Raw genomic sequence first — 72,089 nt, forward strand, 5'->3', positions numbered from 1 at the left:
CATGTACATGGGGTTGCTCATCCATGCAGGGAGAGGCAACCTCAAACCCAAAAAGCGCACAACTTTCATTCATTACAGAGGGCAGACTTCAGCAAAAAGGTTAGCCGAGCCATTAAACAATCATTAACTCTGCACTATCTTTTGTATCAATTGTTTCCTTCTGGGGGAACTATGGACAAATATTTCCTACAAAGTATGAGAATTTCTTTAAATCTTTTTTCTTAACCCTATTCTTTGCATCCTGAATGACTGCCTGAGTCCTGTCACAAAAGGTGACTGTAGAATGCTTGTCCCATCACTCACCACTGAGATCTGTGTCGTCCGGGGAGAAACACACACCAAGCCTCTAAACCAAGGTCGGGCAGTCCATGGTTGGAAGAATTAGGGGAGCAAAGGCTCTGAGTGGGGAGTAAAGGCTCCGAGGGGGAGCAAAGGCTCCGACAAACAAGGAAGACAGGCCTGCCTATTCACGGGGGATGACGTTCTCCTCCAGGAGACCTCCAGCCCCATGTTGGGCGCCATTTATCAGCAACGGGTCTGGGTGTACCTGGAAGAGAATGGGGGACAAGACATTCGAAGGACGCCAAGACAAGAGTCTGATCAAGGCAACAATTTTATTTTTCCCCAAGGCTGAATTTATACCATAACATGGATAACAGAGGGAGGGGGGAAGTGTGAAACATTTACACAGACCAAGGACACAGTATTTGTGTGGTCAGGGAATCAGCTTATGTTGACAGGATGTTAGAAAGGTCACAGGTGGGGTTGGGGATTTAGCTCAGTGGTAGAGCACTTGCCTAGCAAGCGCAAGGCCCTGGGTTCGGTCCTCAGCTCTGGAAAAAAAAAAAAAAAAGAAAGGTCACAGGTTTGTCATATTATTAGTCAGCAGGAGAATTTTATCATATTATTATTTATCTTGACCACCAGATTTATATTAGTCTTCTGCAGCTGGCTGGGGGTTTTCCATGAACCTAGTCATACTTAATTCTAACCATAAAAATAACATCAACAATGGAGGGCTTCAAGGGCATCGCTCCCAACAGAGTAGTGCTGGAGAGATTGCCCAGGTGGCTCAGATAAGGGAGAGCTGGTGGGTGGACCAGCTCAGCTACCACCCAGGCCCAGATCCCATGCTGGGAATTGGCCACCTCCAAAATCTCTATTATCTGCGAATGATTGGGACATGAGAATGAGCCAGACCTGAGGTGCCAAAGCTACAGGATCTTTATGACACAGGGCAACAACAGAATAACTGGGAGGAGTCCCAATGAGGATCATATATTGATGGTATCACAGAAGCCAGAGATCTTGAACCAGACCAATGATTCACGGCAATGAACATTTGCAAGTGAAGATGTGTGGATAAAGGGATATATTGTGGGACACACTGTGACATACTACAGCTTCCATGATGAGATGTTTTCTATGCTGTTTGGTGTTGTTGCTGTTGTTTGTTTGTTTGTTTGTTTGTTTGCCTCTGTGTCTTATTGAGAGGGCAAGGGAGACTGCAAGGGTAAAAGGCCAATTTGAGGAGATGGGGAGATAAATGGGACTGGGGTGCATGATGTGAAACTCACAAAGAATATATACATACATATCTCTCTATATATATATATAGATATATCTATATATATATCTATATATATAGAGAGAGATTCAGTGCATATATACATATATATACATATTCATATTCTTGAGTTCTTATAAAATCAAAGACAACTCACATACCATCCAAATTAGAAGAATCAAGGCACTGTTACAATCAATTCTAAGAAAACCAAATTCCAGTGATGTAAATCTAATCTTGTAGCCCAAATCCTAGGTATTGGTCTCACACATGATCTTCTGGACTCCAAAAAGCATAGGTGCCCACGGTTTATCTCCTAGGTCCCTGCTGACTCACCTGCACACCTGATTCACCTGTCTCTAGTGTCTCTTGGAATCTCCCATACCCTGAGTCTCCACTGCAAAATATGCTTTGCCTTCAAGAATGAAGTCTCTCTTCAAACATTGAAACACTGCCACATTTTGCCAGGCATCTTCTGCTTTCCATGACTCCTTCTTGCCTTATATCTAAGCATTTAGATATTATTCATATGCATTCATATTGTGTATCTTACCACACAAAAACCCACATAAGGAAGCTGTGTTTGTGCATTATCATATTGTTTAAACACCAATTCCTGGATAAGACTAATAAATGAACATCTACATCAAAAAGTAATCAATGGAACTAGAGAGACAACTCAGCAGGCAAGGACATCTGTCTCTAAGACTAACAACATGAGGTCAATGCCCAGAATCCATAGGGTGGGAAGAGAGGAGCAACTCATTCATGGTATCCTCTGATCTCAACACATATTTAGGCAGGCACACACACACACACACACACACACACACACACACACACACACACACCACATTAAATAAAATAAAATAATTTTAAAGTAACTATAGATGATTTTATCAGATACTGCTGAATTACTCTGTCTCACTTTTATCAATTTATGTTCTCAACAAATTAGGTACAAGGTCATTTATACTCGTACTCTTATTATTGTTTTATTTATTATTGCACAATCAAATACCTGAGACTCTTTTTTTCTACCGAATCCAAGTATGAATTCTGTACAGAATATATGGCACTGCATATAAATACTCTTCACAGATAATATCAACAAGCAGAAAGGGAAGAATGATACAAGGGACCACTGGAGATCAGAATCTGTTACACTGAATTCTTATGTTACAGCTCTTACTGGTTTTATTTTAATAAAGTATATAAGGTTTCTTGCTTGTTGGTTGGTTGGTTGGTTGGTTGGTTGGTTGGTTGGTTGGTTGGTTGGTTTAAGACATGGTTTCTCTATGTGGCACCAGCTGTCCCAGATTTCTATTTGTAGACCAGGCTTGCCTAAAACATACATAGATCTGCTTTCTGCCTCTCGAGCGCTGGAACTAAAGATACATGCTACCACACCTGGCTAGAAGGTTTCATTTTAATGCCCCAGAATATGGTACACCTTTCTCAAAGCTATTCTCCAGCCAGTTACAGATTACAACACCATCACCACCACCACCCCTGATTTTTTTTGTCATTTCTTGTTTGGTACCTAGTTCGGCCACTGCTTTAGGCTTAGTGTAGAAGTACATTCTCTTTATTCTTCTTTATAAAATACCATTCTTAGATTGGTAGTCCTCTTTCTTAGAAGGTACCATGTCTTCTCAGCTATTTTAGATGGTGTTTATATATTTCAGTTCTTCATTTTAATTATATATTTCTGACTTCATTCTATTTTGGGATATTATATTCTACTGCACACCCTGTATTTGATTCAGCACTAGCCTTTTCTAAAATTTTGGATTGTTTGTATTTTAATATCAGTTGATTATTATTTCTTCTATATCTTTTCACTTGCAAGATTGTCTAACTACTTTTTCTCTTTTAAAAAGTAAATTTTAGCATTACATGTCCTAGAGGTACTGAAACTCTGCTATAGTGATATTAGCTCAATATAGACTGCCACTCTCAATAATTAAAGAAATCTGGACAACATACCAAGTAATCAAATTACATCAGAACCATGGAAGTAAATTAAAAGAGAATCCAAGTTTACTCCAAATAGACTGCAAACACAACTGTAAAATCAAATTGAAGGGATCTAAACTCATATACGTATATGGGGGTAAATATTCCTTAAAAATGAGAAATGAATACAAAAGAAAGTAAAAGAGGTGTTAAGAATGGAAGGGGACACCTCAAGGGAACATCTTCCTCCGTAAAGGATGTGCCAATTTGTTGGCCATTGACAAAAGGTCAGTCTGAAAACAAACATACAACTAACATTATATAAATTCAACAGGTTATACTCAGGAATATATGCATATACAAATACATCTAGAGAGATATAAACATATGTGTGCAATAAAACAAGAGAACAAAGAGGCCATGAACTTGAATAAGAGGTGAAGGGGTATATCTGAGGTTTTGGGGGAAGGAAAAGGAAGGAGGAAATGTTCTAATTATATTACAATCTTAAAATTAAAGAGTATACAACTGTGTGCTTCAATCAAACAAATAGCTGCCATCAACGAAGCATCGAGTATGGCACAAATGCTTTTAAAATCATACAAAAATAAGAGCAGCTTCCAGTGAGCAATAGAGACAAATCTGTGAGGAAGAGATTTTGACATAAAGCTTACTCCCCAGAAGTGTGCATCCCTCGTGTCAATGCCTTTCTCAAAGCCACCTTTACTTCCTTGTTTCTCAAGGAATATATCAAAGGATTAAGGGAAGGAGTAACAATATTATTCAACACTTGAACCACTGAATCCAGCCAAGGAGTAGAGGCAGGTCTGAGGTAAATGAGGACCACTGGGCCATAGAAGAGCAGGATGGATGTCAAGTGGGCACTGCAGGTGGAGAAGGCTCTGTGCCTGCCTTCAGAAGAACGGATTTTCAAGATGGAGACAACGATGCGAGAGTAAGAAATAAGGATAAGGAGGAAGCACACCAGTGCAACAAGACCTACATTGATGAAACTTACAGCTTGTGCCAGAGAGGTGTCTGCACAAGCCAGGGCCAGCACCACTGGGATGTCGCAGAAAAAGTTATCCACTTCATTGGGTCCACAGTAGGGTAACTTGAAGATGAGAAATGTGAGGACAGACGCATGCAGACAGCTCCCCATCCACGTGGCCACAGTCATGGAGCCACACACCCACGGATTCATTATGACCGTGTACCTCAAAGGGTGACAGATGGCTGCAAAGCAGTCATAGGCCATCACAGTGTACAGGAAGCACTCAGCACAGCCCAGGAAATGGTAGAAGAGCTGGGAGGCACAGCCCTGGTAAGAGATCGTGTGGCTGTGTCCCGTGAGGTAGCGCATCATCTTTGGGGAACTCACAGAAGGGAAAAAAATATCAAGCACTGACAGGTTTCCCAAGAAGAAATACATGGGAGTGTGAAGGTTGGTGGAAGTCAGGATGGCCAGCAGAATGAGTAGGTTTCCTGGAAGAGTGAGCAGGTAGAAGGCCAAAAAGAGGACAAAGAGCATCCTTTCCAGCCCAGCTGTGTGTGGGATTCCCATCAGGAGGAATTCAGTTACCAAAGTGCAATTCCTCATTTTCAAGTTCACTTACTCCTAGAAGACAAAAGGAGGGACCCATTTAGCTGAACTTGCCAAAAGAGTCAAAGCCTTTAGAGAACCCACTGCCAACCCATTCGTTGTTGAGGTTTCATCTAATACTGTCACCAATTAATACTTGATATTGAATTATCCACCCATTTTTAACTGTTCCCTAAAACTTAAAAAGGTGGACTTGAATTTAGACTTTTGAGCAGTGACAGTATAGAATAGTGGTTACAGCCTTCCTCATGCAGCAACCCTTGTGTTCCTTATGTTGTGGTGACCCCCAACCAAAAGTTATTTTCATTGCTATTCCTGTAGTTTTGCTACTGTTATTAATCATAATGTAAATATCTGATATGTAGGATATCTAATAGGCAACCCCTGTGAAAGGATCGCTCAACCTCCAAAAAGGTCAGAACACACAAATTGCAAGCCACTGGTATAGAGTGAGACATCTGAGTTCAGATGTCACATCAGCTCCTCACTCTGAATCCAGGTGAATGTTTCAAGTATCTCTGAACTTAATGTTATTCCCTGTGAAGGACACTGGTAACTTAAGTTTTCTTATACAGTATAATGCTCTAATATACATAAAATACCTATGCAATTCTGTTCCTACGCATCTTTTTAAAAAACTACAAAATTCTAACGTTCTGAAAAAATAACCATGACCACTCGGGGACTAGGATCTATTTAAGTGTCCTGTTGATATGAGTGATTCATAAAGCTTTCTTTTCTTCAATGTCAGTACAACTGAAAAATGAAATCCAGCTGGCAGACACATAAGAAAACAAAAGAACAAACATAATATTCAGTGTGTGGAAAATCCACTTAGAGTTGACAGTGTTATTCACTGCTTCAATACTCTCAAAAGTCATGATCCAAACTATGATTGTGTGCTATCCACATGATTGTTTGTAAGGCTCATGGTCATCACGCAGATGGTAAGTTCATAAAGTGCCATAAAAATATAAATTCATGCAGACTCAAGTAAGCACAGGCTCTTACTCCCTCATGGAAACATACACCTCGGGGGAAATAAAAGCATTTCAGGGGAAGGGGGCACTTACACACTGAAGATTACTGTAGAATAGGCTAAAACTCATGCCCACATCCTCCTTCTGTTATTAGAGGTATGAAACAGAACATCCTGACTATGACGCCAGGTGGAGTGAGGGGCTCTCAGAATAGGACGGAGCTGATGAAGCTTGGAATCTGTGACCCAGCAGGACTCATGCCCTGAGTGACAGAGCAGCCTCTAGCTAGCCACTAAAGAGCAATAAATAATGTTAGTCTCCTTTGGGACTCTCATCCCCCATGACCTGACTAGAAAGTGTAGAACAGAGGGATCAATTATCTGGGAAGGCCTCTACTTTTGTCCCTTCCTTCCTTCTCATCTCTACCCTTCTTCTTATACTCCCTAGAGTAGTAGGATATTCACCTAGCAGTTGTAAGGCCAGTTATTTATGTAAAGCTCCTTTATTGTAAATCTCCAGTTTTCCCTGGAGGAGCACCGTCCCTGGGGTTCAAACACTTGCAATTACTCCACTCTTTGGGGATACAGACTGAATAAAAAGCAGAGATTAAAAAAACCACATATAGAAAAAAGGGAAGCACCTAATATTTACTGATTTCAAAAAGAAAAGGAAAAAGGAACACAACTTATTGTGTAACATTTTGTTGTGGTTTTGATGAGAAATATCCCCATGCTCTCATACATTTGTATACTTGGTCTCCAGTTTGTAGTGTTTTATAAGGAAGTCATGGAATCTTTAGAAAGTGTAGACTATTTCTAGATAAAACACTTCACTTTAATTGAAGACTTTTCAAAGAGGACTTTGAAGTTTTATAGCCTCAATCTATTTCTTGTTCTCTCTCTGCTTCTTTCTGTCTAGGAATGAAATGTGATCAGTCTGCTTCCTGCTCTTTTAACATGCTGCCTCAATCATTATGGACTTTAAACCTTTGGAACTGCAAGCTTAAATAAAGCCTTTTTCTCTACTTACTTTTTATCAGAATATTTAATCACCATAATAGAGAAATGACTACCACACTTATACCACCCATAAATTTATATAATATCCCATAATTATTTCTTTAAATACTTGAATTCATATCTTATTTCTTACTTGAAAATGTTTTCTATTTGCCCTTAAGACAACTATTAATTTTTATCTGTGTATATTTTAATGATTTTAATGTACTTTATGGATACTTTGAGCCACTATGTAATAAGACCATAACTGTTATGGGGTAACTAGATGACTTCTGATTGGGTATGAGCCCTGAATTAAAGAAATAACTCATTCCTGGTACCTTAAACCTTGATAATATTTGATGGTTAGGAAGCATTTAAGCCCTAACTAGGAACCCATTGTTGTTGTTTGCTAATGTGATCAAACTACATTCTAATTATTTGTGCTAATGTTCATATATTTCTGCTATTCTCAGCCTTAGTCACAAATACTTATTTTTCCAATAGGCAGTGGTTGATGCAAAGATTTATATCTGGCCACAACACTGAGAACAATTGATTGTGAATGTTCAAACATAGAAGGAGCATCTATCTCCCCCAACTCCTACAGTTGAGGAAACATCATGGGAAAAGAGGCAGAATGAATGCAGTAGCCAGTGGATAGCAAAGCAGACTGTGAAAGGCTGTCTTCTGTAAATTACATGGATGCTGGACATATGAACTCACAGCACTTTGATTACCTACATAAGACGTAGACAAGGTCAACTTAAAACTCTAGCATGGCTTAAAAAGGGGGCTTTCAAGACCCCATAACTAGCTAAGAAACTATGGCCAATTGAAAGCTACTACAGAAGGAGAAACATAATTCAAATCTCATTTTTACTATATGCAAAATAGAAGAGCTAATGGTATCTGGAAGAACATATAGTTGGCTCTCACATGGATGTGTCTTATTCTAGGTGTTTCTGTGATAAACAATGGTAGTCCAACAAGATGATTCTAATCATGGAGTTGTTTGATTGAATATTAAAAGAATAAGTTCTGGGGACTGGAGAGATAGCTAAGGCATTAAGAGCACTGACTGCTCTTTCAGAGACTTAAGTTAAATTCCCAGAAACCATAGGGTGGCTCATAACCGTCTATATCATACTCTGATTTCCTCTTCTGGGTGAGACAGATCACTCATGTACAAATAAAAATTAATAATAATTTTTGAAGTATTACAAAAATAAATAGTACATTTTGTTCCTGTCATAATTTCTACTATTCATAATTCTATTACATTAGAGGAATAGTGCATGGTTACAAATAATGGGAACTCCTGGCTCTATAACATACTTTACCCCACAATGTTTAAGAATTTTTTTCTCGGGGTTGGGGATTTAGCTCAGTGGTAGAGCGCTTGCCTAGGAAGCGCAAGGCCCTGGGTTCGGTCCCCAGCTCCGAAAAAGAGAACAAAAAAAAAAAAAAAAGAATTTTTTTCTCCCAGTTTACAGAGATAGAGTAATCAAAAGGAGACTTTTATGACACATAGGAGAGAATCTCAGTAGAGGCTGCCATTGATAGCCAAAGAACAAAATCCTCAAAGCGAACATTGAATTAGGAGGAAGAAGATACAGCAAAGGAAGTTGTCAGCAAGGTGTTGTCACAGAAAAATTCCAGCATAGGATAGCATTATCTCAGGTCACTAAGACTGGATTTTAGTTCTCTTTTAAAACAGGGTAATAGGTAAATCCACACCTGGTGTTTTCAACTGAACCTTCTCTATAGACTTCTCCAGGAACATGTTGGTCTTGAGTCAGTCTTGTATTCTGGTCTAAAATCCATTAGTTTTTGTAACTCTGTGTGAAACCATACTGTAAGAACAACGTGAGCAACATTTCACACTACCACATTTCACATTAACTACTCTGTAAATTGTTTCTTATATGGTTGTTATTATTTTCCTTTCACAAGTACTGAAATATTTTTTCCTTTTTTATTGGAATTTTATGTATTTACATTTCAAATGCTATCTCCTTTCTCCCCTCTCCCATGCCCCTCCTACTCCCCCTGCTTCTATGAAGATGCTCAGACTCCCACCCATCCACTCCCCCCTCAACACCCTGGAATTCCCCTACACTGGGGAAATGAGCCTTCACAGGACCAAGGGCTTCTCCTTCTATTGATGCCAGACAATGACATCCTAAGCTCCTATATTTGTCAGGAGTCATGAGTCCTTCCATGTGTACTCACTGGTTAGTGGTTTAGTCTCTGGGAGCTCTGGGGGGATCTGGTTGGTTGAAATTGTTATTCTTCATATGTGCTTGCAAACACCATCAGCTCCTTCAGTCCTTTCTCTAACTCCTCCATTCAGGACCCCATGCTCAGTGCAATGGTTAGCTGCAAGCATCCTCCATTTGGAATAACAAAAAAATCCAGAAATGAAAAAAACTATTCTCAACAATATAAAAACTTCTGGGCAAATCACCATCCCTGACCTCAAGCTGTATTACAGAACAATCATGATAAGAGTTGCATGGTATTGGTACAGAGACAGGCAGGTAGACCGATGGAATAGAATTGAAGATCCAGAAATGAACCCACACACCTGTGGTCACTTGATTTTTGACAAAGGAGCTAAAAACATCCAATGGAAACAAAGACAGCATTTTGAACAAATGATGCTGTTTGAACTGGAGGTCAGCATGTAGAAGAATGCAAATTGACCAATTCTTATCTCCTTGTACAAAACTCAAGTCCAAGTGGATCAAAGATCTCCCCATAACACCAGATACACTGAAACTAATAGAAGAGAAAGTGCAGAACAGCCTCAAACACATAGGCATGGGAGAAATTTTTCTGACCAGAACACCAATGGCTTATGCTCAAAGATCAAGAATCAACAAATGGGACCTCATAAAACTGCAAAGCTTTTCTAAGGCAAAGGACACTGTCAATAGAACAAAAATGCAACTAACAGATTGGGGAAAGATCTTTACCAATCCTACATCTGATAGAGGGCTAATATCCAATATATACAAAGAACACAAGAAGTTAGACTCCAGAGAATCAAATAATCCTATTAAAAATGGGGTATAGAACTAAGGGATAATGAATGGCTGAGAAGCATCTAAAGAAATGTTCAACATCTTTAGTCATAAGGGAAATGTAAATCAAAACAACCCTGAGATTCCACCTCACACCAGAATGGCTTAGTCAGAATGGCTAAGATCAAAAACTCAGATGACACCAGATGCTGGTGAGGATGTAGAGAAAGAGGAACACTCCTCCATTGTTAGTGAGATTGCAAGCTGGTACAACCATTCTGGAAATCAATCTGGAGGTTCTTCAGAAAAATTGGACATAGTACTATCTGAGGACCCAGCTATACCACTCCTGGGTATATGTACCCAAAAGATGCTCCAACATATAACAAGGACATGTGCTCCACTATGTTCATTGCAACCTCATTGATAATAGCCAAAAGCTTAAAAACAAAAACCAGATGCCCTTCAACAAAGGAATGGATACAGAAATTGTGGTGATTTACACAATGAAGTACTACTCAGCTATTAAAAACAATGACTACATGAAATTCTGAGGCAAATGCATGGAACTAAAAAATATCATCCTGAGTGAGGTAACCCAATCACAAAAGTACACACATGATATGCACTCACTGATACGTGGATATTAGCCCAAAAGCTTGGAATAGTCGAGAAACAATTCACAGACCATATAAAGCTCAAAAAGAAGGAAGGCCAAAATGTGGATGCTTCAGTCCTTCTTAGATTATCTTTAGATAATCATAGGACTGGCTAACTTCTTTGATTAAAGGTGAAATAATACTTAATTTGAAGGAAAACATGGTGTACATCTAAGGAATTGAAGGGAATTCTAGAGCATGGAAAACGGGTTGTTACTCATGAGTTTTCCAGTAATAAAAATAAGAAGAAAAAAAACCTGTGTAGCCCTTGCACATGGTCCCACTCTTTTACATCACTGCATTGGCCTACCTAAGGCTCTGAGACAGTCTTTAGGAGAATGGAGCCCTAACCAACTTCTCATGGTCTGGCTTCTGGATGAAATCGATTTCTTTTACAGCGACATTTTTGTCCTGAATATCTGATTTTGAGTGGGGACTAGTCACACCAGGATGCTCTATTGACTCCCTTTGCTTTCTGGGAGTTCGTGACTACATTATTATGCAAAATTTAATTTTCTTATACCAATCAGAGTTCACAACAAGCAAATCAGCACCCTTGGACTTTACCCAATAAGACAGCATCTTGTCAGACAATAGAGAACACTCTTGAGGATATTTGAACTTGATGTCTCTCATACTTGGATTGTTTTTCCTATTGACATTTAGAATGATTGGCAAAATAAAGACACATTTATTGACTTCTATCCTAGTTTCAAATTTCAAATTTTATTAAAGACAATGACCCTAAAGTGGCATTTAGTAGAATACAGAAAGATAATATTGGAAAGGAGTGATGAAAGCAATTGAAAGGAGTATAAGTTACTTTACAGCTTCTAAAAGGTTCAGTTTCATTAAAAAAAAATCAAAACTGAAGTTAACACATAGACTTTGAAGAGCAGAAAGACTCATTGTTTTGGCAAATTACAATTAATTAAAAACACTGGATTAATCTGCAAACTCTTCTTTCCAGTATAAAATTCACATATCAGCCCAAATAAACCCTGCCTTGTGAGGACCCCAAACAACTAGGTTTGACCATCTGACTCATTTGGCAACAGTAACTCATGAAGGAAGACTTTAAACAACATCAGAATTATATAGGAAAAGATTGTTTCTATTCCTTATACCCTAAAGGTTGTATTGCTTGATTTAACACCTTTCTCAGGGCTGATTTCACTTCGTGGTTTCTCAGAGAATAAATCAGAGGATTCAAGGAAGGCGTGACAATATTATTAAACACCTGGACAACAGAATCTAGCCAGGGACTAGAAGCAGGTCTAAGATAAACAAGAATCACGGGACCATAGAACAAGAGTATGGATGTGAAGTGGGCACTGCAGGTAGAGAAGGCTCTGCGCCTGCCTTCTGAGGAACGGATTTTCAAGATGGAGATGACAATTCGAGTGTAAGAAGTGAGAACAAGGAGAAAACATGTGAGTGCAACAACACCAACATTAGTAAAACTCACGGTCTGTGCTAGGGAGGTGTCTGCACATGCCAGGGAGAGTACTATAGGAATGTCACAGAAGAAACTGTCCACCTCAGTGGGGCCACAGTAGGGCAACTTAAAGATAAGAAAAGTGAGGATGCTCCCATGGACAAAACCCCCCACCCAAGTGCCCACTGTGAGACCCGTACACACCCTGTGATTCATGATGATTGTGTATCTCATAGGGTGACAAATAGCCACAAAGCGGTCATAGGCCATCACTGTATACAGGAAGCACTCAGTACACCCCAGGGTGTGATAGAAGAAAATCTGCGAGGCGCAACCCTGATATGAGATGGTGCGGCTCTGCCCCACTAGGTAGTCCATCATCTTAAGAGAATTCACAGAAGGGAAGAAAATGTCAAACACTGCCAGGTTCCCCAGGAAGAAGTACATGGGGGTGTGGAGGTTGGGGGAAGCCAGGATGGTGAGGAAGATGAGCAGGTTCCCCAGCAAGGCAAAGACATAGAAGACCAGGAACAAGATGAACAGCATGCTCTCTAGTCCTTCACTGTTAGAAATTCCCAGCAAGATGAACTCTGTCACAGAGGTGTCGTTTCTCATGGCACAGGCAGCCCTGGAGAAGTGAAACAAAGGCATCCATGAGTAGCTGCTTCCCAACCAAGGGATTCCTATCAAAACAATAGATGCAAACAAAATAAAGCCAATGAGGAGGAAATGCCCTTGACATGCACTTAAGTTATGTGCCATATTGATCTCCATTTCTTCACACTTTATGTGGGGAAAAGACTGGAAACAATTGGTTCCTGTCACCCAATTGTTTTGTTTTTTTCACATCACATTATGATGATGATAGTAATAATAATAATAATAATAATAACAACAATAGTAATAATAATAATGGTAACAGTAATAATATTATTAAATTTGCCCATTTTACAGTTCCAATTTTTCTTATGGAAAGTGAACTACCAGATCATGACCTCATTTTAGATAGACAAGCTGTGCTTGAATTGTATGTAAGCCAATTGCCTCAATATGGGAGTATAAAACTGTGCCAAGGAAAGAAATTGAGACTCTTCTCTTTACTCTTTCCCTCCAACAATATGCTTTCTACCCTTTATCACTCATACTTAGAAAAATCGCCTGTTGTTTATACTCAGACTCTACTCATACACAGACACAAGGTAGACTGTGTCTTTGAAGAAAAAACTCTCAGTCAAGCTTCAATTCTATACTAAAAAGATCTCACAAATGCAAATTCCAATATCATTGATGAATCTTGACACCATTTCTTAATGATCCTAAGAATTTCTTCTGTTTTATGTTGCACATCAATATGTGGCCAAGCAGTTGTCAACTTGCTCTACTGTCACTAATATTTACTCATAGAAATAGCCTGACGAACCACTCACAGTGCTTAGCAGATTGCAGATCTGCGTTTATTTTGGTTTTGAACAAGGAAGCATCCTTGCTATACTTGAAAGCATAATTAATGCAAAGAATGAAGAGGAAGAAGGTTTCAGATAATCATTGTCCTTAGTGTATGATCCAGGTCTTGTCTGAACTTATCCAAACTGTATGATTAGATGAAAGACCAGCACAGACATGAACAGGAAGTAAAGGGACTCCATTCTAGCTATCTAGACATCGAGTCTGATTTAGCATTCAATACAATTTCACATACTTATTTTCTATACCATGCTAGAAATATAAAATAAATAGAATTCCTGTGCCTTAAATACCCAGAGAAATATAAAATCGGTTTCTGACCGTTACCTTCCAGTTTGCCCCTCTGAGCCCTGAAAAGCTTCATAGCTCAGAACCTCACCCACTCTAAGGAAGTTGGATACTTTCTATCTCTTAGGGTTTTGTCAGGATGGAGTGAGATAAAACTATAATGCTGAAAATGTTGCTGGTTATTTAGTAGGAAATACATAATGGAGTCAGTTTAATAAGTTACCTTCTAGCAATTAACCCTGAGGTAAGAGTGACTGTGCAGTAACACTCAGTCTTGGAGGTTAGATGGAAATTTAATATAAAACAGCTCGTAAAGAACCTGTGGGTTAGTTTATTAATATTCTAACTGTTTAGTTATTTATTTAACCAAACACATTTATGGAGCCAGTAGTTTAAGGCAAAAGAAGATATATTAATCTGGGAAACATTCTTTTCCTCTCACTTAAAAAGTGTGTTTTGGGGCTGGAGAGATGGCTCAATGGTTAAGAGTACTGACTGCTCTTCCAGGAGGTCCTGAGTTCAAATCCCAGCAACCACATGGTGGCTCACAACCATTTGTTATGAGATTCAATGCCTCTTCTGGTGTGTCTGAAGACAGTGACAGTGTACTCATATACATAAATAAATAAATCTTAAAAAAAGTGTGTTTCACGAAGGAACATTTAGCAGGTTACAAGTGCTCAGATCTTCTCTTTCTCACAGACTTCCTTGTGTAATTCATAACCAGATCAACACTGCAAAGAAGCACAGCTACCTTTCCCTCACCTAACCCAGGCAAAGAACAGAGTTCACAGCTGTCTTACACACACATTCAGAATCCTTATTTCTGGCTTTTGCAGACAGGTCTCAATACCATACCTCACATATAGGTGACCTAAGACAGGATCTGATATCAGAAAAGCTATCTTGAACTGTGTCTCATCTAATCATGGAGTCCCCAATTTCCCATCACGAAGCATCTCAAGTTAGAACCTACGTGTTCACCTCCTAGGAAGACAGAAGAGGGAATAACTTTTCTGAGAAAAGTGCAAAATTGATCTCTGTCTTAACAATCAGCAAATTCTAAATTTCACACTAACATTTGTTAATACCACAGTTTTATATGCACTATAATCACTTATATTTAGTTATCAGGATAAAATATCATGTGACTAAATAAATATACACTCATTAAAAGATGTACTCATAGGATTAGGAAGGGTAACAATATGGAAAAGAATATTTTTTAGCATCAATAATAAGCAAAAAAATAGGAGCCTATCTTCCTGATGTTACTCACTTCCCCTCAAGACATAACCACACACTCACACACACACTCACACACACACACACTCACACACACACACTCACATACACACACACACAGGCACACACACAGACACAGACACAGACACATACACACAGGCACACACACACATACACACACACGCCCCTGACTCAGACAAATAATGGCACACAGACTCACACACACACACACACACACACACACACACACACACACACACAAACACAGGCATACTCCTGAACATGCACACAGTCTGTATTTCTCCCATTCATTGTTTTCTTACTATTGCTTTAAAAATAGATCAATGAATACAGACATTTGTAATGCCACCAACTTTAGCACTATGTGGTTGAAGTAGGAACATTACTTAATTTCAGAAGTTAGAGACCAATCCCAGCAACATAGACTTCTCATGAAAAAAGGTTTCCCTTTATGCTACAAAATAATCTGCTCAACACACAAAAAGAATAGAAGAGGGAGATGCATGCCCAAGAATAAACAAAGCATTGAGAGCTTTATACACATACCAGCAGCTAGGAAACACATCTAATGTGAGCAGAGGATTTTCTTAAAGCTTCTAGTCAAAGAAAATGTGTTTCTGAAAACAAGAATGTATCATCCAGTGTCCCAGCGTAGAGAAAAGATGTCTCACCTTCTCTTCTTGAATCTACAATGTAGATTTGACACTCAGTTCTGCTGTTAATCTGACCTTAAAGTAATGAATTTCCTTCTAAACCAGAGAGTGTTCGTGGAACTGGTTCCTTTTAGGACAGTATCCCCAGTTACCCAAGATGAATGAATAACCATAGGGAATAATTAAAGGCTTTTGTTGTTTTCCTTTTACCCTTCCCTAGCCCCTCCCTCATTACTATGTTTACTGTGGAAGTAGTATGATAATTTGTAACTTATTTGTAAATACATAAAATTCAAGGAAAATGATTTTTTTCCTTCCTTATCAATTTTGAGACTCAGGGGTCATTTTCCCAATCATACCACTGCAGTTCTGACATAGTCTTAAGTACACTGTATACATGTGTAGCTTTTGTCTTTTGCTTAACCTAGCTTTAAGTCACATTTTTTCAAAATATTCCAGCCCTATGAATTAATTTTAGCAGTCACATTTGATGTACACAGGACACATATCTTCATATTCTAGATACTCCATTTTGTTTTGTTTTTAATATATTTACCTATTGTGCCAAAGCAAACAAATAAAAAACAGGTAGGTGGATATATATATGCATGCATATGTGTGTCAAGTATCTTTTAATTTTTATAAGTTGTCTACTTTTAAGACTGTATTAAACATGGGCTTGCCAGTGTAGAATTTCTGTAAAATTAAAGGGTACTACAATCTTAAAGACAGCTATCAAATTGCTGTGTTAGCAACAATACCTATTAAAGCGAATTAGACCAGTACTACATATGTTTAAAATGTTGAAAGGTTTCATAATATATTGAAAACAAAGTGTTTTAATGTTCATTGTTTGTTACCTAAAGTTAAATGCACTTATAAACTACTGTTTATTATTTCCTTTGTAGAAAAAAAGACAGAAGTAGTATCAAACAAATAGATAAATGGAATAAATGAACTAAAATTATGACAGTGAGTCTCTCACTTGCAATGAGAGCTGAGAGCAGTCATACCTAGCTGACAGGATGTATTTCCTAATGTGAATGTTTTCAATGTAAACGCTTGATTTATAATAAGTTCATATTATGTGTTTATATCTAAATGCAGTTATCTATCTACTTGGTGTTGCACAACACAAGGAAAATGACTAAAGTGAAAATAGTCAATTTAGAGTTAGTTTTATTCTAGCTCATAGAACTGGATTTATCTATAATTCCTCCTCTAAATGTATAGAAAACTGGACCAAAATATATAAATTCATATTTTGAAATATTATACAAACATTATAGGCAAACAGCCCATGACATCTTTATAATTAAAAATGCAAAAACTCTCAACAAAAATGTATGAGATAGAATCCAATACACATGAGAAATGTCTTCCATGGTGATCAAGTGAGACTGATTTTCAGGATGTAAATTGGCTGTAACATTTAAAATTCAAGTAACATTATTATTGTAGCCTAGAAATTAATAAGGAAATTATATGACCATCTTGATGTATATCCAAAACCAACCTTACAAATTGTCAGTTTAATCTCTGTTGGAATATTTTGGCTAAGGATGAATGGATCATCCCCAACTTGTCAAAGAAAAAAAATAAGCTAATGTCATATTTACTGGTAACAACCTGGTTGTCTACCTTCTAGAATTATCAATCAAGTTCGCTACTCTCTCATCTTTTCTACTTAATGTTGAACAATTTCTTCATAAGACAATTAGGTATGAAAAAAGTGAAAGATGGCCTTTAAAGAGGAGTAAATTGGGCTTGTAGATAATATGATCCTCTATACAGAATGTCTGGGGAAAATCTGGAAACATTTCAATGATTAGTAATTAGTCAGTAGATCCGCTAAGTTGCAATACTAGCATAGTTGATACAGAAAACTTTATTGTGACTATGTATATTATCAAAGAGTGACATTCTAAATAACACCAACATAGGAAATAATACTATAACTGGGCTGGCCCTGAAAACTGATATTATATATCTTGAAAGAAATAAAATGTGTACATTAGAGTCCTGGTTTATTCATTATAAAAATATCACTGGATTTAGTAAATCATAACCCTGCATAAGCAATAATTCTTAACGCAACCAGTAAATATCCCTGTTGGTTTCTTCTTGTTGAGGAAAGGTTCTGTTTCTGGGTTCACATGAGTGATCTTACTAATCTCTGAACAGCAAACAGATGGGTAGCAATACATGCAGTAGGACAGAAAAAGAACAGCTATGATGGCTGTTAAATTTTGAAAAAAATATATTACATAATTTCACACCTGCATGACCTTAAAGAACTGAAAGGAATGAGCAGCAGCCGTAAATATATGTAAGAGAGAAAGAGAAAGATGGGAGTTTAAAATGTAAAGCTTTTAATTTAAAACTTAAAGTTTAAAGTTTAATAATAATAATATAGAGTTTGAAAAATATTATATAAGAGCTAAATTGCAAGTAATGATTAATTTAGCATTTTAATAAAATATTGCAGTGGGTTTCTAGTCCAAAAAAACAGAAAACAAGGAAATGTAAGTCACAGAAGAAAGAGCAAGGAAAGCAAGGAAGCCGAGGACATGGTGTCCGCCACAGAGGACATGGTGTCCGCCGCAGAGGACATGATGTCCACCGCAGAGTAGAGTCTCCGAACTCAGAGAGTGAGCGGTTTGTACGTGGGATGTGTGTAAGCACTTAGACAGAAGTGCCGTTGTCAGCACTGATGTCCAGGAACAACCCAATTATCTGGGAACAAGTAAACCTGATTTGCTGAACCTAAACTTACATCACAAAATGTACTAACTGAACTAATCTCTGGGGCATCTTGTTAAAGGAAGCAAGTTTCTTTTCATGAGAGAGCGGGAGGGAGGGAGGGAGGGAGGGAAGGAGGGAGGGAGAGAAGAGAGAGACAAAAAAGGAAGGACAGAAGTAAGGACAGGACAGACCAGAACAAAGAGAAGAGAGAAGAGAAGGGGAGGGGAGGGGAGGGGAGGAGAGGGGAGGGGAGGGGAGGGGAGGGGAGGGGAGGGGAGGGGAGGGGAGGGGAGGGGAGGGGAGGGAGAAGAGGGGGAAGGGAAGGGAGAAGAGGGGGAAGGGAAGGGAGAAGAGGGGGAGGGGAAGGGAGAAGAGGGGGAAGGGAAGGGAGAAGAGGGGGAAGGGAAGGGAGAAGAGGGGGAGGGGAAGGGAGAAGAGGGGGAGGGGAGAGGAAGTAAGGGAGGGGAGGGGAAGAGGGGGAGGGGAGGGGAGGAGAGGAGAGGAGAGGAGAGGAGAGGAGAGGAGAGGAGAGGAGAGGAGAGGAGAGGAGAGGAGAGGAGAGGAGAGGAGAGAAGAGAAGAGAAGAGAAGAGAAGAGAAGAGAAGAGAAGAGAAGAGAAGAGAAGAGAAGAGAAGAGAAGAGAAGAGAAGAGAAGAGAAGAGAAGAGTTCAACTCCCTTCGTTCCTGAGTAAGGGGAAGGAATAATGAGAGTATGCGCTAAAGCCGACCAGAGCAGCAGCATAAAGCTGTACATTTGCAGCCTTCAAACATACTACTGGGTTCTGCAGCCAGTAACCATGCCACGCATTTTGGCTTGCGTCTAATCTCCTACCACCAGGAAGTGTCTGGCTTAGAGACCAAATGTATTCACTTCCACAATTGAGTCAGTAATTCAAGATTGTTCTCTGAAAAAATACTGGCACATTGCTTCCTAGAACTTCCATAAGCATTGTTGACCACACCCACACAACTATTATAATCGTCAACAATAACAACAAAAACTTCATTAATTTCCTTTGCAACTATTAAGTTCCTCTCAATTTTGTCCCAGGCTGTTTATCACAGCAAGAGGTCAGGCAGGATAGAGGATGTAATGAGTTTCTTGCGACTCAATAGCACCCTTTCTTGTAGACAACTTGTTTCTTTACCTTGATGAGGAAACCAAGCTGTAAAGCAAGATTTGATTGCCAAGAATGGAAATAATTTTCCCCGACAAAACCAGAAATTAGGAACCCTCAAGACATTTTTACAGTTCATGAGCAGATCCTTATTAAACTTATTCATGGGAGCTGGAAAGATGACTCTGGAGTTAAGAAAATTCCTGCCCTTTCAGAGGATCCCTAATGAGTTCCCACTGCCTGAAACTCCAGCTTTAGAGAATCTGACTTCTCCTGGCCTTCCGGTGTCCCATCTACACATGGCGCATGCGCGCACGCATTTTATCTTTATTTTATTATGAGGCCAGAAAAGGGTATCAAAACCCCCGGAACAAAAGTTCCATTGTTCCCTGTCGTGTGCATGCTGAAAATCTAACCCAGATCCTCTGGAGGAGCAACTAGATGACCCATCTCATCAACCCCATTTTTAGAGTTAAATTAAAACTAAATCTTTTTAAAGTATTTGTAATGATTACACTGAAAGAAGAAAGCAAGTTCAGCATCTCCATATTTGGTGTGAGGAACCAAACACATATGGTTAAAGCAGCTTCTTCAAGGAGGTACAGTAAGGAGGGTCACCGCTGAAACCCTGGAGTTATGCAGATTCCCAAACCAGAGTTTCTTACACTGTACTGAATGGGCAAATGACATTTCCATTCGTTCCTGTCCCCTCATTTAAGGCGTAGTGAAGACAGGAATACAACGTTTCCTCTCTATAGAATTTGAGCGTCGGTAGAGATATCCCATCTGTATAAGAGAAGTCTGTTTTCCAAGGGTTCAGCTTTTCTTCTTCACTGGAAGATTCTATTGTCACCAAAGGAATGGGCCACAACATTAACACACGGGCACACTACTCACACTAGTCACTAGGGAGAGCACTTCTTGGACCAAGATATCCTCTTTAAGAATTTAACATTCTACTGATTTATTTGAGTTAATTTTATACCCAGCCACTTTGCTGAAGTTGTTTATCAGCTTTAGTAGTTCTCTGGTGGAACCTTTGGGATCACTTAAATATACTATCATATCATCTGCAAATAGTGATATTTTGATTTCTTCTTTTCCAATCTGTATCCCCTTGATCTCCTTTTGTTGTCTGATTGCTCTGGCTAGAACTTCAAGAACTATATTGAATAAGTAGGGAGAGAGTGGGCAGCCTTTTCTAGTCCCTGATTTTAGGGGGATTGCTTCAAGTTTCTCTCCACTTAGTTTAATGTTAGCAACTGGTTTGCTGTATATGGCTTTTACTATGTTTAGGTATGGGCCTGGAATTCCTGTTCTTTCCAGGACTTTTATCATGAAGGGGTGTTGAATTTTGTCAAATGCTTTCTCAGCTTCTAATGAAATGATCATGTGGTTTTGTTCTTTCAGTTTGTTTATATAATGGATCACGTTGATGGTTTTCCGTATATTAAACCATCCCTGCATGCCTGGGATGAAGCCTACTTGATCATGGTGGATGATTGTTTTGATGTGCTCTTGGATTCGGTTTGGCAGAATTTTATTGAGTATTTTTACGCCGATATTCATATAGGGAGATGTTGGCCCAGAAACCGGGAAAGGGAATAACAATCGAAATGTAAATAAGAAATACTCAAGTTAATAAAGATAAAAAAAATTTAACATTCTAAACTGAGAGTCTTTGCAAAAATTACTTAAAACGATTATAGTCTTTATTTAAACCTTTTCCATTCTCATAATAAGAAACAAAGATTTTAGTAACTGAACCACAAAACATGAGAAAAACTCAGAGCAACTAGTGAATAAAATTTTAATGTTCTTATGACAAAGGAAAAAACATGCTGGAAGAAGTGATATATAGTATAGCAAATATATATATACATATATTACAGGAAATATATAATAATTCCATATGCTATATTTGCTATATTATGTGTATAATCATATATTGTACTTTTGTTTATATATTACATGTAATTTCAGGTAAATATTATTAGGTAATATTACCCTCTATGGTTTTTTGAACACCTTACTGTTATTATCATTTCTAATGTGCCGTTTCATTCTTTTCAAAGTGTGTTTTAACTCACCACCATCAGCTTGGAAGAGTTAAGGTCTAAGTGCACAAGACTGGCTTCATAGAGGCCGGAAGTGATGCTATGCAGCCCCAACTCATGGGTTTTCACTTTTGCTCATTTCCTAGGGTCCTTTCTAACTAAGCATTGCAGTTGACATCTACCTCTAGGTTGACGGCAGTAACCCTACATGTTTATTCTGTCTTGGCTTTTCATAGCCTACATCGAGAATCGCATCTGTCTGCAACTGTTTCCTCTCTCTGGGTCAGGAGCACTATGTCTCATAACTGTTAAACTACCAAGGAACACCTGACTACTCCAGTGGTTGCCCTGTGAACCAAATTTCATCTTTGCCTACTTGTAAACTGTGGAATAAAAAGCCACAAATTGTATATTATTCTGAGTCACAACTTGAAAAGAGTCACAGGTTTTATATTTTTAAAAATTACTTTGGGATGATGGGTAGCAAATGTTCTATGCAAATGAAAAAGACTGAAAACATCTAAATGATGTGCGGGAATTTATTTATTTATTTATTTATTTATTTATTTATCATGTGACATAGACCTGCTTCAAACTATGTAGACAGGAATAAATGGAATGGCTTATCTTCTCGTCTACACTACCTATGTTTTGAAATTGCAAGCATGTGATGTCATGCCTGATAAAGATAACCTGATAAAGGGTAACTTATAAATCTAGAAATTCCTTTAAAACATGTGTTAATCTAACAAACACTCCTAAACAGAAAGGTTTCCAATAGGAAAGCATTTATATAAATAGATCTGTGACTACACATTAAAAATGTGGCTACATTTTTGGACATCCCTTCACAACTTGAAGCCTAGTTTCTCTCCACCTGAATGTGAATTATATCTCATGATCACTGAAGGGTCTGTATTTGATCCTGAAAGCAAGATTATAGAGACTTCTGCTTAGGCCTCCCTTAGACACTTTCTGTTGGGGAGACAGCTTCCAGCATGTGAGTGTGAGCACAGGAGGTGGGTAAAGGCAAATGCCCATGGAGTGAAGGTGGGGTGGAGGCCTCCTGACAATAGGCCTGCGATGAGCTACTATGCAAATGAAAGCTCCATCAGAAGTCTACCACCCAGTTGTTAAATGTGACAGCAATACCCTATTAGATCCTGGCCCAAGAACCCCATCTAAGCCACCCCCAATGCTCCTGACCACCTTTGACAATGTAAAATAATGAATTCTGTCCTAAACAGCCAACTTCTACAGTAAATTGTTGGGATAAAATAAGCATCAAATATCATACCATAGATAAAGAAATTAAGCTACTCCTGGTTGGCAATGTGGTGACATAAACAAGGTGGCTTTCACTTGCTTTACATGTATATTGAAGAGTGAAATGTTTTCCTAAACAACTTCATGTTTCATCTTTATGAGTCATTTGGTGAGCATGCTATCTAGTTCCTCATTAAACCAGTCAGGTGGAGGTTTTAATTTAACCCATAAATTTACATCAGAGTGAACAAATAAATATTACTTCAGAATGTGAACAACTTGAAATTATTATTGTCTCAAGAGTGCCAGAATCTATAAACATTACTGAGAGTCCTGCCCCACCTGGCTCTCCATGATGTCATTACTATATCAACAACCCTCTGCTTAGTTTTCTTATAGGAGAAATAGTAATGGTTATACTAGATACTAAACGAAAGTAAGGAGAGCAGTGAATGATACATAGAGGAGGATTATAATACCTCCACCCAAGTGGTCATTATGTGAAACTGACAATCCTGCAGCTCTCCCAGTGCAGCTGGATAACAAGGAAAGACGATGATTGAGTTGCAGGTCCCAAAATACCAGCAATGAATATTCCCTTACTCACACTTTGTCTCACTGTAAACGAATGTACATTGAAGCTGTGTCTTAGGACACCATGACTGACTTAGTCAAAAGTGTAAAATACTTCAAACACTGTCATGTACAAATTAATTGTTATTCTAAGTTTTTGAGTAGATGAGTCTCAATATAAGAGCTATAGTTCTTAAATTAAGTAATGTTAAACAACAAATGATAAAGCAACCAAATGTTATCCCTGATCATATATATATATATATTATATATTATATATATAATATATATATGTTTGTATGTATGTATTGCAGTTTTCAAGACAAAGAATGACTGCAATGTGTAGAAAATTCAGGCTCAAAAGCACTTTCTGCATTTATAGTCTCAGTTCTGCCATTTTAAAACATAGCTCATGGTCACCTCTGCCTTGAGAAATAAAGAACAATGTAAAAAACACAGTTTTACTGCATGCAAAGGAAAAGAGGGAATAAAGCTAGAAAGAAAGAAAACATATAATGTGTAGGCTCCATGCAATTCACGATAAGCCATTGAAATGGTTCAACAGCCACAGAGTACAGAGAACAGAAAAGATATACTAAAAACAGAAGAGCAAACTAAAAATGGAGAAACAAGGCATAATCTAGAGAGAATTGGAAAGATATAAATCTGAAACAGTCCATCCGCACAAATTCAATGACATAACTGTTAAGACTCTTCTGAAGGAAGACAGATTTACACAGTGGGCCTAAAGCAGCTATAAAAATCCTCAAACAGGAATTTCTCCTATTCCTTATACCCCAAAGGCTGGGCCTCTTGAGATAGCGCCTTCTTCAGAGCTAATTTCACATCCTTGTTCCTCAGGGTGTAAATCAGAGGATTCAAAGAGGGGGTGACAACATTGTTAAACACCTGGACAACAGAATCCAGCCAGGGACTAGAAGCAGGTCTAAGATAGACAAGAATCACAGGGCCATAGACCAAGATGATAGATGTCAGGTGGGCACTGCAGGTGGAGAAGGCTCTGTGTCTGCCTTCTGAGGAATGGATTTGCAGGATGGAGATCACAATACGAGTGTAAGAAGTGAGAATGAGAAGAAAACAGGTGAGCGCAATGACACCAACATTGGTAAAACTCACAGTCCGTGCTAGGGAGGTGTCTGCACATGCCAGGGACAGCACCACAGGAATGTCACAGAAGAAACTGTCTACCTCATTGGGTCCACAGTAGGGCAACTTAAAGATAAGAAAAGTGAGGATGCTCCCATGGACAAAACCTCCCACCCAAGTGCCCACTGTGAGACAGGTACACACCCTGTGATTCATGATGATTGTGTATCTCATAGGGTGACAAATAGCTACAAAGCGGTCATAGGCCATCAGTGTATACAGGAAACATTCTGTGCCACCCAGAGTGTGATAGAAGAAGACCTGGGAGGCGCATCCCTGGTATGAGATGGTGCGGCTCTGCCCCACTAGGGAGTCCATCATCTTAGGAGAATTCACAGAAGGGAAGAAAATGTCAAACACTGCCAGGTTCCCCAGGAAGAAATACATGGGGGTGTGGAGGTTAGGAGATGCCAGGATGGTGAGGAAGATGAGCAGGTTCCCCAGCAAGGCAAAGACATAGAAGACCAGGAACAAGATGAACAGCATGCTCTCTAGTCCTTCACTGTTAGAAATTCCCAGCAAAATGAACTCTGTCACAGAGGTGTCGTTTCTCATACTCATGGCACAGGCAGCCCTGGAGAAGTGAAACAAAGGCATCCATGAGTAGCTGCTTCCCAACCAAGGGATTCCTATCAAAACAACAGATGCAAACAAAATAAAGCCAATGAGGGGAAAGGGGGCCAGGGATGAATCTGCCCTGGGCATTCAGTTAAGTGATGTGCCACATTCAGCCTCAATTTTCTCATGTGTTAAGTTATGTAAAGACATATCTCATCTATATATTTTCAAATGTCTTAAAGTAATCAACACTTGTCACCAATTCTATTTAGTCTTGTCCAATCTGGCCTTGCATCAAATAGACTGTCGTAACTCATGTAAGCAGAGTAAGTGTAACAAACAGAAACAGGACGAATTTTAACCGCGTACCAGGCAATTGGAATCACAGGGACGCCTTCCCGTCTGTGTTTAGGGCAGAAGGGTATGTTTCTATCCCAAGAGCATTTTTCATAAGATGGAGTGGCTCGGAGGCAGGACGCTGCGTCTTCTGTTCTTGAGTCTAAGGCATCGACTAGACACAACTGACACTTTGCTATTAACACGGCCTCAATGACGGACTTTATAATACTTTCAAGCTGCAGAATAGTCATGTGTATGATTTCTTTTGAGACAACGTCCCCAAGGGCTCCATTCCTAGATAAAAGAACATGAAGGAACAAAGAGCATAATTACAGGCTTTCATCTCTTGCCTTATTCTGTTCCCTATTCCCCTTTTTATAATTTTATAATCTGGTATATTAATCACAATTATTCTTTTATAGACATATGCACTGAATTTTTATCTATAGCCATCTACTATCAATAGCATGCCAGAACTCATCTACGTATACTTCAGTACCCATTCACCATTTTACATTTAAGAATGACTACTGAATAGTCTAAGAATAACAGGTACTAGCAAGGATTTAAAAAAGGAGAAACTTTATGCATTGCAAGTAGTATAAATTAGCACAACTGTTATGAAAAAACCAGTTCAGAAGACTACCAAAAATTAAAGATGTGACTACTATATATGATCTGGCAGTCTCATTCATAAGTGTATATACAAAGCAATAGAAGTCTGTGTCAAAGTTATCTCTGCCTCCCCTTGTTCATAATGGAACTAGTCACAATAGAAGCACTAATTAATTCTACCTATCGTCAATTAATGATAGTTAAACAAATGTGGTGTATTTACACAGTGGACTGGTTCTCATTGATTAGAAAACATAGCCTGCTATATGCAATAGCACACATGGAAGTGAAATCATTATGTTAGGTAAAATAAGCCAGGCATTAAGAGGCAAATGTTACATGGGCTCACTTATGTGTGGGGCCATCAGATGTCAATCTCAAAGACTAAAATATTATTTGCAAGAAGCCATAGACGTAATCAGTGACGTCTAAGCTATAGTAAGACAGTAAGACACTTTGGTATGTGCTACTAAAGCAAAGTAAAATAACCAAATTAATTGCTTACTTCAAAAGTCTAGTCAAAAACAATCTGAAAGTTTCCACCACAAAGAAAATAGATTATGTTCACCATGAATAAGTTATGTAACATGTGCATGCATCAAAACATTGCATAGTATAAAATTAACATGTAATTTTATAGTTTTGTGTTTCTGTTACAAACATGCTTAAAAACTTAAAAATGGAATTTGCTCAGAATTTATAAAAGTAACTCTTGTAGGGCTGCATACTCAGCTTTTACTAATATCCATACAACAAGCTCATGGGCACATTAAAACAGTTGGGTGTCCTGTGCTTTGAACAATACAAGTATAAAACATGACAACGGCATGGGTTTTAAATAATCCTAACAACATTTTATCATCATTGTCTTGGTTAAGGAAAAGATATAGAATAGAATAGAATAGAATAGAATAGAATAGAATAGAATAGAATAGAATAGAATAGAATAGAATAGAATAGAATAGAACTTCCTGTCCCCATTTTGAAATAGTAGCTACGATATTTCAATAATCTTTCCTCTAATCGTATTGTTAGTCTTTCACTTCTTCCTTAATAATTTATAAATTAATAATTTATTCCACAATAATCTTGTTTTAAAAGAAGACAGCTTTAAAAAATAGAAAGAGATAAATTTAAGTGCTTATTTCAAAAGTCAGTCATAGTAATTGAATTTGATTTTTAGGTCACACAAGTTTAAAACTTATACTCAAATCTGAAGAAATAGAAAATCTTTTGAGTCTTCACTTTGAAAAGAGTAATATGCTTAGTTACTAATTCTTAGTTGTTTTTTATTATTCAACTTTATTTTTAAAAAAGATGTTATATTTGATTCTGTCTATTTTGCAAACTAATAATAGGTTTTTCTCTAAAGGCTATGACCTGTCTAGTCATAAGTTCTTGTCCTAAAGATGGTTCAAGGGTGGGTTTCTTCCTGTGGAGTATTACTTAAAGTCACTCAGTGACTAATTACTCCCTTCATGTTCACTCCACTATTGCACTAGTGGGCACACCTTTCCAGAGAAGTAATTTTTGTAGTTCTCAGTGTTCATATCTGGATATAATTATTATTACTTCTTTCTTCCATACATAGCATGTTCCAGCGCTATGAAAATTATGTTGTCCTCAGCAAGAGAGTCTTGCTGACAACTTTTGAAGACAACAAATAGCACTGGCACTAGTTGCATTGTTAAGGGTCTATGGGAACTCACTGGTCAACAATTCCAAGGGACATAACCCACTCATGACACTTAGTTTAATTTGTTAGACTGTGGGGTATAATATGGGTATTATCATCCTGTTACATGCTAACTCCATTTTATAATTTTTTAAAATGTGTGTGTGGATATTTTGTGTGTGTGTGAGTGTGTGTGTGTGTGTGTGTGTGTGTGTGTGTGTATGATCTCTACAATAATATTTCTCCTTTTAGAAACTCTCCTTTTAAGTAGATATAATTACAGGGATTTAAAAACCTTTACTAACATAATTTATAATACTGTAAAACTAACCATTTTAAACATAGAAATGAGAATTAGTAGATAATTTAGCATGATTATAGATTATGAGTTTGATTGGGAGCCCTTGACTTAGTGAGTATGGTTGAAGACCCATTATGAAAGATTCCCAATATCAACATGGAACCTTCACATGAAAACACAAACACCACACACACACACACACACACACACACACACACACAGAGAGAGAGAGAGAGAGAGAGAGAGAGAGAGAGAGAGAATGTAGAACTCAAAGTACTAAACTTACAGATAATGCAGATTTATAAATCCAGACAATCTAGTTGAAAAAAATACTTCCTTCATACTGAGAAACCTCACACCCATTTACAGTCCTTCACACCACTAACTTCATGGAATCACCAACTCATTCTTGACCTCTGCATACTTGAATTTTCAGGGAATTATTTTATGTGGAATTATAAAACGTGTGCTTCTTTGACCTGACTTCTTTAACCTTGTTTCTACATACACCGAACTAGGGTTTTGTTTTGGCCTTGATGGTAGACAATTTCCATTTGTGCTCCCTAGACATATGCTAACACTATAATTTCATTTCCAAGTCCTTAGAAGATACTTGGTACAAATTTAGAACCATTTGCTGACTTAAAAATCATTATCAACATCTACACAGAAATTAGTTGTTTTGGCTTGTAGTACTCTCTATTAAACACTTATGTGAATGATTGTAGAAAAGAATATGTATGTCATTGATTACCCAGTTCCAGATAATAATCTCAATTTCTTTCCTCTGGGTTACTATAAAAAGCAATATTGAGTTAAGAAAAATCAGTGCAATACTAATATAATTTATAATCACATCTTTTTCAGTAGCTTTTATTATAAATTATATTTTAAAATTCTCTAATTCAAAAAATTCATTCAGATCTAGTAATTGCTACCCCAAAGACATGCATGTGATTGCACAAACACACACACACACACACACACACACACACACACACACACACAGCGAGAGGAAGAAAGAAAGAGAGAGAGAGGATGCAAACATCAATTAGCGTGTAATTAGCATGTTTATCTGTTTTGTCTTTATAATTTCCTAGAATTGTAGTTCTTGGCAAAACCCTGAGCCATTAAATAATGTGACACAGCAGCTGGAAATGTATCATTTATTACAGTTTTTGTTCCTCAGTATTAAATCCTTCATGCATTAATCAAGTTTCCTCAGTAAATGTTTTATTTGTCAGCCAGCCAGAATGAAGTTGGGTTATGGCACATTGTTTACAAAGACTTATGTGTAATTCGTGTACATGCACATAATTACTCTATGCACACATAAATGTTGTATCCATTCCTATGAAGCTTCTTTGAAGATATAAAGTTAAGGTAAGATGAAATTAGTTGCTATATTAAAATATTTGCTTTCTGACCCACTTTCCTTCACAATCAGAATTCTTTCCATGAGGCAGCAAGCACAGGGCATGCCTGGGTCTGCATCACATCCCCTGCATATATATTACAGCTTTCAGAATAGTGTTTTTATGAGACTTCTGAGTAGGTGAATGAGTGGCTCTCTGATTCCTTGTCTTCTCTTAGGATCTTTTCCCTCTGTTGGTTTGCCTTTTCTAATTTCCTCATGATGTTTTTTGTTTTATCTTAGCATATTGTTTGTTCGTTTTGTTTTTGTCTCTTAGAAACCCGTTTTTTTCCTAATGAGAAGCAGAAATGGGGTGGGACCCAAATGGAAGGAGAGGTAGGAAAAACTGGAAGGAGTAGATAGGAAGAATATGACTATTATCATACATCTCTCCCCAAAACAATAATGATGTACTCTCAGTATATGACCCACTTACTTTTTATACTTAACATCATTTTCAAAGATAACTAAAAAGCAATAAAATTTACCTACTTAAAGTGGAAATTGAATTTATAATATAGTTATAGGACATTTATAGTTTCCTGCAAATATTGCTTATACCCAAAGCATTAACAAGATCCTTAAGGTTCCTGACACCATTAACAGTCGGTTCTGACTCCTGCTCTCTTCCCAGGTAGCACACACCTGCCAAGTGCCAACAAAGATCTGTCTCTTTTAGATATTCATATAAATGACATAGTGTAGTACCACTTCAACATAGCCTTTGAAATTAGCATAACATTGTTAAGATTCATCTATGATATAAGTAAAACATTAAAATAAGTTATCTTCAACTGCTATGTAATATTACATTTTAAGACAATACCAAGTTTCATGTATCCTGAGATGATGCTAAAACAACTGTCCATGCTATAGAGGTGTCAGCACATGCCAGGGACAACACCACAGAAATGCCAGAGAAGAAATGTGAGGATGTTCGCACATACAAAGCCATCCAGCAAAGTGCCCAGTGTGAAGCAGGTACAGACACTGTGGCTCATGATAACTATGTATCTCACAAATAAACACAATGTAGTCCTAGGCCTTCATTGGGTACAGGAAGCATTCAGTGTCCAATCCACTCTCCCTCCTTGTCTCAAGTTGGGGATGAATCCCTGCTGGACCAGAGACCATACCAGCCACCAGAACTCCTTCACACCTCCTCTACCTTCTTTAACCCCCCAAAACTATTCCCAATCTTCCCTCTCTTCATTATCTCCCTCTAACAGCCTCCAAGTCAGATGGAGATTCCCTACTGCATCAGAGAACACACAGTCTACCAGAATTCAAGTCTCCATCTCAGGAAAAGACCCCATGTTCTACAATACAAAAACCCATGCTAGTCACCAGAAGTCCGGCCTCTAATTTGGGTAGAATCCTCCTGCTCAACATCAAGCAACATGGGTTAGGAAGACCATGAATGAAATAGAAACCAAGAAATAAAACACCCATACAAAGAAAAAGAAACCAGAAATCAGCACTTAGATAATTACCCAAACCCAGATGCCTAAACACCAGCATAAGGACATAGTCAACAAGAGCTTCCAGTCTCCATCTGCACACAGAGCTAAGGCTTTCTCACAGTTCTTTGGACCTAAAATCAGCCCACAAAAAGCAAGTCTTCCAAAATGGCTCTCACTCCTAAGTTCACAGTGGGACCCCACCTTCAGTCCACTGACTATCCAAGGAGAAACTTGCTGTGAGAATAGAGGACACAGGAGCCACAGAGAACCATGCAGCAGGACCCTTTCAGTCTTCATCGGCACCCAAAGCGAAGGCTGTTCCACAGCCCTCCAGACACAAAACCTGCCTGGACACAACTGGTCTCCAAGGAACACTCTCACACCTAAGATCACAGGCCCACACGTCCACAGTAGGGACAAGCTCCAGTCAGTAACACCAAGATGAACTAACATCAGAGATAACCAGAGAGCAAGAGGCAAGGACAAGAAACCAGGCAACAAAATTCAAGGCCACTTGGTGTCATCAGAACATAGTTCCTCCACTACAGCAAGCCCTGGATATCCCAACACACTGGAAAAGCAAGATTCGTATTTAAAATCACATTTCATGATGATGATAGATGACTTTAAGAAGGATATAAGAACTCCCTTAAATAAATACAGGAGAACACAGGTAAATAAGTAGAAGCCCTTAAAAAGGAAACACCAAAAAAAATCACTTAAACAATTATAGAAGAACGCAATTAAACAGGTGAAGGAATTGAACAAAACCATCCAGGATCTAAAGATGGAAATAAAAACAATAAAGAAAGCACAAAAGGAGACAACTCTGGAGATAGAAAACCTAGGAAAGAGATCAGGACTCACAGACACAAGCATCACCAACAGAATACAAGAGATAGAAGAGAGGATCTCAAGGGCAGAAGATACCACAGAAAACATTGACACAACCATCAAAAAAAATGTAAAACACAAAAAGCTCCTAACCCAAAACATCCAGGAAATCCAGGACACAATAAGAAGGCCAAACCTAAGGATAATAGGTATAGAAGAGAAGGAAGACTAACTTAAAGCGCCAGTAAATATCTTCAACAAAATTATAGAAGAAAATTTCCCTAACCTAAAGAAAGAGATGCCCATGAACATACAGGAGCCTACAGAACTCCACAAAGATTGGACCAGAAAAATAATTACTCCCATCATATAATAGTCAAAACATCAAATACACTAAACAAAGAAAGAATATTAAAAACAATAAAGGAAAAAGGTCAAGTAACATATAAAGGAACACCTATGAGAATTACATCAGACTTCTCAACAGAGACTGTGAAACTAGGAGATCCTGGACAGATGTCATACAGACCCTAAGAGAACACAAATGCCAGCCCAGGCTACTATATGCTGCAAAATATTCAATTACTATAAATGGTGAAACCAAGATATTCCATGACAAAAGAAAATTTACACAATATCTTTATAGAAATCCAACCCTACAAAGCATAATAGATGAAAACTGCAACACAATGAGGGAAACTACACCTTAGAAAAAGCAAGAACGTAATCTTCTTCCAATAAATCCAAAAGAAGAGAGCCACACAAATATAAATCCACCTCTAACAACAAAAATAATAGGAAACAACAATCACTATTCCTTAATGTTTCTTAACATATATGAATTCCCCAATAAAAAGGCATAGACTAAGATACTGGACAAGTAACAGGACCCAGCATTTCGTGGCATACAGGAAACACACCTCAATAACAAAGGCAGAAACTACCTAAGGAAAAAAGGCTGGAAAAAATGTCCAAGCAAATGGTCCCAAGAAACAAGCTGGAGAAGCCATTCTAATATCAAATAAAATCAACTTTCAACTTTTCAAATGAGTATTATCAAAAAAGATAAGAAGGAAACTTTATACTCATCAAAGGAAAAAAATCTACCAAGATGAACTCTTAATTCTGAACATCTATGCTCAAAGTGAAAGGGTACCCACATTCATAAAAGAAAATTTACTAAAGCTCAAAGCACACATTGCACCTCGCACAATAATAGTGGGAGACTTCAACACACCACTCTCATCAGTGGACAGATCATGGAAACAGAAACTAAACAGACACACAGTAAAACTAGCAAGTTATGAACCACATGAATTTAACAGATATCTGTAGAACACTTCATCCTAAAACAAAAGAATATACCTTCTTCTCAGCACCTCATGGTACCCTCTCCAAAATTGACAATAAAATTGGTCACAAAATAGGCCTCAATAAATACAAGAAGATCAAAATAATCCCATGCATCCAATCAGATCACCATGGACTAAGGCTGGTCTTCAATAACAACAAAAACAACGGAAAGCATATATACAAAAGGAAGCTGAACAATGCTCTACTCAATAACAACTTGGCCAAGGAATATATAAAGAAATGAATTAAAGTCACTTTAGAATTTAATTATAATGAAGGCACAACATACCCAAACTTACAGGAAAAAAACTCATAGCTCTGAGTGCCTCCAAAAAGAAACTAGAGGGAGCATACACTAACAGCTTGACAGCACACATGAAAGGTCTAGAACAAAAAGAGGCAAAAATACCCAAGAGGAGTATATGGCAGGAAATAATAAACTCATAGCTGAAATCAACCAAGTAGAAACAAAAAAATCTACACAGAGAAAGACCAAAACAAGGAGCTGGTTCTTTGAGAAAATCAACAATACAGAAAAACCCTTAGCCAAACTAACCAGACGGTACAGAGGGTGTATCCAAATTAACAAAATCAGAAATGAAAAGGGAGACAAAGCAACAGAATCTGAGGAAATTCAAAAAATCATCAGATCCTACTGTAAAAGCCTACATTCAGTCTGTATGAAAGGACAATTTTCTAGACAGATATCAGATACCATATTAAAACAGGATCAGATAAACCATCTAAACAGTCCCATAACACCTAAAGAAATAGAAGTAGTCATTAAAAGTCTCTCAACCAAATAAAGCCCAGAACTAGATGGGTTTAGTGCAGAAATAAATCGAATCTTCAAAGAATAACTAAAACCAATAATCTTCAAACTATTCTACAAAATAGAAACAGAAGGAACACTACACAATTCATTCATTGAAGCTACAATTACACTTATACTAAACCACACAAAGACTCTACAAAGAAAGAAACATGCAGACCAAATTCCCTCAAGAATATTGATGTGAAATTATTCAATAAAAGTCTCACAACCAGAGTCCAAGAACACACCAAAATGATCATTCGACATGATCAGGCAGGATTCATCCCAATGATGCAAGGATGGTTCAATATAGAGAAGTTCATCAATGTAATCCACTATATAAACAGACTCAAAGAAAAAAAACCACACGATCATTTCATTAGATGCTGAGAAAGCATTTGACAAAAAAAAAACTTCTTTATGATAAAAGTCTTGGAAAGTTCAGTAGTTCAAGGCTCATACCTAAAAATAGTAAAAGCAATATACAGCCAACAAGTAGCCAACATTAAACTAAATGGAGAGAAACTTGAAGCAATCCCACTAAAATCAGGGACCAGACAAGGCTGCCCACTCTCTCCCTACCTATTCAATATAGTACACAAAGTTCTAGCCAGAGCAATTACACAATGAAAGGAAGTCAAAGGGATACAAATTGGAAAGGAAGAAGTCAAAATGTCACTATTTGCAGATGATATGAGAGTATATTTAAATGACGCCAAAGATTCCACCACAAAACTCTAACACCTGATAAACAACTTCACCAAAGTGGCTGAATATAAAATTAACTCAAACGAATCAGTATCCTTCCTCTACTCAAAGGATAAACAGTCTAAGAAAGAAATTAGAGAAACAACACCCTTCATAATAGCCACAAATAAAATACCTCAGTTGGATTCTAACCAAGCAGGTGAAAGATCTATAAGACCAAAAACTTCAAGCCTCTGTAGAAAAATAAATTGAAGATCTCAGAAGATGGAAATATCTCCCATGTTCATGGATTGGCAGGAGTAATATTGTAAAAATGGCAATACTGCCAAAAGTAATCTACAGTTTCAATGCAATCCCCATCAAAATTCCAACTAAGTTTTTCATAGAGTTAGAAAGAGCAAATTTGCAAATTCATTTAGAATAACAAAAATCCCAGAATAGTGAAAACTATTCTCAACAATAAAAGAACTACTGGGGGAATCACCATCTTTGACCTCAAGCTGTATTACAGAGCAATAGTGATAAAATCTTTATGGTATTGGGACAGAGACAGGCAGGTGGATCAATGGAATAGAATGGAAGACCCAGAAATGAAATCACACACCTCTGGTCATTTGATCTTTGACAAAGAAGCTAAAACCATCCAGTGGAATAAAGACAGCATTTTCAATAAATGGTGCTGGTTCAACTGGTGGTCAGCATGTTGACTCATTCTTATCTCCTTGCACAAAGCTCAAGTCCAAGTAAATCAAGGACCTCCACATAAAACCAGATACACTCAAACTAAAAGGAGAAAAGTAGGGAAGAGCTTTGAACACATGGCACAAGGGAAATTTTCCTGAACAGAACACCAATGGCTTCTGCTATAAGATCAGCAGTAAACAAATGGCACCTCATAAAATCTCAAAGCTTCTGTAAGGCAAAGGACACTGTCAATAGGACAAAACAGCAACCATCTTTACCAAAAGCAAAGATCTTCACCAATATTACATCTGATAGAGGGTTAATATCCAATATATACAAACAGTTCAATAAGGTAGACTCCTGAGAACCAAATAACCCTATTAAAAATGGGGTATACAGCTGAACAAAGAATTCTCAAATAAGGAATAGTGAATGCCTAAGAAGCACCTAAAGAAATGTTCAACGTCCTTAGTCATCAGGGAAATGCATATCGAAAGAACTCTGAGATTCCACCTCACACCAGTCAGAATAGCTAGGATCAAAAACTCAGGTGACAGCTTATGCTGGCAAGGATGTGGAGAAATGAACACTCCTCCATTGTTGGTGAGATTGTAAGCTGGTACTACCACTCTCAAAATCAGTCTGGAGATTCCTCAGAAAATTGGACATAGTGCTGCTACCTAAGGGCCCACCTATACCACTTCTGACCATATACCCAAAAGATGCTCCAAAATATAACAAGGACACACGTTACACTATGTCCGTAGCAGACTTATTGATAATAGCCAGAAGCTGTAAAGAACTCAGATGTCCTTAAACAGAGGAATAGATACAGAAAATGGGGTGCATTTACCCAATGGAGTACTACTCAGCTATTAAAAACAATGACTTCATGAAATTCTTAGGCAAATGGATGGAACTAGAAAATATCGTCCTGAGTGAGGCAACCCAGTCACAAAAGAACACACACAATATGCACCCACTGTTAAGTGAATATTAGCCCAAAAGCTCGGAATACCCAAGATACAATTCACAGAACACATGAAGTTCAAGAAGGAGGAAGACCAAAGCATGGATGCTTCAGTACTTCCTAGAAGTGGGAACAAAATACTCACAGGAGGAAATAAGGAGGCAAAGTGTGGAGCAGAGAATGAAGGAAAGGCCATCCAGATACTTCCAAACCTGGGATCCATCCCACATACAGTCACCAAACCCAGAGGAGGATGTTCACAGCCAACCATTGGACTGAGAATGGGGTCCCCAATGGAGGAGTTATAGAAAGGACTGAAGGAGCTGAAGGGGTTTGCAACCCCAAAGGAAGAACAACAATATCAGCCAACCAACTCCCCCCCCAACCCCCCAGAGCTCCCATGGACTAAACCACCAACCAAAGAGTACACATAGAGTGACTCATGGCTCGAGCCACATATGTAACAGAGGATGCCATTGTCTGGCATCAATGGGAGAACATGCCCTTGTTCCTGTGAAGTCTCAATGCCCCCAATGTAGGGGAATGCCAGGGCATTGAGACAGGAGTGGGTAGGTGGGAGGGGGAGCACCCTCATAGAAGCAGGGGTAAGGGGGATGGGATATGGGGTTTCCAGAAAGGAAACCAGGAAAGGGGATAACATTTTGAATGTAATTAAATAAAATATCCAATAAAAAAGAAAGTAATCTGAAGTCATGATTAAAAAAAATCGCAATAATGAATGAACAAAACCAAGTGTAAACAAATGGAAATGAATGTAGAAATACTGAGTCGAAACTAGCTGGCAATGTATAATACTCTAATGTCAATGTTAATTATAGAAGTGCTTTGTTCATCATAAATTCAAACTTTTGGGCCTGGGGAGTTGGCTCAGCAGTTAAGAGCACTGGCTGTTCTTCCAGAAGTTCTGAGTTCAATTCCCAGCAACCACATGGTAACTCATAACCATATACAATGTGATGCTGTACTCTCTTCTGGCATACACAGGTACATGCAGATAGAATAATAAATAAATAAATAAGTAAATCTTTTTTAAAAGAATGTAATGTTTAAAAAATGTACCAGCTATGTACACATGCTTATAAACTTTTGTCCATACACTTTTCATACAGTTATATAAAGCAAATGATTTACTGTATCATTTATATACTATAGATTTTACAGCCTGGTCAATAGACCAACAGGGTTTATATTTAACCCCAAGTAATTAATAAACTGGACCAAATGTTTACAAAGATGTGCACTCAATCTGTGAAAATTACAGACAGCTGAATTTTCCGAGGAAGAAAATTTTAGAAGCTGACCATTTCTGTTTCAAGGCATTTTCTGAATTTGGTGTTTAGGGCTCTCACAAAGGAACAGGCAGACAGCCTGGCCATCTAAGTAAAAGAAATCTGTTGCAACGTCTGAAGTTAGTGAGTATATATGAACTATAGGATATAATGCTGGTATAAGAAATCTATTATCTAGTCCCAAATAATATAAAGTACCTCGGAGTGACTTTAACCAAGTAAGTAAAAGATCTGTACAATAAGAACTTCACGCCTCTGAAGAAAGAAATTGAAGAAGACCTCAGAAGATGGAAAGATCTCCCATGCTCATGGATTGGCAGGATTAATATAGTAAAAATGGCCATTTTACCAAAAGCAATCTACAGATTCAATGCAATCCCCATCAAAATACCAATCCAATTCTTCAAAGAGTTAGACAGAACAATTTGCAAATTCATCTGGAATAACAAAAAACCCATGATAGCTAAAGCTATCCTCAACAATAAAAGGACTTCAGGGGGAATCACTATCCCTGAACTCAAGCAGTATTACAGAGCAATAGTAATAAAAACTGCATGGTATTGGTACAGAGACAGACGGATAGACCGATAGAATAGAATTGAAGACCCAGAAATGAACCCACACACCTATGGTCACTTGATTTTTGACAAAGGAGCCAAAACCATTCAATGGAAAAAAGATAGCATTTTCAGCAAATGGTGCTGGTTCAACTGGAGGTCAGCATGTAGAAGAATGCAGATCGATCCATGCTTATCATCCTGTACAAAGCTTAAGTCCAAGTGGATCAAGGACCTCCACATCAAACCAGACACACTCAAACTAATAGAAGAAAAAAGTGGGGAAGCAAGTCGAGCACATGGGCACTGGAGAAAATTTCCTGAACAAAACACCAATGGCTTATGCTCTAAGATCAAGAATCGACAAATGGGATCTCATAAAACTGCAAAGCTTCTGTAAGGCAAAGGACACTGTGGTTAGGACAAAACGGCAACCAACAGATTGGGAAAAGATCTTTACCAATCCTACAACAGATAGAGGCCTTATATCCAAAATATACAAAGAACTCAAGAAGTTAGACCACAGGGAGTCAAATAACCCTATTGAAAAATGGAGTTCAGAGCTTAACAAAGAATTCACAGCTCAAGAATGTCGAATGGCTGAGAAACACCTAAAGAAATGTTCAACATCTTTAGTCATAAGGGAAATGCAAATCAAAACAACCCTGAGATTTCACCTCACACCAGTGAGAATGGCTAAGATCAAAAACTCAGGTGACAGCAAATGCTGGTGAGGATGTGGAGAAAGAGGAACACTCCTCCATTGTTGGTGGGATTGCAGACTGGTACAACCATTCTGGAAATCAGTCTGGAGGTTCCTCAGAAAATTGGACATTGAACTGCCTGAGGACCCAGCTATACCTTTCTTAGGCATATACCCAAAAGATGCCCCAACATATAAAAAAAACACGTGCTCCACTATGTTCATAGCAGCCTTATTTATAATAGCCAGAAGCTGGAAAGAACCCAGATGCCCTTCAACAGAGGAATGGATACAGAAAATGTGGTATATATACACAATGGAATATTACTCAGCTATCAAAAACAATAACTTTATGAAATTAATAGGCAAATGGATGGATCTGGAAAATATCATCCTGAGTGAGGTAACCCAATCACAGAAGAACACACATGGTATGCACTCATTGATAAGTGGCTATTAGCCCAAATGCTTGAATTGCCCTAGATGCACAGAACACATGAAACTCAAGATGGATGATCAAAATGTGAATGCTTCACTCCTTCTTTAAAAGGGGAACAAGAATACCCTTGGCAGGGAATAGGGAAGCAAAGATTAAAACAGAGGCAGAAGGAACACCCATTCAGAGCCTGCCCCGCATGTGGCCCATACATATACAGCCACCCAATTAGACAAGATGGATGAAGCAAAGAAGTGCAGGCCTACAGGAACCAGATGTAGATCGCTCCTGAGAGACACAGCCAGAATACAGCAAACACAGAGGCGAATGCCAGCAGCAAACCACTGAACTGAGAATAGGACCCCCATTGAAGGAATAAGAGAAAGGACTGAAAGAGCTTGAAGGGGTTCGAGACCCCATATGAACAACAATGCCAACAAACCAGAGCTTCCAGGGACTAAGCCAGTACCCAAAGACTATACATGGACTGACCCTGAGCTCCAACCTCATAGGTAGCAATGAATGGCCTAGTAAGAGCACCAGTGGAAGGAGAAGCCCTTGGTCCTGCCACGACTGAACCCTGAGTGAACGTAATTGTTGGGGGGAGGGCGGTAATGGGGGGAGGGTGGGGAGGGGAACACCCATATAGAGGGGGAGAGGGAGGGGTTAGGGGGATGTTTGCCCCGGAAACCGGGGAAGGGAATAACATTCGAAATGTAAATAAGAAATACTCAAGTTAATAAAAAAAAACCTTCTATGTAATTGGAAAAGTGTTCAGTAAATCTCATATGAGCAAATAAAGAGGCAAAAATACTAAAATAATAAAATCTTATGGCCCAAAGCTTTAGGGAAGGTTCTGGAAAGCACAGGAAACTCAACTTTGTCTAAATGACTCCACAGGGGAAGAAAACAACAAGGAAATGAGAAGAAGAAAGTGCAAAGGAAACAGGAACCCTGGGTCAGAGAAGATGGTTCCTGAGATTGGAAATGGGAGTAATAAAGGGGGAGAAACCACAGGAAGCTGCTGGGTTTCCTAACAACATTCCATCTAGACCAGAAGGGCATAGCCTAGAAATACATAGGAATAGCAACGTGCACACATCGTAGTCACGGTTGTGGAGTTCCTAAGAGACGAGAGACTGGATGTGTTTTTCTACTCAAAATAAAGTATAATGCCCAGAGAGTCTATCACTGTCTAAGGGGAGGGAGTGCAGGGCCTCTTCAAGTCAGTAATGCAGGAAGGGCATTTTGTTGGCTGTACAGAATGAGCAGGTTTGAAAGAAAGAAAATCTTAGCTGCCACCCCCATGTTTATAATGATGTCTCTGTAGCTGGGGATGACAAACCGCATAACCGCATCCCAGAAAAATGTTCGCTTTGTGCAAGAATATCCCAGTTGCATCTTCTTTAAAAAGAGTGTATACATTAAAAAAAAGAGTCATCAAAAATTAAATAGAATCTCTGGGCTGCATTTAAGAAGTCCGAGCAAATAGAACATGAGCTGCTGGTCCCATCAAAACGAAATGCATTCCTTCTCTGGGTCGTCTCACGGCATCTAGTCAGTGAGCATTTGGACAGAAGAGGATCTGTAAGTCTTAAAAAAAAGAAATCTATTATCTTTCTACATGTTTTAAATTACCACTTAAAATCAAGCCAGGAAATACTTAATAATAAATCTGAGAAAATTAGCTTTGTCTGAGCACTGAAATTTCATGCACTGTTGAGGAATATAAATGACATATGTAGTATCCATGAGGCACACAGTTGCTGCTTTAAAGAAATGATGAGTCAAGGAGTAACCCTGGCACAGCACGTCCAGAGATGAATATGGTTGTTAGGCATTTGCAGAGCATCAGAAAAGGATTCCATCACAAGGGGATGGTTGGGGCTATGCGGCATTATCTTCTATAAAGTCTGTAAGTGAAGAGTTACATTTAATTTTAACTTATTATTATTATTATCATCATTATTGTCTATGAATGATGTGTGTGACAAGGTACACATGTCACTGTGTGCTTGTGGAGGTCAGAAGATGAATTTAGAGGTAGTTCTTTCCACCCTTATGTAGGTCCAAATGGAATCCAACTTGGGTCGTCAAGGATATGCAGTAAGCACATTAACCTATTGGCCATCTTGCCTGCCTGAGTGCAGATTTCTTGATTCTCACCATATTAGGAAGAAGAGCCTAAAAATTGGATAATTCTTTTCTTACTACAAAAACATCAAGGTCATCCAATGCCATCTTTGAGGTCTTCTTGATAGAAAACCTATACTGACCAGAATATACATTTCTCATGAGACGAGGATCCAAAAATTGTACAATCCATAAAATGACAATGAAGTCAGTTAAGTAGAACTAAATTGCTGGTAATTGATAAAACATTCTTAAAAAAAAGTGTGAGAGTTTCACATAAATCTAATGTTTTAATTAAGTTCTACACCAGTGTTAGAAAATTGAGTGTTGTGATAGGTTAACTGTCAGAAATGTTAATTTAAGGGACTTCCAGTACTCAAATCCTTTCCACAGGGAGGAACATCGCCCATCTAATGGTGCTGGCTTTACTTTTAGCAAAGTGCAGGCTTCAGCTTGCTTTTATTTTCATGAGGACTCTTCCTCCAGCAGCTAAGACGTGTATTAAGTCCAGAAGGAAACATCTTCTGCGTGTTTCCAGAAGAAAATATCTTTCGTTTCATTAATTCATGTGAAAATAAAAAGCAAAAGCACCTTCACTGAACATGCAAACGTATTTTAAATTTAAAAAAAGGAACAAGGCAGAAGTCTCAGAGAAACCTCTGAGCTAGAAAATGTGAGGTAGCATCCATTCCTAGACAGAAGCTTACAAGCCTGCAATGCCCTGGAGACGGGGAGCTTAATTAATGAATCTCTGTTAGGGACCACAATCAAATGTCCTTGGAGCGCAGAAAGTGAGAGTCATCAGAGAGACTGGGAGCATCTACAGAGAATTTCCCCCAAGGGCTTGAAAACCCACTTTTGAAATAAGAGAGCCAGGAAAGGTGTTGATCATTCCCTGCAAAGTCTGGAAGCTAGACTTTCATGGTTAATCATTGCATTTTGGCAAAATAAAAGGGTTAAAATACATGATAGTCCATCAAAGCAGAACTGGCTTGCACACTTGGGTTCGGCTGGAAATCTCAATGTTTTTAATAATGTTGAAATATTCTTACCGATGAAGAATCTAAAGCCAAATTCATATCTCCTGAGCTTTCAACCCCAATCCAACACTCCAAAGGTTCTTGCTTTCATACTTTTTCTTCTGTGTTTTTAACCATGAGGGGGAAGAACTGCTTCTGCTCATCAAGGACACAAAGGTTCTTTAAACTTTAATGTCTCCCTTGTGATCCAAATCTGACCTCCATAAATTGGTAAGTAGCCAAAATTGTCTAAACCCAGTATTTCATTCCTGGCTGGTCACATTGGAAATTCTACAGTGTATTCAGGTGGAATTCTTAGATTCTTCAGTTTCCTTTTTAAAGATGGCTTCCATTGCTTCAGTTTTGGCTCAGCTAACATCGTGTGTTTTAATAAAAGTCTATTATATAATGCACCAGCCAATTAAGTTCTTTCTCTGTACACCATAGCATTTCACCTCTGAGCATCCAGCCAAACTCCAGCTGACTTCCCCACAGGAAAAGGCTGCGTCTGATAGAGAGGCAAGAATGAAAAGTGCAAAGGTGTCCTAAACACTGAGCAAGTTATGCTCCTTTTAATTGGCTTAGTCTAGATTTCTAGCCAGACTTCCATTTAGCTTCTGCTACTTTCCACATCTATTTATATTTAAATATACTATTTATCAGGCACCCAGTCTTCTCTTTGGTTAAAAAAAAAAAAAAAAAAAAAAAAAAAAAAAAAAAAAAAAACACTAATTCTTGTCTCATAAACATCTTACCAACAAATAAAAATCATTTCAGACCTATATATACAGTTCAAATGTCTTGTATTGTTATATTTCATTCAGACCTGACACTCAAAGTTGTGTCAAGGTTTAGTTCTCTTTACAACTGAAACACAATTTTTCATGAGCGTCTTAAAACGCAGAGAACATTTGATCATGCCTCCATAGAATGAACACTAACTCAAAGTCGTGGAGTGATAAGAAGAAATAAAGTAGATGTGCCCTCTCCATCACCGTGGTGGTCTCCAATGCTTCATATGACCAGAAAGGCAGGACACAGGGAAAAATGGCAGGCAGTCAGCAACACAATAATATTGCAGGCTCACGCCTTCCTTCTATCCACTGCTGACCCGAGAGCATCTACTATCCAGGAGGAAGGTTACTATAAAATCATCTAGATGTGTTTATTTAATGATCAAAGGAAAAAATGAATGATTGTGTGTGTGTGTGTGTGTGTGTGTGTGTGTGTGTGTGTGTGTGTGTTTGCAGGCACATGATAAAAGAAAGAGAGAGAAGGCTATTTGAATGGAGGTTGGTGTTAGGAGAAGGTTATTAGCACTAGTTATTTTCAAAAATATTTTCTCTGATTCTACAAAACAAAGAATACTTAATTTACACCTCTTGTTAAAAGTCAACCATTTCACATAAATTTAACGAATTAGTTATTTTTAACAGAGGTATGACTAGAATAAAAAAAGCAACCATTCCTTTGGACTGGGGTGTCTATGCAATATATATAAATATATATTATACATATATAATTTTTATTTTGTGTTCTCCATCAGTACAAATTCAATGGCCATAATCCATACGAAGCAATGTCAAACATGAGCATAGTGACCACATTCATCCTCTCAGGTATTCCTCATGCACCAGTCCTGGACACCATGCTCTTTGGACTCTTCCTTGTGATTTATGTTCTTACTGTGTTGGGAAACCTTCTCATCCTGGTGGTGATCAGGGTGGATTCCCACCTTCACACACCCATGTATTACTTCTTCACCAACCTCTCCTTTATTGACATGTGGTTGTCCACAGTCACAGTGCCCAAAATGCTGATGACTTTGGTGTCCCCAGGGGGTGGGGCTATCTCCTTCCACAGCTGGGTGGCACAGCTCTACTGCTTCCACTTCCTGGGTAGCACCGAGTGTTTCCTCTACACAGTCATGTCCTATGATCGCTACCTGGCCATCAGTTACCCACTCAGGTACAGCAGCTTGATGAGTGGGAGAGTGTGTGCCCTCCTGGCAGCAGGAACCTGGCTCACTGGGTCCCTGCACTCTGCTGTCCAGACCACGCTGACCTTCCGTTTGCCCTACTGTGGACCCAACCAGATCCAGCATTATTTCTGTGATGCACCTCCCATCCTAAAGCTGGCCTGTGCAGACATCGCAGTCAACGAGATGGTCATCTTTGTGAACATCGGGGTGGTGGCTTCTGGCTGCTTTCTTCTGATTTCCCTGTCCTATGTGTCCATTGTCTGGTCTATTCTGAGGATCCGCACTTCAGAGGGCTGACACAGAGCTTTCCAGACATGTGCCTCACACTGCATCGTGGTCCTCTGTTTCTTTGGCCCTGGTCTCTTCATCTACCTGAGGCCAGGCTCCAGAGATGCTGTAGACGGAATTGTGGCCGTTTTCTACACGGTGCTGACACCACTACTCAACCCTGTTGTGTACACCCTGAGGAACAAGGAAGTGAAGAAAGCACTATTGAAAATAAATTTTGTCTCTGTGTTTACTCAGAGTAAATAATCAAGTAAGGATGAATACGCTTAACATCTGCAGCATCCCTGTTTAAACTGTGCTTCTGATATGACCATGAGACTTCCAACAAGCAGTTCAAATGCCTAGTCCTAATTTTTAATGAAGTGACTGATAATGTTTTCATTCCTTGATAAATAAATAAGAATCCCAAAGAAAATACCCTGTGAACCTGTCTCAGCAGAAAGACTGTACTCCTGCCTTGCTTTTGTTTTCTGAGAAAACGTCAGAAAAAAACTTAATTTTACTACTTTTAAAACATTTTCCAAAATTTGAAATCCAGTGTGATATTCTTGCAGTATGTTTTTCTCAATTGAAACAAGACTTTCAGAAATCTCCTTTTGTATGTTTAAATTTTCAAACTAAAAATTGTATATAATATAGTCACTAAATGACACTGTATGCTTGTGAGGAAATGGACATTTTAGAAAACACTCAACAAAACAGCTTATTCCCCAGTCTGTCTTTATTTCCTTTCATGAGCTAAAATTATATAGGTCTTTATTTTCTAACACTTTGAAAACCATAGTGTTGAGAGTAAGCATATGTCCATGAATACAATACATTGTATTATTTCTATTGGTTACTGATAACAGCTATCAGTTATCCTTCTATGAAAAATTCCTGACACTGTGTTCAAATGCAAAGTGTCCATATCAGAAATTTAGAGTTTTATTCTGTGAGAAAGTAGATCAAACATTAAGTATAAAAATAAATATTCTTAGGCAAAAAAAATTCAAAAGTATTCATTGATTTTATTCTCCAACTTACAGAAATTGAAAGATTTTCATATAATTATTGTTATTTCCACGAGCCACATTTGTTTTGACTTAAAGTATACCTTAGATAATTTCTAGGAGGTAAAGTGTGCCTGATAAACCCCACAATCAGTTGTCCACATTTATACATATATCAAAAGTGTGAATCAAAATGTGTTTTATTTACCCGTCACACACACCCTCTTAATGCAATACATGTCACTCTTTCTAGCAGATGAGGAAGGTGAAGCTGGAAAACTAATTTGGCCTGGACCCAGCCTTTTAATATTTGTTCCCACTGCATTTCAGAGATGCTTGAGAAAGGGCATCCTACTGTGCTAGCTTGCCTTTGTGTCCTTGAGTAAGCTGCAATACCGTGTTGAGAAGTAGTATATCCGACTAACTGTGGCAGCATGGCACACATCCATCATAAAGATGTACCCACTGCCATGGGTCTGCACTAGCAAGGGCTAGTCATACAACTCATCTCATTTGCAAAGTTGAAAGCAAGTGTGAGGAAATACTGGGCTGACATTGATTCTAACTCAGATAGCTACAATCACGCTTGTATTCTATTTGTTTGTGTGATTGTGGTGTGTTTGTTTGCTGTGAGAAAACACCTCACTATGTGGCCCAAGTTGCTTTGAATTTTTGGTCCTCCTGCCTCTGTAAGCTACAGGTATGTACAACCAGAATGTGCCCGGTGATAACTATGACACTCTCTTTGAAAGTGTCCCCCTAATTTACCAGGAAGAGAATAAAATATGTTTTGTTTTATTAACGTTTCCGACGGTGCAAAATACATTAAATCACACTGTAAATTTCATAGTTAACCTCTTAAAACAGCCCAGCAAGAACCTCCTTTTAGTCGACTTACAGGAACAAGCAACCTTGGCCTTCTGACCAGTTGCCACAGGTCCCTATTGACTTATGTATCTCATCTGGATGTGGAGGTTATTAAGGAATAAAAAGAAATGTATAATACTTTGGTTTAGATCTCTGGAGACCAATTTTTCTTCTCATTTGAACTAAAAGAGTCAAACAGAACATAATTTGATGTACAAATTAAAAGCTGAGAATTTAAGGCACATTCATAAATTTTATGCATGGTATGTGAAGTTTTCATTAATAACTACATGATAGACATCTGCTGTGTTATTTATATACAAAAACCATCACCTTTCCTGGGTGTGGATGACTGGCTGGCCTCATCTTTGTGGGATGCCATGTGTTTACCACGCCATCTCACATGGACTTTGTAGCTTTCTAAAATCACACTCTGGCACACTAGAACGTACCTTAAAGTTCTATGTCTTCTTTGCCTGAATTTAGATGTCACTTAGTTAAAATAATTGAAGAAATTGCTTCACTTATTAATTACTGAGAAAATAGGGCTAAACACAAGTATCAGCACGGGGGTTGTTATAAAAGCTACCTTATCCTTTAAGGATTTGAATCCCAACATACATGTCATCCAGTTACTGCTTATAATTTTAATGTTTTTTTTCAACTTTTCATTTGCTCGAAGCATAAAGTTTTGGAGATTTTATCAGATATGTTATAAGCGTACCCATACTATATTTTAGAAACATGGGTTAGCTTGGAAATGATATTACTGCCCATGGGCCTCTGTGGACACTTTTGTAGTCTGGTACTTCAAAAGATGTTAATTTGAAGAAAAAAATCCAAGGGAATAGATCAAAATATGGTGTTAAATATAGCTAAAGAGTTTCTGAAGTTTCAACATTTCGTACGTGGAGAACAAACTTCAGCTACTGTGTTGTTTTTATTTTTAAATTCCTTTTAAAATTATTCTTTAAACACAATTCTAATAGTTCTTTAGAAAACTAATATGGACACACATATTTGCAAAATTAAGTTACTCCAATACTGACGTATTAATTCTAAAAATCAGCCCTTTTGTTTTTCAGAGCTGATACTGGTGGTTCATGCCCTCCCATGTCCCTCAATGCCTCATCATTTTTTTATCCCTTATCTATTTTGAATTGCATGAAGATATCTCATCTAAAGATCTAAAACAATATAGCGTAAAAATACTACTTTTGATTTTGGTTCCAGATAGTGTGGGATCAAAGCTTGACTATATTTCTTTCCCATTAGGACCATCTAGAGGACAATGCTTATCAGGATTCTTCGTAATGATTAGATTAAGATAATCTAGGTACAGTATATAATATATAACAATTTTAATAATTTCTATGATTTTTCTTAAAATTTTAATTTGGTATACTCTTAACATTACATAAATTTCATTAACTTGTTGCAAAGTTAATAAATATGGGTACATACATGAAATGGAAATATTTAATTGAACAGAAAAAATAGCTGAATTGTAAATTATGTTCTTACTTGTTGAAAAACTTATCAGTAATTTAAAGAACTTACATTTCTGCCCCTTTAAAAATACTGTTTAACATTCATTAAGTGGCATAGGATCCATCTCAGTCTTCATCAGTACCAGTTCACCAGATTATGTCTGACTTAGAGACTTTACATAAAATAAAATCATGTAGTACCTCTAAAAAAAAAACAAAAAAAAACAAAAAAAATACTGTTTAACTACCAAGAAAAGTGCAAAAAGATAACTGTGACTCCAACCAGCAAAATGTTTGTATAGAACGAACACTCCACAAAATGAAACAACTATGGACCAAAGGAAATATTTGCAAACCATCTGTTTTATACAGAGTTAATATTCAAAATAGATCATTCAAAACACATAACAGCATGTGTTTATGAATAAATAAATATTGTATGCATGTATAAGAGATGAATCTGAAAAGGTGGGACAAAGTATTTGAATATTTTCCAAAGCACTTGTATGAATTACCAAGAAATAAACTTTCAACATCATTGCTCATCAGAAAAATGCAAATCAAGCCATAGATATGAAATATATACAACCAAAAATCAAAAATCTACTCTATTATATGGAGATGGATACAAGAACAGACTTTGCCCAGTCTACTTTTAATACATTTTAACATATCTTTTTTAATTAGATATTTTATGTATTTACATTTCAAATGCTATCTCCTTTTCCTCCTCTCCTATTCCCCCTTCCCCTGCTTCTATGAAGATGCTCCCATTCTTTTTTTTTTATTAACTTGAGTATTTCTTATATACATTTAGAGTGTTATTCCCTTTCCCGGTTTCCGGGGAAACATCCCCCTCCCCCCTCCCCTTCTTTATGGGTGTTCCCCTCCCCATCCTCCCCCCATTGCCGCCCTCCCCCCAACAGTCTAGTTCACTGGGGGTTCAGTCTTAGCAGGACCCAGGGATTCCCCTTCCACTGGTGCTCTTACTAGGATATTCATTGCTACCTATGAGGTCAGAGTCCAGGGTCAGTCCATGTATAGTCTTTAGGTAGTGGCTTAGTACCTGGAAGCTCTGGTTGCTTGGCATTGTTGTACATATGGGGTCTCGAGCCCCTTCAAGCTCTTCCAGTCCTTTCTCTGATTCCTTCAACGGGGGTCTATTCTCAGTTCAGTGGTTTGCTGCTGGCATTCGCCTCTGTGTTTGCTGTATTCTGGCTGTGTCTCTCAGGAGAGATCTACATCCGGCTCCTGTCAGCCTGCATTTCTTTGCTTCATCCATCTGGTCTAATTGGGTGGCTGTATATGTATGGGCCACATGTGGGGCAGGCTCTGAATGGGTGTTCCTTCTGTCTCTGTTTTAATCTTTGCCTCTCTATTCCCTGCCAAGGGTATTCTTGTTCCCCTTTTAAAGAAGGAGTGAAGCATTCACATTTTGATCATCCGTCTTGAGTTTCATGTGTTCTATGAATCTAGGGTAATTCAAGCATTTGGGCTAATAGCCACTTATCAATGAGTGCATACCATGTGTGTTTTTCTGTGATTGGGTTACCTCACTCAGGATGATATTTTCCAGTTCCAACCATTTGCCTACGAATTTCATAAAGTCATTGTTTTTGATAGCTGAGTAATATTCCATTGTGTAGATGTACCACATTTTCTGTATCCATTCTTCTGTTGAAGGGCATCTGGGTTCTTTCCAGCTTCTGGCTAATATAAATAAGGCTGCTATGAACATAGTGGAGCACGTGTCTTTTTTATATGTTGGGGCATCTTTTGGGTATATGCCCAAGAGAGGTATAGCTGGATCCTCAGGCAGTTCAATGTCCAATTTTCTGAGGAACCTCCAGACTGATTTCCAGAATGGTTTTACCAGTCTACAACCCCACCAACAATGGAGGAGTGTTCCTCTTTCTCCACATCCTCGCCAGCATCTGCTGTCACCTGAGTTTTTGATCTTAGCCATTCTCACTGGTGTGAGGTGAAATCTCAGGGTTGTTTTGATTTGCATTTCCCTTATGACTAAAGATGTTGAACATTTCTTTAGGTGTTTCTCAGCCATTCGTCATTCCTCAGCTGTGAATTCTTTGTTTAGCTCTGAACCCCATTTTTTAATAGGGTTATTTGTTTCCCTGCGGTCTAACTTCTTGAGTTCTTTGTATATTTTGGATATAAGGCCTCTATCTGTTGTAGGATTGGTAAAGATCTTTTCCCAATCTGTTGGTTGCCGTTTTGTCCTAACCACAGTGTCCTTTGCCTTACAGAAGCTTTGCAGTTTTATGAGATACCCACTCCCACCTCAACACCCTGGCATTCCCCTACACTGGGGAAATGAGCCTTCATAAGACTAAGCCAAGCATCCTCATCTGTATCAGTAAGACTCTGGCAGTGCCTCTCACAAGACATCCATATTAGACTCCCATCAGCAAACATTTCTTGGAATCAGCAATAGTGGCTGGGTTTGGTGGCTTCATATGGATCTTATCTTGTATCTACCATTATTTTCCTATTCTTAAAATTTAACTTTGGGAGAAGAGTTGAAATATCACACAAGAATACTGTATTTACTTCATTTACGCCCTTTCTCTCCCATCCAACTCTTCCTGTGCCCCCTAACACTTTCAAATTAATGACCCCCTTTTCATTTTGATTACATATTATATACATACATTTTTAATATTTTCCTTTTCTTTTTAATTTTTACATATATGTGTCATTTTAGTGATACCCATATGTACATGCTTAAAACTGACCCCTCAAGGCTTGCATCACTTATTAGGAGCTCATCATAGGAACAAAACAAAATCTCCCTCTCACAGCAAACACTATCAGTAGCTCTTCACCTAGGGGTAGGTGTTTATTAAGCACATTGCTTAAGCAACCATATTATTGCGATCTATGGTAGCAGCTTCTCTGCCACATCCAGAGCAGCTGACTCCGCTCAGATCCAAAGTCTTGTTAATTTTTAATGGGAACGTTTGGGGTTGAGTTTTTTTTTGTATATTCTGAATATTAATCTTCTATCAAAGAGATAGCTGGCAATGATTCTCTACCACTCTTTGGCTTCATCTTCACTCAGATGATTGTTTCCTTAACTATACAGGTGTTTTTTAGCTTTATAATGAACCACTTGTTCAGTCTTGATAAATGGAGCGCTATTCAGAAAGTCTTTTGTTGGATACAGTTTTGATGCTGTGATCGGGAATCTGCATGTGAGCGCTGATGGCCCTGTTCCCCAATTGGTTCTTGATCAATCAATAAAGATGCTTGCAGCTGACAGTTGGGTAGAAGAGATGAGATTTCCAGGTTCCCACAGGCAGGCTAGTGGATACAGGAAGAGGAAAGAGACTCACCATTCTTTGGAGGGATAGAGAGCCACTAGCCATGTGAGATCTCTGGTGGAGTGGCCATTGGCCACTTCCCTGGCTGGGCCTGGGGTAGCAGGTGGGAGATTAATAACACAGCTAAGCTGAGTGCAGATTTAGGGTGTTGGGCAAAAAGAAGGTAACTGGACAAACTAAGTTGAGGGAAGACTTAGAGGTTTTGAGCTTAGAGTGAAGATAGGGGCATGTTAGCTGCGGGAGGCTTAGACATGCCTGGCCATTGAGCTAAAAAGCATATTAAAAATAAGCTAATGTGTGTGTGTCTTTCTTCTGAAGTTCCAAGGGAACAAGGGTGGGGGCTGGTAGCATGGTCCGCCTGGAGCATAAAGTGGGGTAGTAGAAACTACATGCTATAGTCCTCTTTTAACACCTAAGCTTTATAAGGTACTGCGTGTGGGCTTACGTGTGTGTGTGTGTGTGTGTGTGTGTGTGTGTGTGTGTGTGTGTGGTGTGATTTTTTTAAGATTATAATATAATTATATCAATTAACCCTTGCCTTTCTTCCCTCCAAATGCTCCTTTCTATAATTAATAATCCATTTAAAATCTGTAACCTCTTTTGTTAACTGTTCTTCCATATAATATACACATTATATGTTTATGTGATATATATACATATATATTCTTAACTATATATACACACATATATATACAACTTTCACAGTCCACATGGTTTGTGAGTGTGTGTGTGTGTGTGTGTGTGTGTGTGTGTGTGTGTGTGTGTGTGTGTGTGTGTTTTCAGATGAGCCATTTGGTATTGGATAACCGGGGTTGAGGATTTAGCTCAGCGGTAGAGCGCTTGCCTAGCAAGCACAAGGCCCTGGGTTCAGTCTCCAGCTCCGAAAAAAAAAAAAAATAACATTGGATAACCTATAGGTGTCCTCTTTCCTGAGGAGGAGGTTTTCTCTTGCTCTCAGCATTCCTTAGTTCCCTACAGTTCTATATGTAGGTTGAAGCCTTATATGTATTTCCCCTTCCAAATTAGTATGTCTGTTGGGGTTAGTTATCGGTGTGGGTTTACTATGCATGTGCTTTATCATGTTAAACTATGCTCTGTCTCTCTTTAGGAATTTTGTTATAAAAATGTGAAACTTTGTCAAAGGCTTTTTCTGCATTTATTAAAATGATTGTATAATTTTTTGCTTTAATATTTAATATGATTTATGTATGTTAAGCTATTCCTGCACATCTGGAATAAAGAAAATTTGATCATGTTGCGATATATATATATATATATATATATATATATATATATATATATACCTGAATTCAGTTTGAGAATGTTTGAAATCTATGTTCAAAAAGAATATTTACCTGTAGTTTTTTGTCTTTTATTTTTAATGTGTTTTATCTGGTTTGGGTATTAGAGCAACACTGGTTTTGCAGAAACAGCCCTTTTGATTTTCTTAAGGAGTGTTGGTTGTAGATCTCTCTGAAGTCTGATAGAATACTGCTGAGAGTTCATCCAGGCCTGGGTATTTCTTAGTCCAGTGTGTTTGATTGCTGTTTTGAGTTCCTTGTTTGTTATGGGGAGTCTGTTTAGGTTACTGATCTCTTCTTGCTTCCATGTTTGAATGTTTCTAAAAGTTCATCCTTTTTAAATTTCTTTTTTAACTTAATGAAATATAGGTTTACAAAGTTCCCACAGTATTTTGAACTTCTTTGGTGTCTGTCAGAATGTTTCCCTGTTCATTTCTTACTCTGTTCATTTGAATCATATCTTTCTCTCTTTTGATTATTTTTAAGTTTTAAAATGAGTTTACTGAAGAAGATTCTTATGAAGGCAACCACTTTTGGTTTATCATCAAAAAAGGTACATTTCTTTATTCTATGTACTAAAGGTCATTTAAGAGAACAGAGTCACATGTTTCTCTCTGTGGGACCCTTGGGTAGTATATACAGCACAGTGTTGTCATTTATGCACCATGAGAATACATTTTTTAAAAAGTCTCTTCTATGTTTCTATTCAAAAAGTGATGAAAATAATTGAAGTTGGCATAAAAAAGAAAACCACATTTTCTACTCATTTCATAGGATTGGAGCCAGTATTGTTACCATCACAGGCTACAATTTTCACTTAACCACTTTAATAAGTTCTGTCACCTCTCTGAATTCAACATCTTTCAATACAAAAGTCCAAACATTATCACATAATCTGTATGTATTTAGAGAGTCCCTGAAATTGACTCTTCCTGACTCCTGGAGCCAATACTGAATTTATAGCTTTATCAAATTGAAGAAGAACTTGAAGAGCAAGGTGGGGGGAGGGTGATCTGTTGAGACTGTATCAGCTCATCCCGGCTCCCTTGAAGACTGTTCCCCAAAGTTGATTTTCTGTATAACTGATGTGCCCTGGTTTAAAAAGAACCAATTACTTTTTCTTCGGGTGTGAGTTGATGTCCTGAGGTGCTTCTGCTGCAGTGGTAGCAGAGCCAGGTAGGGAAGCCGCTGTGTCCCTTCTCTTTTGATTTTTAAAATTATTTCTATCTTCCTTTTTTCTGATTTATCTCTGACTACACTTATTTCCTCTCTTTCAACTCCTCCTAGGTTTTTCTTAATGGAGGCATTTGGAGCCATAAATTCCCCTCAGAGGGCTCCTGTAGGATGCCTCAGGATTGTTTTTGTGGTGTGTTTTCATTCTCATTTCTTTCCAGGTTTTTATTTATTTATTGTTGATATCTTCTTACCCATCCATCATTTACTAATGTGGTATTAGAGTTTTTCATTATTAATTCTAAATTTTATTGTATCGTGGACAGATACCATATATGGAGATATTTTATTTACCTGCATATGTTAATATTTGTTTTGTGACCCAGCATATGGGCATTTTAAGAAACTTGACAGTCTGTGCCAGGGCATGACATGTATGATCTAAGTTGGGCCTGGGAATGTGCAAATCTACTTTTCCTAATTTTTAAAAGATACATGTTGAAATCTCTTTTGCATGTTTAGTTTCTAAATAAAAGTACCATTGGCCCAACTTAGTAATTAGGAACATCTTTCTACCAGGGTAACTATGGCTTTCTGTATTTCCAAAATTTGGCATTTGTAACAGAAGAAGGGATATGAAAAGCATGCTAGCCTTCACTCTGTTGAAAGAGAAAGCATAAATGTAGTATGTGCCAGGCAAAGTTCTAGTTCTCTGCAATAGAGACTTAACTGAATGTTTCCTGTGTCCTACGACTATGTCCTATGAGCACTCCTTGCTCATCATTACCTGCTCAGGTACAGCAATCATGACGAGTGAGAGACTATGTGCCTTGCTGACTCCTGGCCCTTTGCTCAGAGGGTCCATGAACTCTTCTATCCAGACAGCACTGATTGTCTATTGGTCCATGGACCCAGGCTGTTGTTCCTGAAATTTGCTGCCCATCCTCATGTTGTCCTATATAGACGCACAGACACCTTGGCTTCCTTTATTAAGGCAACACAAGTTCACCATCTTTATAGTCTGGGGAACAGAAAAATAAAAATGTGAATATAAAATTAATTTCTTCTGGAGACACTAGGAGACCATTCCATTACTTGCTCTTTCTAGATTTTAACATTGACATGCATTCCTCTATTTTAGACCATTTCATTTTTCTGAGCTTATCTTTCCAGCAGCTGCCTTATTATTACATCTCTTGCTTATGATTTGCATTTTTCTTTTATGCCTTCTGATGACATTGGGTCATTATGGTTACTATAAGAGGAACTTTAGGATTAACCCAGGGAAATATCCTAATTTATGAAACTTATTCTCATTGACAAAACTCCTTTTGCCCTATAAAGTATTCAAACATTTTTGATGATTAAGAATTAGACAAATACTCAAAAAAAAGCTTAAAAGGAGAACTCCAGTAGCATCATTGCCTACCCTTTCTACATTGATGAAATGGGGGAGTTCACAAGAACCTTAACAGCACAGTAGGAAACTCAATGGTAATATTTAAAATTAAGCATCTTTGATATAATATTTGATACATCCTTTCAGACATTCATACAAATATAAAAGGTATTTGAATCATGTTCACCCTTTTTCTCCCCATATAAAACCTGGGTACTTAACATATGCATCCCTCTCTCATCTTCATAATGTCTTATTTTCAGTTTCACTAATGACCCACTGAGTCTAATTAGCACTGCCCTCCATCTATCTACTAGAGCATAGTCAGCTTAGAAGGCACAAAACCCCTGCAGACAAATGACTTCCCTTCCTCTAGGAAGCATCAATTGTCAACAGCATATCAGCTTCTCAGACTGTATTCTACTCCTCCCTGCTTGCATGAAGGTTGAGTAGGTGGATTTTGTGTGCCTCTTGTGTGAGTAGCCTCAGAGCTATTATGTTCATGAGTGCAACCATCTTGCCATCTCCAAAAGAAATGATTTATCCCGATCTTCCCCAACCTCTTACACAATTCTAAGAGTGTCTAAGAATTAACATCCTTAAAATATTAAATCTCCCAGTCCATTATAACTCCTCCTTGATTATCATATTTCCTGAAATGTGTACTGACCTATAAACATCACTGGAGATCATTTACCTCACTGACTGTCTCATATTGAACCACATTTTGTCTAACCAATAAGAAAGTGTCTCTCCTGGTGATGGAAGAGTCTGCCATGTTCTAAGGAGGGTAGGTGACCAGGATTTTATTTTTGATGAGAGAATGTGACTAGGATTTTATTTTTAACAAGGGTAGGCTACTAGAATATTATTTTTTATGATATTGGCTATAATATAATATATTTGTATATTTAACATATTTTGAGGTTTATGTGTTGAATCATATCAAATGTAGGAAAAATTGTAACTCTCAAATGCATGTTATAGAGGGTTGTAGATCATATGACCATTGCTCTATATTACCCCATTATGTGAGTATACAAGAGTGTAATTTCACTCAATTGTTACACATTTGAATAGTTGAATATTTGCCCACAAGAAATGAAGCATTTCTAGAAGGTAATTTTTTATAAAAAAAAAAGGTGACTTATACAAAGATTCATACACGAGTGCATTCAGGTGCAGAAATATTCATAGGAAACTACATATTACATGTTATAGATCTTGTTTTGGATAGGTTTTCATATCTATGCACACAAACAAACACACAACTCCTGAAAGAGTAAAAACGTATTTGAAGAACTAAACCAAAGAATGACATGACCTCTCCTAATTGCAATGGGACCATGACTATGTACATGTAAGTACTAGCAGACTAGAAATGAAGCCAAAAGGGGCATTCTAGCAGGTCAGCTGAAAGACATTTTCAACCTCATAAAACAACAGAGACAACAGCACAGGATTCTGTTGATGATATTTTAAGATAGAATCAAATCATTTGCAAAGAGATAAAGCATCAAACTATGAGCATATTTGTGACATGGCAGAGATCTAACTGAACTTTGAAGATCCTTAGAAGATATTAGAACTGGATATACCTGAGAAGCTGGATGGAATGATGGATTATAATTAAATGATACTGCTGATGTTGAAAAACTGAAGCATCTACTTACCAGTGGTTACTGGTTCTGAGAATGTGCTACTTTGTCTTTGAGCTTAAAGAGTGCTTTCTTCACCTCCTTGTTCCTCAGGGTGTACACAACAGGGTTGAGTAGTGGTGTCAGCACAGTGTAGAAAACGGCCACCACTCCATCCACAGCATCCCTGGAGCCTGGCCTCAGGTAGATAAAAACACAGGGCACAAAGAAACAGAGGACCACGATGCAGTGTGACGCACATGTCTGGAAAGCTCTGTGTCGGCCCTCTGAAGTACGGATCCTCAGAATAGACCAGACAATGGACACATAAGACAGGGAAATCAGAAAAAAGCAGCCAGAAGCCACTACCCCGATGTTCACAAAGATGACCATCTCATTGGCTGAGGTGTCTGCACAGGCCAGCTTGAGGATGGGAGGTGCATCACAGAAATAATGTTGGATCTGGTTGGGTCCACAGTAGGGCAAACGGAAGGTCAGTGTGGTCTGGACAGCAGAATGCAGGGACCCAGTGAGCCAGGTTCCTGCTGCCAGGAGGGCACACACTCTCCCACTCATCAAGCTGCTATACCTGAGTGGGTAACTGATGGCCAGGTAGCGATCATAGGACATGACTGTGTAGAGGAAACACTCGGTGCTACCCAGGAAGTGGAAGCAGTAGAGCTGTGCCACACAGCTGTGGAAGGAGATAGCCCCACCCCCTGGGGACACCAAAGTCATCAGCATTTTGGGCACTGTGACTGTGGAGAACCACATGTCAATAAAGGAGAGGTTGGTGAGGAAGTAGTACATGGGTGTGTGAAGGTGGGAATCCACCCTGATCACCATTAGAATGAGGAAGTTGCCCAGCACGGTGAGAAAATAAATCATCAAGAAGGTTACAAAAAGCATGGTGTCCAGGGCTGGTGCGTGGGGGATACCTGAGAGGAAGAACGTGGTCACTAGGGTCACATTTGACATTTCTTCCACCCTGGATCATTCTCCCTATAGAGAAATAAGGATCACTCAAACATTAACAAATAATTAAACATGTTCATAGTACTAGACTTTATGTTACATCCCATGTCTTTAACAGTGGTGGTGAAATGATTAGGTATACTTCTCTGAGATACAGACCTAGAAATCTAAGCAGTGGTATACACAAATGCATATCAGAAGAAAAAGTTCCAAGAAAACACCTTTGTTTTAGTTTGATTTAGAAGCATCCTTGAACTCCCACAGCTACATAAAAGATACATTTGTGTTAGTCTCAACATTTTGTGGCTCCGACCTGCTAAGGTATAACTTACCCGTCTTAAAACTCAGGGTGAAAAACTGATTGAATAATCTCACCTGAGGGTCAGCACTTTGTTCTGTGGTATTACAGTAGTGATGAGACCTAATTTTTGCACAATTTTAGATCTGAACTTCTCATGTGTTTAATGGTTCTTAGCAGATTCCATTACCCAAGGCTTTTAGAAGACACCCTAGGACCTGTCCAATCCTAGGCGGCTGTCCAGTTCACTGCATGGCAGGTGAGTTTCTGTCACCAAGAGAGTCACTTTCCCATTGCTAAGACAAAGGGTGGTGCCAGACCACCAGTGAAGTAAGTAAAGAGCTAAGTACACATTTGGAGAAACACAATTATTTAGGGAGAATGTAGTCATCTGTAGCAATGCTGGAGTCTGCTTAGATTCTGCCTACCAGAATTATTTTCTCCTTTCGATATCTAAAGAAACTCCAAGAATCAAAAATTTTATGACGTTAATGAATATCTTTGAAGTCCAAGCCATATTTCAATGACCTGCTATTACCTACATTATTGCACAATTCTAATGTGTGTCTCTGTGACTGAAAAAATGCCAGCTAGGATTAACATGCGATCAGTGAGTGACGGTGGAGAATCAGTACTAGTCTTGCTGGAGAACTGCAGAATCGTCCCTCCTGGATCTTAGAAAGGGAATACGTCAAGTCTCTTTGAGTTCCCAGAAACCTCCAAGTCTGGCAACAAGCTGTCAAGGGCTTTTTCTCTCACTTAGTGGTGCCCTGTGACTGCCTGCCTCTCAGTCTCTCTAAAGTGTCAAAATCACATAAGAATAGCAGCTACATAATAAGTTTACCTACAATATCCCTTCTTTCCAGAAAACAGAAAGCCTCATGCATATTAATCCCCTGAGTCCTCTATACTTACATATCATTAAATAGAAAAATTCATAAGAACTCTCTTAATCACAAAATGCTAAGAATTTTTGCTATGCATATTTTTATACTAAGATTATGATTACTTTCTGACGCTGGCTTTGTTAGGGATTATATTTTTGTCAACACCCCCTATTCTCATAACCCTCAAGACACTGCTCTCACAGAAGGTAATGAATGATTCAGTCAATTCCTTGTTGCCCATTCAGAATCTATAACTTAAAATCAATGCAAACAGAGTTTCTCCATGTCACTCAATCATAGGAATATTGTGTATAAGCAAAATGGAAACAGTTATTTTTACTTGATACAAAATATTATGTATAACTAGCAATTGTTTTTATTCTTTATTTGTTTTAATTTTACTGTAGTGTGAATCTTAGAAGATTCCAAATGAAATGTGATTTCTCTGTAAGGACAGTGGCTTCAGGTACAAGAAAGATAGTCTTTTTACAAACATGAGGAAAAAATAGGAAAAACTAGATGATCTAAGTAACCAGTATGGCTGGAACCAGGGAAATAGAGTCATGAAATGTCTACTGCAGCAACATGACCCAATAACAAGAGAAATATATTTAGAGTTGATGACAAAGAAAATATCCATGAAGGAAAGTCCAAGGTAACCTGGGTCTCCAGCAGGAATCTCAACCAAGAAGCCCAGTGCTTAACTTACATGGTTACTATAACAACATCAATATTACTTGAAATCATGCAGTCACTCATCTATCTATATTTTTTTACCCATCTTTCTACATACCTCTCCATCTAGTCAGAGAGAGTATACAGCTAAAGTTAAGATGAGGTCTGATGATTTGCAAATATTATCAATGAATCTTAATATTTATATTAAAAAGAAAAAGGACCTGAATGGAAAATAAGTTAAATCCACTCAAGAATATTTATGGCATATGATTCATTTCAATAGCAAAACATACCTGAGCTTTCCCAAAAGTGTTTCACTTTCTACATGCTATGGACAATCTAGTTTGTACTTGATCATATAAAGAGACACTTTGAGATAAGAAAAGGATGCCCTTTTCTAATTAAAATTTCAAGCCAATTAGTTCAGAGACTAGACACCAGCATGACTAAAGATGTAGAAGCCTAACTTGGATTCATTCATGTCTCAAGGGATAGGATTGCTCTTGGGTTTCCAAGTTCCCTTGAGGAGAAATAAAAAAGCGTGACAGAAGGAAAGGCTTTTCATAAACAGGTTATCCCATGTCTCAGATCTAGCCAGGGCCTGTTTTCCACATAAAGTTTCTTAAAGTCCACGTGGTCATCACTTGACTTCTGTCTGCAACTGCATACCATTGTTTCTTGCACCGTCTTTTGTCATCAACTCAAACATTCACATTCCCAACATCTGTGTAGCTTTGAGAGTTCCAGGGAAGTTTGCCAATTGATCTCAATGTGGGAACTCATCGTGACACTTGAGACTTACTAACTTTCAGTTACATAAAAAGCTTAATATATTAGCAGCTTAAAGACACAGCCAAGTTGATGATACACTTTTGGACTCACCGAGACCATGAGAGTATGCACAAGAAAGACCTCAAGGAAAGGGGAAATGAACACAAAGTTCCACTCCTAAGCAAAAAAAAAATTGCAATTGATAGGTACTGTGAAAAAGAATATGAGTTTTCTCTAGTAGAATATCATTTTATATATCAGCCATACACTAGGACAGGTCTCATATTCAGAAGTTGATTGCCAAAACAAAATGGACTACATAGGTTTCTTGGTGTACTTTTTGTCCCCTTTTGATATTTTCCTTTTTTTTTTTGTCTTGTTGAGGGTTTTTTCTGTTTGTCCTACATACACATTTTCTTTTTTTATGAGTGAAAAATTTACAGTTGGGTGAGTGAAGGAGATCGGAGAGATTTGGAGAAGGGAACAGAGTATAATCAAAATATGTTTAAAATTTTTGGTAAATTTTAAATTAAATAAAATTTAATGAAACTTGATGCTGTAAGGTATTCTCCCTTTAAGACCCTTATTGCACAAAGAATGAGTCATTTCTCTACATAACTTGAAATTGTAGCTATAATTATTTCATTAATTATAATTTTTAATCAGATATATTCACATATATTTTTGTCTGTTTAGATTTGTTACATTCTGACTAATGAAAATGAATCCAAAACTTTCAATATATAGTATAATAAATTCAGTCCAAAGTACAATTTGTCTGATTAGACTCTTTTGATTTTTTTGTTTCAAAATAACACTATCTAAACAAATGTCACAGAGATTACCAACATAAGCAATCAAACTAAACTGTGTGCTTTATGCCTACATAATAAGATGTAGTCAAATGCATTCTGATATATACAAATATTTCAAAAACAGATGTATTGAAGATGTCATCTTTCCCTCTTGCAAAGCAGATTATCTTTGTTATGTGAACATCTTTACCTTTACATTTCAAACTCCTATAGTTTTTGTTAGACGTCATAAAAATATTCCTCTGAATTGTTAACAGCTTTAATGAGTGGGGTTTTTTTCAGTATGTTAGATGCTGTGAATTGCCTCATTTCTGTTTTCTTCAAGGTTACGGTGACATAGGATCATTTAAATACACAGGTGAGGACCATTGATCTAAGTCGATAGAAAATATGGGAGAGTGTAATAATGAATCCCCTAATCCATGAGCACAATAGGGTCCTCCATTTTGATGTATATAACTGTTTTTCTTCAAATGTGTATGTTCACCACATGCATACTTGATGCTTGTGGAGACCAGAATAGGGTGTCAGAGCTCCTGAAATTGAAATTTTTGATGTTGTAATCTACCGTGTGTGCTGGAAACTTAACACAGGTTCTCTGCAAAGTTCTCATCAAGTACTCTTAACCAATAACCACTTCTAAAACCTAAATACTTGGGGTTTCATTATACTGATTCTTAATAAACATAGTCAAAGTAATAATTCCATAATGCATTTTATATTTCTAGATCATCATTGAACCATTGCTTTAAAACACACATTATATGTATACACAAAAATATCATTTCAGCCAATTGTTACACACTTGAATAGATTCCTACTTTTGCCTACTAAAGCATTAGCATTTCAAGAAACATAAATTTAGGAAGAGATATAATAATTGAGCATACACACTGTTTATTATATATTATGAGCTTTTTAATACATTATCATTACATTAGAAATACATTACTGTAAATACAAACAGAACCAGTAGATTAAAAATGTACATTTGAAAAGCCACAGCAACAGGATAACCTGACCTCTGATAACTGCAGCTTCTGAACAGTAGCACAATGGTTGCATATTCATAGACTCATTTGCATGACAAATAAACCATTTAGAAAGCAGTGTTTGAGTTCAAGCTAAAGAAAAACAATTCAGCCTTCACATTGGATCTTGACCACTTCACAATGCTATTTTTTTGAAGATTAAAAAAATGAATAAATTTTAAGAGAGAGATTATAAAGAAGAACATGAGCATATTTATCATAGAGGCAGATATAATTGTAACTTTTAAGACCATTAAAAACCTATAAATTGTTTAATCCTGAGAAGTTGGTCTTAAGCAATGATTTGTAACTAATTTATACTATTGATGTTTTAAAAACTAATCGCCTCCTTTGCAGTGTTATTATCTTTGAGAAAATGTTACTTTGTCTTTGAGCTTAAATAGTGCCTTCTTCACCTCCTTGTTCCTCAGAGTGTACACAACAGGGTTGAGTAGTGGTGTCAGCACAGTGTAGAAAACTGTCACCACTCCATCCACAGCATCCCTGGAGCCTGGCCTCAGGTAGATAAAAACACAGGGCACAAAGAAACAGAGGACCACGATGCAGTGTGACGCACATGTCTGGAAAGCTCTGTGTCGGCCCTCTGAAGTACGGATCCTCAGGATAGAGCAGACAATGGACACATAGGACAGGGAAATCAGAAGGAAGCAGCCAGAAGCCACCACCCCAATGTTCACAAAGATGACCATCTCTATGGCTGAGGTGTCTGCACAGGCCAGCTTGAGGATGGGTGGTCCATCACAGAAATAATGCTGGATCTGGTTGGGTCCACAGTAGGGCAAATGAAAAATCAGCGTGGTCTGGACAGCAGAGTGCAGGGACCCAGTGAGCCAGGTTCCTGCTGCCAGGAGGGCACACACTCTCCCACTCATCAAACTGCTGTACCTGAGTGGGTAACTGATGGCCAGGTAGCGATCATAGGACATGACTGTGTAGAGGAAACACTCGGTACTACCCAGGAAGTGGAAGGAGTAGAACTGTGCCACACAGCTGTGGAAGGAGATAGCCCCGCCCCCTGGAATCAACAAAGTCATCAGCAGTTTGGGCACTGTGACTGTGGAGAACCACATGTCAATAAAGGAGAGGTTGGTGAGGAAGTAATACATGGGTGTGTGAAGGTGGGAATCCTCCCTGATCACCATCAGGATGAGAAGGTTTCCCAACACAGTAAGAACATAAATCACAAGGAAGAGTCCAAAGAGCATGGTGTCCAGGACTGGTGGGTGGGGAAGACCGGTGAGGAAGAATGTGGTCACAACACTCCCATTTAACATGTCTTCTCATCTTTTGTTTAACTTAATTTGCATGTAACTTACAGCATAGAATTACTTCTCTATGTGGCTACTGTATCAGCCATAATCCTAGTTTTTGCCCAATTTTGCACATTTCAAAGCTTCTTTGGTAAAGACAATGAAATGAATTCCGTATCTATTTTCTCTCATTCAAGGATATATAGAAGGAGACACAGAAATATACACATACACCACCAAACAAATGACAGAGAATGTTATTTGATTATCTTTCTGCTGGTGCATATTTTAGCTTTCCTTTGCTGTAACAAGTACCTGAAACAATTTTAAAGAAAGGTTATTATGCTTGATTGGCTGGCCCCATTTCTTTCACGTCTCATCACGGCACCATATCATAGTAGTTACATAGCAAATGTACTCATCTCATAACCATAAAATAAAGAAGATGAAGAAGAGGGAAGAGGTCCAAATATCCTCTTCCAAGGATGTTTCTGTAGAAGTTGAGCTCTTAATTAGAACCCATGCCTTAACAGTTTTCACTACCTTGTCAAGTTTTTGCCATCTGAAGCTCTTGGTTGCCTAACCTACCTAACCTGGCCACAGCTATTGCTGTAAGTTACAAAAAGTGGTGAATCAAACGGAAATGAAGTATCTACACCCTTCCCGAGAAGTCAGGTCAGTTGGGCATCTACTCAAGGTATCGTCAAAGTTTGATCAAGGAATCATCTGGGGAATTAATCTCATCTCCAACTCCTGGAACTTCTTCCACCCTCACTGAGATTGATTCTATAATTTCATTCCCTGCAGGATCTGGAGTGAGATTCTGTGTTCTTGGTGGTTAGTGGTAGATGACTTTACTCTAGGATCCTTCCAGGCAAACCTGGGTCCCATGAAGTTATAGCCATCTGAATTCCTACAATGTGGCAGTTAGACTTTGAAAGCTAGAAGAACAACCACTTACCCAAGTGTGACAAAGTGTCAGATAATGCAGTATAGTCAGGGCAAGGGGTAACCCCTCTCAAATGAGTGACATTCAGCTACTGGGGAAAGATGATTGCATAAGAGCTACAGGCTGCTTGGCAGCTTTCTGGGAATTCTACCTCTCATCCTCTATTTTCTGCCCAAAGTTGATGTAACAATTTACTGATGCAAGAATTTGGTTGCCTTAATGAAAATTTCTTACATTCATAACAACTTTAAGCCACGTTCCGTTACCCTCACCTGTTACCTGCCATTAGTAATATGATCTTCTTGAGAAGTCATGGCAGTAAATAAGACAGCAGAACTTGTTACAGCAGGTTGTCATGTGATAACACCTTAATAACTGATAGCCAATCACAGATTATACCCTGTAGAAGTATTACAGACTTGCCATTTTGAACCTACATAAAGAATAAGTATACTATCGTGGTGTTTATAAACAGTTCTTAGTTCAAAAGAAGCTTTGCCAATGCTACTGGTGTCCACAATCACCCCCTGATTCTCACAGGATTTCTCAACCTCATACATGACTTAAGTCCTGTTCTTCCTCCATTGATAAACTTCTATGAGGAATTCAGAACATCAACTTCTGATGTGCGGTGCCAAAAAGGATCTATTAGGAACTTAACAGTTCATATAATTCACCCTTCCAACCTAGCTTTCTGAATATTTTATAACTTCATTAATATAATGGTGTACCCTAATTCATCTCCATTTTAGTCAAGTCTATATCGCTTCTTTAACAACCTGTGACCTGATACAGGAAAATAAAATCAAGGCAATAAGGGAAATTGATGTCAAGAAAAATTGAGATCTCATACAGTTGAAATGAGGTATGATTCTTTTTACTTAATAACAATATGCTCATGAGTGTTAATAATCTGTTCCTTGATATTGAAATGATAATAGATGATTGTTCTGTGGATAGAGATGTTGAGAGATGCCTACCATTCAAGAAATATAAATAATAGAAATAATACCTGCAACTAAGAGACTTAACATATAATAAAATTTATTTTAACCACAGAATGAGTTTTCAGGAGAAATTAAAGTTTCTTTTTTTCAACTGTGAGATAATAGAGATAGGATTGTTACAGTTATCATATTTAAGTTTGACGAAAAAATACTTTATCAAGTTATATCCATGGTTGGAATTCCTATCAGAGAAATCAACATTTGACTTGCTTTAATACTTTAATGACATGGTCACTATTTGTAACCACCGTGTGTGTGTGTGTGTGTGTACCTTACATACATGCTTATATAATTTCTTTATCTGCCTAGGTGTAATTCATCTAATAGGTAAAGTAGCTCTGACTAAAATTAAGTGATGCCCCAAATAACAATGCTGTATATAAAATTGAAGTTAGGGAAAATGAGAGCAGGAGAAAATTTATTAAATTTATTTAAATTTATTAAATAAAACTCACCTTACAGCATACGATTTATTGCAGGAGAAAATTCATCTGAGTTTTCCCTCCAAAAGTTGCACCTCCTACATACTGTAGGTAGGTACTAGCCTGAAAGCTATCAGTCCCAGGACCAATACACCAACTTAACAGAAACTGGTCCATTTCTTATCAGCAGCCAACTATGTGATGTGTGGAGACTCAAAATCAACATGGCTTAATGAACATGTATTTAAATTGCTTGACAGAGTTCCCTGTCTCAGAGGACAAAATTGGGTTTCCATATCTCCTCAATGAGTACAAAAACAAGAAGTCACCAAGGAAAATTTGTAATAGGTAGGCACTTCTCCCTGTACATTTCTCTCTTGAATTCTCCTAGGACAGCCCGTGTTTTCCTGAAATGGATATTTGCACCTAAGAAGAGAAAAGCTGACAGTTATCCCTTTCTCTCTTCCCAAGATGAAATATTACTGGCTCACCATTGAACACTGTTCAAAATCTGTATGGTCATGCCACACCCTTCTGCACTGTAGTATCATTGTCTCAGTCGCCATCTTTATACACAGATATAACACCCAAAATTTCCACATTTTCTTGCTATTACTTAGCATGTTGGACTCACTGGTTCTCAAAGAATGTCTACATATTATAACTTCCCAGTTGTATGTCATGATCGTATTTATTCTGTATCTTTTTCTTTATAAACCTAAAATACACTTATACTAGCTTCTTTGTAAATTTGCTCATCGGGGACTTTCTTATTTCTTTCTTTGGGGTACTAGTGCTTTTCTTATTGGTTTGTATGAGCATGTTTTACAAATAGAAAGCACCAACATTGTCATAATTTAGCTATCATTTACTTTTCTGTATTTTTTAATATTCTAAGAAAATTTATCCAAAGATTTCAGTAGAGTTTCACAGTTGGTATGTTGTTTTGCAAAAGTTTACTCATGCAAAATGTTTAGTAGTTTTATGTTGCATAATGATTATTCTCATGGACTTATTTTGCTTTACAACTTATATAGACATGGTCTTTTTCCTACATAATCTGGGATTAGCAGTGGGATTAGCTCATTAGCTGATGTGCTCTTTGAGAAATTTGCATTTCCAACTATGCTTTCCTTTCTGCAAATCACTCAATGTGTTTCATCTGCTGCATCATGATTAAGCTGCAAAAGCTTTCTTTCCCAGTGAAATATCTGAGATATACTGTATCATTTTGTATGTTCGGCCTTTTCTGGCTATTCACATTAAATATCCTTACACAAAGGCTGCTGTACCTAAAACTACAGTTTACATGTGACTGATTTTCTGATACATACTTTGAGAACCAGGGTCCAAACTTTTCTCTTGAAGTTTCAGATAACCCTAGATAATCGTTTGAAGAAGATTGCCTTTCTCTACCCCACTGAGCATCAATTTGCTGCATGTACCGTTGTATATCATTTGTCCACATGCTCTGATTTGTTCTTTGTCCATCCTCGTTCAAATACTAGCTCCTTAGTGGGATTCTGTGTGTAAGTTTGCAACTCTTTTTTGCTTTTAATCTCTCTAGGACTGTCTCGATCATTCATGTCATCTGTTCCATTTCAGTGCAGTGTGCATGTGAAGATCTATATTTTCATGTGTGCAGAACACACTGCAAAGTTTTTGTGACTCTTCGAATCTATACAGCTACTTAGTAGAACTGGGATCTTTAAAATGTTAAATCTTCCCCATCTATGAATACACCACGACCCTCTGTTTCATTAGCAACTTTTACATTGATCTCAAAAGTACTTTGCATCGCTTCTCGGCCTTTTGGTTAAGATCAAGTGTAAAAGTACTTTGCTAGTCCTACTGCCATAGTGTTAGCCATCTTTACTTACGCTAACGTCCTGGTTGTCATCAGCATTAATTGGCAATCTTTGCAAGATGAGTTTCCTCTGGGCAATGTTATACTGCCCATGCCCAGAAATTTAACACCTCCGTATGTTACCAAATTACCCTGGCAATGAAAACATCCTAGAATCGTTGGTTTATATATTTAATAGATGCATTATGTTTTATGTTGAACCATCCTGAATATAGATGAGGTAGCACATGAGTAGTATACTTGCAGAGCACACACACGTGCACAACAACAGACTGCTGAGTAAATCACTGCTCGGACATGCCTTGATTTTCAATCAACTCAGCAGTTTTCGTGTCCATTTATTCACTATTCAAAATCGTGTTGCAATAAATTAGAATATGCATTTTCAGGTACTGATGCAAATACAGATACTATTATAAAATTTTATTTGTCAGACAATTATACATGATATACTTCTGGCCTTTGAATTTGTACATGCATATTTGATCACTTCACATGCATACAGGCACAAACACACACACACACACACACACACACACACACACACAGAGTCTTGGAGTAGAATTTCTGGGTCCTAAGAACTGCATATGATTGCTTTAATTTATACCCCTAGTTTGTTAACTAAGGATTTGTTAACAAGGCTTGATATCTTCACTCCCTCCATATACTGTTATAGTCAACCTTAATATTTTAGGGTTTTGGTGGATATACAGCATTTTCTAACTGGGTTCTTAAAATGCTCATTTTCCAAATAAAAAATAAAACTAAGGGGTTGGGGATTTAGCTCAGTGGTAGAGCGCTTGCCTAGCAAGCACAAGGCCCCGGGTTTGGTCCCCAGCTCCGAAAGAAAAAAAAAGAGTTCTTAAAAAATAAAACTAAGAATTTTTTCATTATTTTTGTTCTGTGATGCTGTGCATGGAATCCTTTTTCTTCTATAGATGATTTTTCTTCTTGGTCATCATTACTGTTCATTACATTACAATTTAAACAGGGAAATACAGTCTTTGGAGTGAGAAATATTATTCACAGTACTTCTATCTGACAAACAGTTGAGATGAAAATTAGATTGTGTCCACAAATTGATAAAAAACTGTCCTTCGAGTGGAAGATGTATATTAATAATTCACAACAGAGCAAAGCCAAACACAAACTCTTGGTATTCATTAGTAGTTGGTGTAGTACAGAATTTGTAACAGGGAGTCTGGGGAGAACTTCTAACACTCTAGAAGAGCACTTGGATGATGTGCTTGCTGCATAACCTCAAAGGCTCAGGTGGAAAACAAGAGAGGAAGTCACCCTACCTCAACCACCGGCTTCCACAATAGAGGGATGTGTACACATGTGTGCGTGCATGCCTCGAAACAGACACACACACATATACCTCATGTACATTCATGAGGAAGAAAGACCAATGGAAACAAAGACACAGTTCCAAAGTATTAAATTATGATCTACTTATGTCACATAATATTTGAACTGTCTTTCTCACTTTAGGAAAATGGTAAAAGGTTAACCACGCTTCTGCCCTTGCTTTCCCCACCAACTAAAGTTATCTTAGGTAAACAGTCAGAATTAAGTACTGTGGCTACGGTTTAGTTTTCTATACTGCTGTTTAATATCTCGTGCCGGCATAATATTTTGATTTATTTAGTCATCCTCACTAGGATTTCCAGTTTGCCAACATAAACCCCAGATCAGCACAGACAGTAAACAAAGTTATACACTGATGCTCCCTACTAACAGAATATATTCCTGGAATGCAGTTACTACACCTCAGTATCTGTATATTCAAATTCATAAGAAAAAGTTGTCTTACTTTCAGAGAATTTAAAAATGCATAAACGTGACAACATGAATAAATAAACCCCCTTCAAAAATCTGTCATTTTTTCACCAGAAATCCTTTTGTTTCTCTGAGAAAATGACACTCATTCTTTCTTTCATTTTTTAAAATATTTATAATAATTATTAGTGTGCCCATGTGTATGGTAGCAGGGTGAGTCACATGCCTGACTTGCTGCAACTCTGTGAAATTGGTTCTCCCCAGTTACCTATAAATTGATTCTAGGAAATCAAACTAAGGTCATTAGGCTTGGTTAGACCCCACACTGACCTATCCAACCAGTCTGCAATCCTGTTTGCTTAACTAGATCACTCTACCTCCAGTATGGAGACTCTCCTACCTTCTGAGTCCTAGTCGTCCTTGCCCTCCCTTCATGCTCTCTTCCCCTTCTTTGTGCCTTCTTAGAACAAGTTTTATCCTGCCCCATTTTTTTTTCTATTTCAATATGGAGGAAGGTACGACACTGTCCTTTTAGAAGAAGTCTCTCTTCCTTCCGTCCATACACCCATACTAGAAAGTCAAACTGCAGGACATCTAGAGTTAGCAAGCTAACAACAATCATTTAGTTCCCAAATAGATAAAACAGCAGCCCTAAGTAATTATTTTTCACAGGAATACTAGACTACGAATGCTTCCTATGATGGAAGGATGAAGTAGCTGGAGTCCTAAGTCCCTTCGACCTTACTCTCCCTATGCAAAATGATTTATCATCAAAGATAAATCTACCTTTCCCATCATCAGGAAGTGAGGGAACTAATATCCATGCAACAGGGAAATAGACAGATGAACACAAACTAAAGTACTTGGTATGACTCCTTAATTATAGAATAATTTATTTAAAATAGGCCAAGCATAACGTGTCATTTCACAAATGTGTTCCTTAAAATGTGGAGTAACAATGTATCTAATAATTAAACTGTCTTAAACACCAGACAAGACATGTTTTAGCAAGTGTCTCCTATCTATAGCTTGCCAATCCACAAGCTTCTCTATGCCTAGAGCTGAATGAATTCATGCGTTTGTCTACACAGACTTGAATAGGATTAATTCACTCAACTGTAAGACATCAACTTTTGTAGATACCCCTACTTTTCATAATTCCATTTCTTCAAGTGTAACATTGTATGTGTTTTGAGTCACTTCTTCCAAGGCCCTTACATCCAGCTGTTTTCATTCTGGATGACCAGACACCACTCTGCCCAGATGGTATGGCATACTGTAATACAAGGCCCTAGTAATTTACTCCAAGTTAATTTTGAATGGCACATTTAAATTAATTAATATGTGCCATTCATTTAATACCTTTGGCTTTAAAGTTCTTTCATTTGCCACCCAGACCTTTATGCGATAAAAAAGAGCAAATAGCTGAGGTGTCAAAGTGAGAAAATTAAAACCCATAGAAGAGAAAGAGGACTCTCAATGCATTATCAAGTACTTCCTCTTAAGAGGATCCCGGGCTACAGGCACATGACTAGCAATTAAGCAAAATTCCAAAGGGTCTACTGCTAACAAAGCCCTGTGAAATCTATTCACAGTTAGGAAGTTAATTGCCCCCAGTGGAAAATACAGAGGTGATCCCAGCACCCCCTTAACTCCTACCCCACTGAGACTACAGGAAGGAAGAGCCTGCTTAGCAGAAAGCAAGACCCCAGAGGCCAAAGGCAAGGGACCCCACAGCCAGTAGAATCACAAAGACTATAAGGGGGAAGCAGAAAGAGCATAGTTGCATAAGCAAGCAGCACTACCCGTAAAGCTGCAGACACGGGTCTCCTTAAGGAGAAGGAGCGGAAACATGTAAACGGAAGCTGGAAGAAACAGCCGGCCGGAAGCTGGAAGGAACAGCCGGCCGGAAGCTGGAAGGAACAGCCGGCCGTGGCCTCACCACAGATTCTCATCTAAGCAGAGTTCCTCAGCAGAGCACAAGAGGGAGGGAGAGGTATAGTGATGGGGATCCTTCTGAACTGCAACTTTTTTTTAAATGTTACAGGTTTGGGAAACAAAGGAGACAGCTGAGACCTAAAGCATAGCCCTCGAGGGGAAGAGACTTTGAGCACTATTTACCAAAGGTCAATCTTGTCACAGAGTGTTCTG

The 72,089-nt window shown here is 38.1% G+C and overlaps 5 protein-coding genes and 2 pseudogenes across 5 annotated transcripts; 1 reads left to right on the forward strand and 6 right to left on the reverse strand.

The window, feature by feature from the left end:
- Positions 1 to 4,196: 4,196 nt before the first annotated feature.
- Or10d5 (olfactory receptor family 10 subfamily D member 5) lies at positions 4,197 to 5,126 on the reverse strand. Its single transcript, NM_001000476.1, has one exon. The coding sequence runs from the start codon at positions 5,124 to 5,126 to the stop codon at positions 4,197 to 4,199; it is 930 nt and encodes a 309-aa protein (NP_001000476.1).
- A 6,783-nt stretch (positions 5,127 to 11,909) lies between these two features.
- Or10d5j (olfactory receptor family 10 subfamily D member 5J) lies at positions 11,910 to 12,848 on the reverse strand. The gene is given in 1 exon segment (NM_001000790.1): positions 11,910 to 12,848. A coding segment is annotated over 1 exon segment (939 nt).
- An 11,598-nt stretch (positions 12,849 to 24,446) lies between these two features.
- Or10d5b (olfactory receptor family 10 subfamily D member 5B) lies at positions 24,447 to 25,385 on the reverse strand. Its single transcript, NM_001000477.1, has one exon. The coding sequence runs from the start codon at positions 25,383 to 25,385 to the stop codon at positions 24,447 to 24,449; it is 939 nt and encodes a 312-aa protein (NP_001000477.1).
- Positions 44,296 to 45,231, forward strand: Or10g7-ps1 (olfactory receptor family 10 subfamily G member 7, pseudogene 1; annotated as a pseudogene).
- LOC103693061 (transcription initiation factor IIA subunit 2 pseudogene) lies at positions 53,740 to 54,411 on the reverse strand (annotated as a pseudogene).
- Positions 54,412 to 57,227: 2,816 nt separating this feature from the next.
- Positions 57,228 to 58,163, reverse strand: Or10g9 (olfactory receptor family 10 subfamily G member 9). Its single transcript, NM_001000478.1, has one exon. The coding sequence runs from the start codon at positions 58,161 to 58,163 to the stop codon at positions 57,228 to 57,230; it is 936 nt and encodes a 311-aa protein (NP_001000478.1).
- A 4,839-nt stretch (positions 58,164 to 63,002) lies between these two features.
- Positions 63,003 to 63,935, reverse strand: Or10g9b (olfactory receptor family 10 subfamily G member 9B). The gene has a single exon (NM_001000479.1). The coding sequence runs from the start codon at positions 63,933 to 63,935 to the stop codon at positions 63,003 to 63,005; it is 933 nt and encodes a 310-aa protein (NP_001000479.1).
- Between the last annotated feature and the right edge of the window lie 8,154 nt (positions 63,936 to 72,089).

Source organism: Rattus norvegicus, chromosome 8, assembly GCF_036323735.1.
Source record: "Rattus norvegicus strain BN/NHsdMcwi chromosome 8, GRCr8, whole genome shotgun sequence".
NCBI lineage: Eukaryota > Metazoa > Chordata > Mammalia > Rodentia > Muridae > Rattus > Rattus norvegicus.

What these genes read in the sequence shown, in the direction of transcription:
- Or10d5 (NM_001000476.1), bottom strand. Translation starts at nt 5,126, where the DNA reads ATGAGGAATTGCACTTTGGTAACTGAATTCCTCCTGATGGGAATCCCA.
- Or10d5b (NM_001000477.1), bottom strand. Translation starts at nt 25,385, where the DNA reads ATGAGAAACGACACCTCTGTGACAGAGTTCATTTTGCTGGGAATTTCT.
- Or10g9 (NM_001000478.1), bottom strand. Translation starts at nt 58,163, where the DNA reads ATGTCAAATGTGACCCTAGTGACCACGTTCTTCCTCTCAGGTATCCCC.
- Or10g9b (NM_001000479.1), bottom strand. Translation starts at nt 63,935, where the DNA reads ATGTTAAATGGGAGTGTTGTGACCACATTCTTCCTCACCGGTCTTCCC.